At 42.3% G+C, this 61,679-nt stretch overlaps 3 protein-coding genes across 16 annotated transcripts; 1 reads left to right on the forward strand and 2 right to left on the reverse strand.

Moving 5' to 3' along the window:
- Positions 1 to 8,115: 8,115 nt before the first annotated feature.
- On the reverse strand, positions 8,116 to 16,571 carry LOC115932146 (cancer/testis antigen family 45 member A6). The gene is made up of 5 exons (XM_055375616.2): positions 16,420 to 16,571; positions 12,723 to 12,897; positions 10,554 to 10,802; positions 10,082 to 10,175; positions 8,116 to 8,860 (listed from the first exon to the last, which is right to left on the reverse strand). Exons 2-5 carry the CDS (start codon positions 12,889 to 12,891, stop codon positions 8,803 to 8,805), a joined length of 570 nt encoding a protein of 189 aa, XP_055231591.1. The 5' UTR covers positions 12,892 to 12,897; positions 16,420 to 16,571; the 3' UTR covers positions 8,116 to 8,802.
- Positions 16,572 to 24,220: 7,649 nt separating this feature from the next.
- On the reverse strand, positions 24,221 to 38,193 carry LOC101145464 (cancer/testis antigen family 45 member A6). 3 transcript variants are annotated; one of them, XM_031005782.2, is made up of 5 exons: positions 38,077 to 38,193; positions 29,919 to 30,093; positions 27,751 to 27,999; positions 27,280 to 27,373; positions 24,221 to 26,058 (listed from the first exon to the last, which is right to left on the reverse strand). In XM_031005782.2, the coding sequence occupies exons 2-5, from the start codon at positions 30,085 to 30,087 to the stop codon at positions 26,001 to 26,003; spliced, it is 570 nt and encodes a 189-aa protein (XP_030861642.1). In that variant the 5' UTR covers positions 30,088 to 30,093; positions 38,077 to 38,193; the 3' UTR covers positions 24,221 to 26,000. The 3 variants fall into 3 exon arrangements, with proteins under 3 accessions (XP_030861642.1, XP_030861643.1, XP_030861641.1); XM_031005783.2 differs by having other exon boundaries at positions 38,094 to 38,185; XM_031005781.3 differs by lacking the exon at positions 38,077 to 38,193 and adding an exon at positions 33,588 to 33,639.
- On the forward strand, positions 38,077 to 57,674 carry SAGE1 (sarcoma antigen 1). 12 transcript variants are annotated; one of them, XM_055376463.2, is made up of 20 exons: positions 38,077 to 38,549; positions 41,004 to 41,090; positions 46,315 to 46,447; positions 49,216 to 49,356; positions 49,993 to 50,133; positions 50,765 to 50,905; positions 51,152 to 51,292; positions 51,539 to 51,679; positions 51,926 to 52,066; positions 52,401 to 52,454; positions 52,702 to 52,842; positions 53,090 to 53,230; positions 53,473 to 53,613; positions 54,248 to 54,388; positions 54,639 to 54,779; positions 55,026 to 55,166; positions 55,803 to 55,889; positions 56,190 to 56,564; positions 56,934 to 57,027; positions 57,411 to 57,673. In XM_055376463.2, exons 2-20 carry the CDS (start codon positions 41,004 to 41,006, stop codon positions 57,508 to 57,510), a joined length of 2,622 nt encoding a protein of 873 aa, XP_055232438.1. In that variant the 5' UTR covers positions 38,077 to 38,549; the 3' UTR covers positions 57,511 to 57,673. The 12 variants fall into 12 exon arrangements, with proteins under 12 accessions (XP_055232438.1, XP_055232430.1, XP_055232428.1 ...); XM_055376455.1 differs by having other exon boundaries at positions 38,100 to 38,530; positions 52,314 to 52,454; positions 55,803 to 55,913; positions 57,411 to 57,674; XM_055376453.2 differs by having other exon boundaries at positions 38,195 to 38,549; positions 52,314 to 52,454; positions 55,803 to 55,928.
- The last annotated feature ends 4,005 nt before the right edge of the window (positions 57,675 to 61,679 follow it).

Consider the following 61,679-nt stretch of genomic DNA (forward strand, 5'->3'; position numbering starts at 1 on the left):
GGCTGGTGTTCGATTTTTGCTAGAGAACAACCACTACTTTACCCCAGACTTTTACCATGTCTTCAAAAAGATGTAGCTATCAGAGTGGCAAGAGTGCCCTGGGTGTGATGTTCTCTTTCCAGGGACTTACATTGCCAGCTGCAGTTTCTACAGCACTGCTGATGAAGTGCATATAAAAACTTGGAAAAGAAAGGAAACTAGTATATGAAAGAGGTATCTGCACTCCCATGTTTGTTGCAGCACCATTCACAATAGCTAAGATTTGGAAGCAACCTAAGTGTCCTCCAACAGATGAATGGATAAAGAAAATGTGGTACATATACACAATGAAGTACTATTCAGCCATAAAAAAGAATGAGATCTCATCATTTTCAACAACATGGGTGGAACTGGAGGTCATTATGTTCAGTGAAATAAGCCAGGCAAAGAAAGACAAACTTCACATGTTCTCACTCCTTTGTGGGAGCTAAAAATTAAAACCACCGAACTCATGGAGATAGAGAGTAGAAGGATGGTTACCAGAGGCAGGGAAGAGTAGTGGGGGTGTCAGGGGGAAGCAGGGATGGCTCGTGGGTACAAAAATATAGTTAGGTAGAATGAGTAAGATGTAGCATTTGATAGCACAACAGGGTGACTGCAGTCAATAATTTATTATAAATTTTAAAATCACTAAAAGAGTATAATTGGATTGTTTGTAACACAAACGAAGGATAAATGGTTGCGGTGATGGAGACTATTTACCCTGATGTGATTATTATACTTTGTATGCCTTATCAAAATATCTCGTGTAATCCATAAATATATACACCCACTAGGTACTGACAAAAATGAAAAATGAAAAAAAACCCTGGAAATCCACAGAGCATGATATGGGTCTAGCCTTCACCTGGGATGGCAATTAGACACTGATTGAATGCACAGACATTTTCTCTTCTGATGGTGATTATAACCGGGACTGGACTCTTCAATATTTGTATCTTGGCTTCCAAAATTCTGGAAAGCACTAGTTCCTCAAGTTCCTAGGGTTATTCATTCTGGAGACTCTAGTATACTCTGCAAGAAAACCTGTAGGCCATCCACTGGAATGCCCAAATGGAGTCACTCTTAAATAACAAGCCCTGCATGTTTCCAAAACCTCTAATTATCAGTGAAAAGTTTACTACGGCAGCCATTTCGCCACCCAGGGCAATTGGAGAATGGCAGATACTAGGGACCATTAATTCTGTAAAAGCTGTAGAAGACTGCAGTCAAGAATCACAGTTACAGAACCAAAAGTGACAGTCTTCTATTTTGGATGTTTGTACAAAGAGGATATACAATAAAGTGGTCGAGGAACAGTTTTCTGCTTTAACACCAAAAACTAACATAGAAACATGTAAAGGTGTCCAAGTATAGTAATCCTTTTCATGTATATCTGGTTAAGATTTAAAACCGAAGCTTTCTTTTCTAACCTTTTTAAAATTATAGATGCAAGACGGGTACATGTACAAGTTTCTCACTTGGATATAATTGCATAATGCCGGGGTTTGGGCTTCTAGTGAACCCATCTCCCAAATAGTGAAGAGAGTATCCAATAGGTAGTTTTTCAACCCTCCAACCCGCTCCCTCCCTCCCCTCCACTTCCCTTTTGGAGTCCTCAGAGTCAATGGTTTCTACCTTTATGTTCATGTGTACCCATTGTTTAGCTCCCACATATGAATGAGAACATGCAGTATCTCATTTTCTGATTATCTGATTTTGTTTCTGCGTTTCACTTAAAAGTAAGTTTTCGCTGGACACAGTGGCTCACGCCTGTAATCCCAGGATTTGGGAGGCAGAAGTGGGTGGATCGCTTGAGGTCAGGAGTTCCAGATAAGGCTGGCCAACATGGCGAAACCACAGCTCCACCAAAAATACAAAAAATAGCCGGGGCCTGGCGCGGTGGCTCGCGCTTGTAATCCCAGCACTTTGGGAGCCTGAGGTGGGCAGATCACTCGAGGTCAGGAGTTTGAGACTAGCCTAGCCAACATGGTGAAACCCTGTCTCTACTAAGAATTGCAAACAACTAGCCAGGTGTGATAGTGTGTGCCTATAGTCCAGCTACACAGGAGGCTGAGGCAAGAGAATTGCTTGAACCCAGGAGATGGAGGTGGCAGTGAGCCGAGATCGGACCATAAACTTAATCAAATTGTTGTTCCAACTGCAGCTGCTGTACTGCAGGTGGTTTTGTTGCATCGGCAACTGTGACATCCCTGGGAACCTGATATATAATCCTGATTAGGTGAATGTTTTGTTTTCTTTCAGTAGTTGTCATAAACGAGAGTTTGGGTCCAGCTAGAAAGGACAGCAATGTACTATCATCTCCTCTTTCAACCTTATATCAACTCTCAAGGTTTATATCCTAAACGAGTCCTTAGGGACCATGACCACCTTTCTCTTAAACCAGATGTAACACCATTCTTTGCACTGATGACATTATGCTGACTGCGCAGGAGGTAGCAACTAATCCAGACACATTAGCGACACACTTACAAGACATTATGTGAGAAATAATTCCCAAACAACGTCAGGGGTCTTCTACCTGAGGGAAACGTTTAACAGCTTAGTAGTCTGGCATGTCAAGATGGTAGTTATAAGGTGAACAGCATGTTCTTACATCTTGCCTTTTTTACCACTAAATAAGGAACGCAGAAACGAGTTCCATAATAGATGTTGTCTTAGTATATACCTCAATGTTGTGCAGTACTGTGACCCATTGACAGGTGCCTGAAACCCTGCTAGCATGGATTGGGGCCCAGAAAAAGAGAAGCTTCCTTAGTCCTGCACCTGCGGTCTCATGGGGAGTTCCCTGCGACCAGTTGATGAGAAAATAAAAAACATCATGCCTGATTTTCATTTGTTACTTCAGAATATGCCGGCACCATGTCTATTAAGTTTGTTACTACTGCAAAAGAAATTATCCCCAATTTAGCAGCTTAAAACAACACAAATATATAAGCAGTTCTGTAGATCAGAAATCCATGCAGCCTAGATTGGTATCTCTGCTTAGGATCTCACAAATCAAAGGTAAGGTATCAACCAGGCTGCTGACTAACTGAGGACTCAGAGAGAAATTATTTTCAAGCTCATTTGGGTTATTGGCAGGTCTAACTTCTATTTATTTATTCATTTATTTTCATTATACTTTAAGTTCTAGGGAACATGTGCACAGCATGCAGGATTGTTACATATGTATGCATGTGGCATGTTGGTGTGCTGTACCCGTTAACTCATCATTTACGTTAGGTATATCTCCTAATGCTATCCTTCTCACCTATGAGTGAGAACATGCGGTGTTTGGTTATCTGTCCTTGTGATAGTTTGCTCAGAATGATGGTTTCCAGCTTCATCCATGTCCCTACAGAGGACATGAACTCATCCTTTTTTATGGCTGCATAGTATTCCATGGTGTATATGTGCCACATTTTCTTAATCCAGTATATCATTGATGGACATTTGGGTTGGTTCCAAGTCTTTCCTATTGTGAATAGTGCTGCAATAAACATACATGTGCATGTGTCTTTATAGCAGCATGATTTATAATTCTTTGGGGATACACCCAGTAATCGGATGGCTGGGTCAAATGGCATTTCTAGTTCTAGATCCTTGAGGAATGGCCACACTGTCTTCCACAATGGTTGATCTAATTTACAGTCCCACTAACAGTGTAAAAGTGTTCCTATTTCTCCACATCCTCTCCAACACCTGTTGTTTCCTGACTTTTTAATGATCACCATTCCAACTGGTGTGAGATGGTATCTCACTGTGGTTTTGATTTGCATTTCTCTGATGACCAGTGATGAGGAGCATTTTTTCTCCCATTCTGTAGGTTGCCTGTTCACTCTGGTGGTAGTTTCTTTTGCTGTGCAGAACCCCTTAGTTTTATTAGACCCCACTTGTCAATTGTGGCTTTTGTTGCCATTGCTTTTGGTGTTTTAGTCATGAAGTCCTTGCCCATGCCTACTATGTCTTGAATGGTATTGCCTAGGTTTTCATCTACGGTTTTTACTGTTTTAGGTCTAACATTTAAGTCTTTAATCCATCTTGAATAAATTTTTGTATAAGGTGTATGGAAGGGATCCAGTTTCAGCTTTCTACATGTGGCTAGCCAGTTTTCCCAGCACCATTTATTAAATAGGGAATCCTTTTCCCATTTCTTGTTTTTGTCAGGTTTGTCAAAGATCAGATAGTTGTAGATATGTGGCATTGTTTCTGAGGGCTCTGTTCTGTTCCATTGGTCTATATCTCTGTTTTGGTAACAGCACCATGCATACCAGAATCTCTGGGACACATTCAAAGCAGTGTGTAGAGGGAAATTTATAGCACTAAATGCCCACAAGAGAAAGCAGGAAAGAGCTAAAATTGACACCCTAACATCACAATTAAAAGAACTAGAGAAGGAAGAGCAAACACATTCAAAAGCTAGCAGAAGGCAAGAAATAACTAAGATCAGAGCAGAACTGAAGGAAATAGAGACACAAAAAACCCTTCAAAAAATCAATGAATCCAGGAGCTGGTTTTTTGAAAAGATCAACAAAATTGATAGACCGCTAGCAAGACTAATAAAGAAGAAAAGAGAGAAGAATCAAATAGACGCAATGAAAAATGGTAAAGGGGATATCACCACCGATCTCACAGAAATACAAACTACCATCAAAGAGTACTATAAACACCTCTATGCAAATAAACTAGAAAATCTAGAAGAAATGGATGAATTCCTCGACACATATACCCTCCCAAGACTAAACCAGGAAGAAGTTGAATCTCTGAATAGACCAATAACAGGCTCTGAAATTGAGGCAATAATTAATAGCTTACCAACCAAAAAAAGTCCAGGACCAGATGGATTCTCAGCCGAATTCTACCAGAGGTACAAGGAGGAGCTGGTACCATTCCTTCTGAAACTATTCCAATCAATAGAAAAAGAGGGAATCCCCCCTAAATCATTTTATGAGGCCAGCATCATCCTGATACCAAAGCCCGGCAGAGACACAAGCAAAAAAGAGAATTTTAGACCAATATCCTTGATGAACATTGATGCAAAAATCCTCAATAAAATACTGGCAAACCGAATCCAGCAGCACATCAAAAAGCTTATCGACCACGATCAAGTGGGCTTCATCCCCGGGACGCAAGGCTGGTTCAACATTCGCAAATCAATAAATGTAATCCAGCATATAAACAGAACCAAAGACAAAAACCACATGATTATCTCAATAGATGCAGAAAAGACCTTTGACAAAATTCAACAACCTTCATGCTAAAAACTCTCAATAAATTAGGTGTTGATGGGACGTATCTCAAAGTAATAAGAGCTATTTATGACAAACCCACAGCCAATATCATACTGAATGGACAAAAACTGGAAGCATTCCCTTTGAAAACTGGCACAAGACAGGGATGCCCTCTCTCACCACTCCTATTCAACATAGTGTTGGAAGTTGTGGTCCGGGCAGTCAGGCAGGAGAAGGAAATAAAGGGCATTCAATTAGGAAAAGAGGAAGTCAAATTGTCCCTGTTTGCAGATGACATGATTGTATATATAGAAAACCCCATTGTCTGAGCCCAAAATCTCCTTAAGCTGATAAGCAACTTCAGCAAAGTCTCAGGAGACAAAATCAATGTGCAAAAATCACAAGCATTCTTATACACTAATAACAGACAAACAGAGAGCCAAATCATGAGTGAACTCCCATTCACAATTGCTTCAAAGAGAATAAAATACCTAGGAATCCAACTTACAAGGGATTGTGAAGGACCTCTTCAAGGAGAACTACAAACCACTGCTCAATGAAATAAAAGAGGATACAAACAAATGGAAGAACATTCCATGCTCATGGGTAGGAAGAATCAATATCGTGAAAATGGCCATATTGCCAAGGGTAATTTATAGATTCAATGCCGTCCCCATCAAGCTACCAATGACTTTCTTCACAGAATTGGAAAAAACTACTTTAAAGTTCGTATGGAACCAAAAAAGAGCCCGCATTGCCAAGTCAATCCTAAGCCAAAAGAACAAAGCTGGAGACATCATGCTACCTGACTTGAAACTATACTACAAGGCTACAGTAACCAAAACAGCATGGTACTGTTACCAAAACAGAGATATAGACCAATGGAACAGAACAGAACAGAGCCCTCAGAAATAATGCCGCATATCTACAACTATCTGATCTTTGACAAACCTGACAAAAACAAGAAATGGGGAAAGGATTCCCTATTTAATAAATGGTGCTGGGAAAACTGGCTAGCCATCTGTAGACAGCTGAAATGGGATCCCTCCCTTATACTTTACACAAAAATTAATTCAAGATGGATTAAAGACTTACATGTTAGACCTAAAACCATAAAAACCCTAGAAGAAAACCTAGGCAATACCATTCAGGACATAGGCATGGGCAAGGACTTCATGTCTAAAACACCAAAAGCAATGGCAACAAAAGTCAAAATTGACACATGGGATCTAATTAAACTAAAGAGCTTCTGCATGGCAAAAGAAACTACCATCAGAGTGAACAGGCAACCTACAGAATGGGAGAAAATTTTTGCAATCTACTCATCTGACAAAGGGCTAATATCCAGAATCTACAATGAACTCAAACAAATTTACAAGAAAAAAACACACAACCCCATCAACAAGCGGGCGAAGGATATGAACAGATACTTCTCAAAAGAAGACATTTATGCAGCCAACAGACACATGAAAAAAATACTCATCATCACTGGCCATCAGATAAGTGCAAATCAAAACCACAATGAGATACCATCTCACATCAATTAAAATGGCAATCATTAAAAAATCAGGAAACAACAGGTGCTGGAGAGGATGTGGACAAATAGGAACACTTTTACACTGTTGGTGGGACTGTAAATTAGTTCAACCATTGTGGAAGTCAGTGTGGCAATTCCTCAGGGATCTAGAACTAGAAATACCATTTGACCAAGCCATCCCATTACTGGGTATATACCCAAAGGATTATAAATCATGCTGCTATAAAGACACAATGCACACGTATGTTTATTGCGGCACTATTCACAATAGCAAACACTTGCAACCAACCCAAATGTCCATCAATGATATACTGGATTAAGAAAATGTGGCACATATACACCATGGAATACTATGCAGCCACGAAGAATGATGAGTTCATGTCCTTTGTAGGGACATGGCTGAAGCTGGAAACCATCATTCTCAGCAAACTATTCCAAGGACAAAAAACCAAACACCGCATGTTCTCACTCATAGGTGGGAACTGAACAATGAGAACACATGGACACAGGAAGGGGAACATCACACACTGGGTCCTGTTGTGGGGTGTGGGGAGGGGGGAGGGATAGCATTAGGAGATATACCTAATGTTAAATGACGAGTTAATGGGTGCAGCACACCAAAATGGCACATGTATACATATGTAACAAACCTGCACGTTGTGCACATGTACCCTAAAACTTAAAGTATAATAAAAAAAAAGTACCTGGCACAATTAATATTTGTTGAATAATTGAATGAATTAATTTTTTAAAAAAAAGGATAGAATGGGCTGGGTGCAGTGGCTCATGCCTGTAATCCTAGAACCTTGGGAGGCTGAGATGGGCAGATCACTTGAGGCCAGGTTTCGAGACCAGCCTGGACAACGTGGCAAAACCCCATCTCCACTAAAAATACAAAAATTGCAGCGTGATGGCACCTGTGTTGCACCTGTAATCCCAGCTGCTTCGAAGGCTGAAGCACAAGGATCGCTTGAACTGGGGTGAGGTCGAGGTGGCAGTGACTTGTGATCGTGTCACTGCACTCTAGCCTGGGCTACAGAGCAAGATTCTGTCTTTAAAAAAAATAAAAAGCATAGAATGTGCAAGTCATATCTGGAAACAACAGCATTACAGGGACTGCTACTGCAGCTCCAAATTATTGTATCAGACCAATCCTATCTAGGAACTACCTTTATTATATATATTGGATATACCCCCACACACACACACACGCATACATATATATATATATGGGGGTGTATATATAATATGTATAATGTGTATAATGTGTATTATATGTATAATGGGAGATTACAAAGTGTGTGTGTGCATGCATATATACCCCCTACCAACACACACACACACAAACACACACACACACACATTAAAATCTCCCATTAGTTCTGCCTTTTCGTTGAAGGCTGACTGATACAGATTTCAACATTGAGATCGGGTTCCCACTACACCAGGGGCTAAGGAAGAGTATGTGTGATATGTCTAGAGAGCTTCTTAGTCCTCCCGTGTTTTTCGATTAGAGTTAATGGAAAATCACAGCAACTCCATCCAGGCAGGACATCTAATGGTTCAGACTCTTCCGTAATGAAGGTTTGAGTCATCCTGCCAGGCCAAGCATCATGACCAACTGACATGCTATCTTAGGGCAAAGGGAACGCGAAATGAGTAGCGAAAGAACGTAGTGATAAATACCAGCTACAACACTGTGAGCTGCTGCAGAAACCATGACTGTAATAGTATTTACCTAATGGGTTAATAATATCTACCAGCATAGGTGGGAATACAAAATAACCAAAACACAAGTTATCCTTTCAAATAAAACGCTTTGGGAAAAATAACATCTTTTACTAACAGAACTTTCTTAGCCTCTGGAAGGCTATTTGATTCGGTAACATATGCCAGGAGACTTCAGCAATATCCTGCTCCATTGTAGAAAACAGCAATCTGATCCTTTTCTCTCCTCAATCATTAACGAGATTATGCATTTGGGGTGTGATAATCCTCCAGGGACAAGTATTCTCAAATCATACGTTTCAGTTTCCTCTTAAGGTGCTTAACAAAGTCTCGTCTCATACATCTGAAAAGAAAGAGACATGTCATTAACCAAAAGATAGCTAAAGAACCTATGCTGTAGGAAGCACTGTGATGGATAGAAAGATGAAGTAACAGTCAGCATGGAAATAGAAATGTATCTGCATGGTAGGAGGTAGTCTAGCCGGCAATAACAAATGCTGGCGAGGGTGGGGAGAAAAGGGAACCTTCATACACTGTTGGTGAGAATATAAGTTACTACAACAACTATGAAGAACAGTTTGGAGGTTCCTCAAACAACTAAAAATGGAGCTATCATATGATCCAGCAATCCCACTGCTGGGTATATACCCAAGAGAAAGGAAGTCAGTGTACCGAAGAGATATCTGCACTCCCATGTTTGTTGCAGCACCGTTCACAGTAGCCAAGATTTGGAAGCAACCTAAGTGTCCACTAACAGATGAATGGGTAAAGAAAATATGGTACATATACACCATAGAGTACTGTTTAGCCATAAAAAAAAGAATGAGATTCAGTCATTTGCAACAACACGGATAGAACCGAAGGTCCTTATGTTAAGTGAAATAAGCCAGGCACAGAAAGACAAACTTCACATGTTCTCACTTATTTTTGGGAGTAAAAATGTAAAACAACTGAACTAATGGAGATAGAGAGTAGAATGACAGTTACCAGAGGCTACAAAGGTTAGTGGGGGTGGAGGGTGTGGGAAGTGGGGATGATTAATACGTAGAAGTATGGAATAAATAAGATGTCGTATTTCATAGCCCAACAGGGTGACTATAGTCGGTAATAATTTAGTTGCACATTTAAAAATAATGAAGAGTATAATTGCATTCTCTGTAATGCAAAGGATAAAAGCTTGAGGTGATAGAAACCCCACTTACCTTGATGTGATTATTACACATTGTTGTCTGTATCACAATATCTCATATACCCCAGAAATATATGCATCTGCTATGTGCCTACACAAATTTTTTAAAAAGAGGTAGTCTAGCAAATACAAAGAGTGTCAATTGAGGGACAATGCGCACCTCAGACTATGGTGAAAATGGAAGTCTCCATAGTATTCGAAGAATGAGTTAGACTCAGATAACATTAGCCTAAGTAACTGTGGAGACAGCCATAACTGTGAGTGAGGACCGGGGTTTGAGAAACGCAAGGCAGGGACTGTTCCCCAACGCTCACCCCCAGTACTCTATTGAGCCCAAGTGCTTAAAGAAATTGGACAGTTCCTATTTCTACCCACCTTGCTGCTTCCTTGATGATGGAGTCAAAAAACCGTTTCCTGACTGCAGTAGGTCCTTGCACTCCTTCAAGCATTTCGAAGATTGTTTCATATTCTGAAGATGTTGAAAAAAAAACTTCAGTATTATCAAATATAAAGAAGAATAGAAGTGAATCTACACCTCAGCAATCCTGCTTCAGAGGCTGAAATGTTTTAAATGCTTAAATCAAGATACCTGCACATACAAAACCTAAATAATAAAAAAGGCACCTGCACATACATACGAATGTAACTCCTTTAACCATAACCAAGTAAGAAAAGAAAAAGAAAAAATGTACATGCTTTAGTCAAAGAAAAGAGGAACCACCATAAATTATGTCCAATCTCAACTCTGGCAAAGAATGAAACTCAACAGGCAACATGAATATCTTCTGAATCATAGAAAGAGAGACTTCCTATAGTTTTATAAAACAGACATTCTTATACTACTTACTTTGTCCAATGCATCGGAGTTCCTTCACTAATTGACGTTTTATATCAGCATTAATTTCTTCTTGGCTTTTGGGAGAGGAGGCTGTTTCTCTGCATTCTAGGTCATCTCCAGAGAAACTGCTGGTAACGTTTCCTCCCACAGGTGCATTGCTACCAGGTTTCCACATCATCCCATCTTTGGTGAAACCAGTGAAGTCATCAATCTGAGAATCCAATTGGCTGTGTGGAATAGCATCTCCTGTCATAAGCTCTGGTGAAACAAATTTTGAGTAAAAGCCATCAGTTGGTGTTTGACCACTTTCTTTCCCCTCCACATAGACCTCATGAATGACAGCTCTGGAAATCAAACTGAGAAGCTGAGCTGTGAGATATGTGTGTTTCATCACCCCTCTGGGTACATCTATGTGCTCCTCAGTTTCTAGGGAATTATTTATTTCATAAATGGGAGGATACACCAGGGAGAAATCCCAGGCCTGACAAACGGAGGCCAGGACACGTAATACAATAAAACCACGTCTTATTTTCTGGCCCTATGAATAGACATGGAAACCAAGTAAGGCAGTACAACTCTAAAGCAACATTCACAGATCCCTGGTACTCATGGGACAGTTTCAGCTTGTTATGCTTTACAAGTTGAAAGCAGCAAGTCTCACTTGATATCATGATTTCTCAAATTCACTTACAAACTGCCATGCTTTACTGAGCTGGAACCCAGGCAACTGGGATACAACTCAACCGCTCTCCTGTTATATCAAACACATTCTGAGAAAATAGAGGCGGCCGTTACTGCTGAAAGTTCTATACACACTCCATCACAAAAAAGTCCCTTTTACTGTATGATTTTCCTCATCCTTCCTTTCTGTCTCACAAAAGTGACTTTCTTTTCACTCCAGGTCTGACACCTCTCATTTATTCATCGTCTGTGGCAGGCAGCATGCCAGTAGCTGGGGATCAGCAGTAAACAGCCCAGAGAGCAACGTTCCCTGCCCTTGTGGAGCTCACATCCTCATGGGGCGGTCGGACAGTACGTGCACAATGAGCAAATGAAACATACAGTGTTGGGCTAGTGGTAAGGAAGCAGTCCACAGGCCTGTGGGCAACAGCAGCAGAGGGAGCCCCAGGAGCTGCTGCTGGTTGGGCAGAGCCTTCTGTGGAGGTACCCTTGGGCAGGGCTTGAAGGAAAAAGCAGAGCTGCCTGCGCAGAGGCAGAGGGGGAGTTCCAGGTTGCGGTGAGGCCAAGGATATGGGCTGGAGTGGGGATGGACCGGGCACTACGGGGTGAAGGACAGTAGCAGAGAGAGTCAGGAGATGATGGGGCCCGTGTGAGGAGAGGGTGACGGAGGCCAGGCCACGCAGAACCTCGCAGACCAAAGCTGCTTCACAGTCGGTTCTGAGTGCTTAGGAGTGTTGAGGATGGGTGTTCAGGAGCGACATGGCATCACGTGATTTACATGCCAACATCATGACCCGGCTGCAGGGTTGGAGGGTATGTGTTTGATGCGGGAAATCATGGGAAACATGGAGGTATCTCGGGAGCTCAGTGATTGATCGTGGCAGAGTGGAATAGAAGGAGAGAGAGAGATGCTGGGGTTCAGGAATTTTTTACAGTATTTAGAGAAGAGAAGAAAAAGAAATGTAGAAAAAAACAATGATGGGGTCGGGGGCGGTGGCTCGTGGGTGTAATCCCAGCATTTTGGGAGGCTGAGGTGGGTGGATCACCTGAGGTGGGGAGTTCGAGACCAGCCTGGCCGACATGGCGAAACCCCATCTCTACTAAACTTACAAAAATTAGCTGCGTGTGGTGGCTGGTGGTTGTAATCCCGCTACTCGGGAGGCTGCGGCAGAAGAATCACTTGAACCCAGGAGGCAGAGATTTCAGTGAGCCGAGATCGCGCCACTGCACTCCAGCCTGGCTGAGAAGAGCGAAACTCCATCTCAAGAAAAAAATGATAGGGATTCACCAATACGGACAAGAAATTAAAAAAAAAAAAAAAGATTGTCGGAAATGGAAATCCTAGAAGGTTTTCATGAAGAAGCGAGTGAACAACTGTCAAATGCTGCTGAGAAATTAATGGCAATGTCAGCCGAAATTGTTGACCTTGACAAGGACAGTTTCTCTGGAGGGGATGAGGCAGGAGCATGAAGAGGAGGTGAGGACAGGCTTACTTACTCTTTTCTTTGGACATGGCAGAGCCTGCAATAAGGCTGTCTCCTGCTCCTTGTTTCCTTGCCAACAGGGCCATCCTCTGCCTTTTCTGATACGAAGGACTGTCACATTCCCTGGGACGTTTAAACACAGTTTCAGGATCTACAGCCACCTTCTCTGTTTTATCGGTCATTGTTTCCTGAAAAACATCAATGAATATATTCTGTTCATGACAAAAATCTAACAATCACAAAATGGCGAGCAATCTGCATATGTGTATACAACCAAGACTTTGAATCATTAATTTCACTTTTAATCATGAGCCAAGATTTACCAAGTCTGAACAAACACTGTGTTCTCAGGAAAAGAAACCTAATTTTAATGTACACAAAGTAAAACAGAAGAAAGATGGTATAACCAAATCAATCAGAATGCTTGTGGAATAAGCAGCTGACATCAACCAAAAAGAGATAAAAATATTATTACCTATTTGAAGATGTATAAGCCAATCTGTATTAACCCTTATTAGAAAAAATAGATGTGTAAACCAATCTGTATTAACCCTTATTATACATTATGTTTTAAATTATATATTATATATCATATATATTTAATATATAAGTATTTATGCTTATATATTCAAACAGATGTATAAACCAACGTGTATTAACCCTTATTAGGAACCCTTATTAGAAGATTGATACAAAACTGATAACAACATCTGACAAGGACTTCAGAAGGAAGAAAAACTACAAGATCAAGCCAAAAATACAAGCCAAGATCACCCCGAACTTAGACACAAAAATTCCAAACTAAACGTGAGCAAGTAAAATGTACTAGTACTTAAAAAGGACATACATCAGCCATGGTGGAGTATATTGCAGAAAGGCAACATTGATTTAACATTTGAGTATCGACAAATGTAGTGCACCACATTAACAACAACAACAACAACAACAACAACAACAACAACAACAACAAAACCAGGGAAACACCGCATGATCATTTTCATACATGGGTCTATGTTTAAAGTCCATTTGTGATAAAAACTATCACCAATTTACAAAAAAGGCAACTTTCTTATTCTGGTTAGCGTATGTACAAAAAAATTGTAAATGCCATACTTTATAGTGACGTATCAGTATTTTCTCCCTGAGTTTGAAAACAAGACAAAGATGTCCACTATCCATTCAACAATTTACTGGAGGTTCTAAAAAGTGCCATAGCATCAGGAAAATACAATAGGTTTAAAATTTGGAAAGAAATAAAACTGTCATTATCCACAGATGACATTGTTCTGTGCATAGAAAAATGCAGAAGAATAAAATTATTATGGTTAATAAGCAAATTTAGTCAACTTACTAGATATAATGAAAACCAATGGCATTTCTGTATAATGAATAGCAATTCTGTATAGTGAATGGCATTATACAGAATGGCAATTCTGTATAACGAATAATTGGAATATGAGATTTCAAATGTCATTAAAAACAGTTCCAAAAACATCAAATATTTAGGAATAAATCTAATCAAGATGTGCTAGAGTACTTCACAAAAATTATAAAACATCACTCAGAGAAATTCAAGACTGCAGTAAATGGAGAAAAATATTCTTTCCATGCATTGGAAGACATTACTATTTTTTTTTTGAGTCGGAGCCTCGCTCTGTCACCCAGGCTGCAGTGCAGTGGCACAGTCTCTGCTCACTGCAACCTCCACTTCCCAGGTTCAAGCAGTTCTCCTGCCTCAGCCTCCTGAGTAGCTGCGATTACGGGGGCCTGCCACGACGCTGGATAAAGAAAATGTGGTACATATACACCACGGAATACTATGCAGCCATAAAGAAGAATGAGTTCATGTCCTTTGAAGGGACATGTGTCAGCAAGCTAACACAGGAACAGAAAACCAAACACCACGTGTCCTCACTCATAAGTGGGAGTTGAACAGTGAGAACACATGGACGCAGGGAGAAGAACATCACACAGTGGGGCCTGTCAGGGGTTGAGGGGCTAGGGGAGGGATAGCATTAGAGAAATACCTAATGTAGATGACGGGTCAATGGGTGCAGCAAACAACCATGGCATGTGTCTTCCTATGTAACAAACCTGCGCGTTCTGCCCATGTATTCCAGAACTTAAAGTATAATTTAAAAAAAAAGGAATATTATCGTAACGGCATTGGGTGAGTCAAAGATGTTTCTTAAAATAATAAAAAGCACTATCCATAAATAATACACTAATTAATAAAATTAAGAGAATCTGTTCATCTAAAACACATTATTGAGATTGTGTAAAAGCAAAAAAGATTTATAGAAGATACTAAAATTGTATATGTATTTTTATATATGTACATATACGCCTGTGTGCCTGTGCATATAACTCAAATACAGAATATATGGAAACTACAAATCCATTTTAAAAATACAAACATCTCAGTAAAAGCTGGGGGAAAATACCTGAAAAGGAACTTCATAAAAGGCATAGTTAAATGACCAATAAACACATAAAATGGTGCTTAAAAAGAAAAAAAAAAAAGAAAACAATAAATAGCTGGGTGCGGTGGCACTGCAATCCAGTCTGGGTGACAGAGGGAGACCCCGTCTCAAAAGACAAACAAAAATCAATAAATAAAAACAATTTCTTAAAAAGGTGCTCGATCTCATTAATCAGCAGAGAAATGCGAGTGTAGACATAAGGAGAGATCACTGCACACCCATCAGAGTGGCTGGAATGAAAGACTAACTGTACTGCGAGTGTTCGAATGTGGCACAGCTGGAACCTTCGAATATTTCTGGACTCCCATTCCCACACAGACACCTGAGGCTGTGGCTGAAAGGTCAGATAGAATCCCAGGAAAGAGCTCCTTCAGAATTGCAATCAACCAACCGAGGAAAAGCACCCCAACCTGGGTCGAGACAGAGTTCCCAAGGTCACGTGGCCTCCTTCATGGCTGACACAGAGCTCCCTGAGTCCCACCATAGGCTTAGAGAATCCAAGGAACATTATCCCATTCCCCGGCGGCACCGGGAGAGAGCACCTACAGATAATAATTTTAAAAACCCAGCACCAAGAGAAAGCATCCAGTAAGCGTCCACAACGGGGATAAGCAGAACCAAAGAAAAGCCAACACATTGTAACTGAGAGCGAGCAACATCCGAGGACAAATGCGCCTCACGGCCGACATCAGCACCCAAGGAAGAGTCCACCAGAGGTTGAGATAAAGCCCCCGACAGTGACCCCACAGGGCTACGATCATGTGTCCGGGGCACAGCCACCCCCACCACGTTCCATGAGCACAGATAGTGTCCCCAGGGCAGAGTCCCCCCTCAGGACAGCGACTGAGCGGGAAAGAAACACCGCCGCACCCGAGGCCGACACAGGCAACCAAGGCATGGCCCCCACCCCCCGGGCTCAGGTCACTTCAGCAGGAAAAGTCGCCTTTTCCATCACCGACAGAGAGCCCCCAAGAAGAGCCCCCAAGAAAAGCCCCCTGGCCCCACAACATAGCCGAGACGGGGTGCCCAAGGAAAACGCTCCCCTGCGGCTGACACAGGCGCCCATGGCGGTGTCCCCAGAGCTAAGCCACTTCCCCAAGGGAGCCCTCCCACACACCGGACAGAGAACACCACAGAAAAGACTCTTTCTGAGGAAAAAGGACACTTTCCAGGGCGAAATTAAAGCATCCAGGGAAAACTGCCCACTCACAGTCCTGAAGTCCTGACCTTGCTGGAGGAGAGACGGCGGCACCTCACAAAATGGCAGTGAAGTTGTGGCGCCTCCCCACTGGTGGCACTTTCTAGAAACCTGCCCTCTGGGAGTTGTGGGAAATGTGCCCCCTAGGGCACCTGGGAGTGATGTGCATGGGGAGGCGTCTCACCAGAAGCACCGATCCCGTTTGGCCCAAGGGAGATGGGAGGAAGGGAAGTAGCCAGCCACAGCGTGCCTGCCCCAGCCGACACTGGGAACCTGTTGGGGGCGCCAGAGTGCTGAGGAGAAGCCTCGTGCCCCAGAGAACCAGGAAGCGCAGCCCTCCCCTTCGCTGACTCTGGCGCCTTCTACAGGCGACCTTCAGTAACAACCGCACAGCAACGTATGCGGAGGAAGGCAGAACCTTCTCACACAGCGGGATGAAATCGCCTGGGTAACATAGTGAGACCCCGGCTCTACAAAGCAACCAACCAATCAAAAACGAAAGAAAGAAAGAAAGAAACACACAAATTAGCCGGGCCTAGTGGCCTCGCACCTGTGGTCCCAACTACTCAGGAAGTTGAGGTGGGAGGATGGCTTGAACCTGGGAGGCGGAGGTAGCAGTGAGCCACTGCACTCCAGCCCAGGCGGTAGAGGAGACCCCATCTCAGGAAAAAAAAAAAAAGAAAGAAAGAAAGAAAGAAGGAAAAGAAAAGGAAAAGAAAAACAACAACGACAAACTGAAATTTTCATTTGAGGGGGTTGTGTTTTAAAGTCAACCCCGGCCCGCCACAGTGGCTCACGCCTGTAATCTCAACACTTTGGGAGGCCGAAGGGGTTGGACCACCTGAGGTCAGGAGTTCGAGACCAGTCTGTCTGACCAACATGGTGAATCCCGTCTCTACTAAAAATACAGAAAATTACCGGGCGTGGTGGCATGCACCTACAATCCCACCAGCTACTTGGGAGGCTGAGGCTGGAGAATCGCTTGAACCGGGCAGGCAGAATTTGCAGTGAGCTGAGATCATGCCACTGCACTCCAGCCTGGGTAACAGAGTGAGACTCTGTCTAAAAATAAAAATCAATCAATCAATAAAAATAAATAAAGTCAACCTCTATCTGTTAAAGGTAACCATTATTGTTAATTGATAAGAAAAATGAGGTCCCCAGTGCGGTCGCTCACGTCTGTAATCCCAGCAATTTGGGAGACCAAGAGGGGTGGATTCCTTGAGCCCAGGAGTTCAAGAGCAGCCTGGGCAGCATGGTGAAACCCCATCTTAACACAAAATACAAAAATTAGCTGAGCGTGTAACTGTGGTCCCAGCTGCTTGGGAGGCTTGACACCAGGAGGTTGAGGCTGCGTTGACCTTTGTTCGCACCATTGCACTATAGCCTGGGTGACAGAGTAAGACTGTCTACAAAAAAAAAAAAAGAAAGAAAGAAGGAAGGAAGGAAGGAAAGAAAGAAAGAAAAGAAAGAAAGAAAGAAAGGAAGAAGGGAAGAAAGGAAGAAAGAAAGAGAGAAAGAAAGGAAGGAAGGAGGGGAAACCTTATTATATTGCATCTATTAATCATTTTAACCTGGAACTTTGTATATTTTTCCACCTTTTTTATTTTTTTTGAGACAGTCTGGCTCTGTCACCCAGGCTGGAGTGCAGTGGCATGATCTCGGCTCACTGCAACCTGCGCCTCCCAGGTTCAAGCAATTCTCCTTCCTCCGCCTCCCGAGAAGCTGGGATTACAGGCATGCACCACCATGCCCGACTGGTATTTGTATTTTTAGCAGAGACGGTGTTTCACAATGTTCGCCAGGCTGGTCTCAAACTCCTGACTTTAAGTGATTCATCTGCCTTGGCCTCCCAAAGTCCTGGGATTACAGGGGTGAGCCACCATGCCCGGCCCATTTTTCCACTTTCACAACTTATTTTAAGTGCAGCAAAATTTACTTGAATTGTCCATAGTGGTAAAAAATATTACAGCGAAATTTTTAGAGTTTTAATGGAACAGGCAGTTTCACTATTGACACAATTATTTGGAAGGGATTACTTCACTGGTTTTGTAATTCAAAAGTTATGTTTGTAAAAAAATTAAAATTAAAATTAAAAAATATAGCCAGGCATGGTGGTGGGCACCTGTACTCCCTGCTACTAGGGCAGCAGAGGCAGGAGAATCACTTGAACCTGAGAGGTGCAAGCTTCAGTGAGCAGAGATCGCGTCACTGCACTCCAAAGGAGCAGAGATCCATTGTCACTGGGGGACAAAGGGAGAGTCCGTCTCAAAATAAATTAATTAATTAAAATTAAAATTAAAAATTATGTTTGTTAAGTACCCTGTTAGAAGAGAGTCATATTCAGTATTACAGCTTCTTAGCCTATTGTGTTAATATTTGCCTGTGCTTCAGAACCTTCATAGAACACATTTTCTTTTGGAATATATTTGATTGATAAGAAAGCTTAAACATTGTTTTCACTTGGATGTAGGAACAGTTGTTTTGTTTGTTTCGTCTAGTGCTATCAAAATAAAATACTCATTTTTTGCATTAAAAAATCCCACCAGAGCAGTACTCATAGGAGTATTTGATTGAATAACCATGAGACTGGAATCTTGGTGGGGCTTAATTAGAATCCTGCCTACCACACAAGCCACAAGTGGACAGCTGCATACGACAGTCCTGACTGGGACGGCCCTGAAGGACAGTGATGAAGGGAAATCCTCCCAGAGGGAAGAACTTTGAGCAGTGCACCTTCTTGGAGGAGGCATATCCAGACGTGTAAGTATGTATCATGCATAGGCTGTGTCCCACTCATTCGCTGAATTGTCAGGGACTTTGAGAACACACGATTAAAAATGTGTGACAAGGAGGTCTGAGAAAAAATATATGTGGACAGGCCTGTCCAAACGGACATACAATGTGAAGATATTGGGGTCTCATGAGAGTTCTCAGCAAAGGGTATCCTCAGCAGAGCAGAATTTTAATAATCAGATGGATAAGGTACTTATTATCTGGGTATTAATCAGCCTCTTTCCCCAACACGTGTGTCACAATCTTACCGGCTCAACAAACAAAGTGGTCAAACTGGCAGGGTTGGAGATTATGCGCAGTAGCATGGACCTCCACTCACCATGGCAAACCTGGCTACGGTCATTGCTGAGTGAACAATCTTCCAGGAATGGAGACCAACACTAAGCCCCCAATTTGGCACCAGACTCCAGAATGATCTGCCAGCCACTAGTTGGTATGTGGATTACAATAGATCACTTCTATTGTAAAAAGAGAAGTGCTTTCTTCTTACCTGACAGACATTTAGTCTAGATATGGATTTTCTTTCCCACTTGCAGTGCTTTTGAGAAAACCAATATTTGTATCTTGGCTTTCAAAATTCTGGAAAGCGCTAGTTCCTCAAGTTCCTAGGGTTATTCATTCTGGAGACTCTAGTATACTCTGCAAGAAAACCTGTAGGCCATCCACTGGAATGCCCAAATGGAGTCACTCTTAAATAACGAGCCCTGCATGTTTCCAGAAACTCTAATTATCAGTGAAAAGTTTACTATGGCGGCGATTTCGCCACCCAGGGCAATTGGAGAATGGCAGATACTAGGGACCATTAACTCTGTAAAAGCTGTAGAAGACTGCAGTCAAGAATCACAGTTACAGAACCAAAAGTGACAGTCTTCTATTTTCGATGTTTGTACAAAGAGGACATACAATTAATAAAGTGGTCGAGGAACAGGTTTCTGCTTTAATACCAAAAACTAACATAGAAACCTGTAAAGGTGTCCAAGTATAGTAATCCTTTTCCTGTGTATTTGGTTAAGATTTGAAACTGAAGCTTTCTTTGTTAACTTTTTTAAAATTATAGATGCCAGAAGGGTACATGTACAGATTTCTCACTTGGATATAATTGCACAGTGCCGGGGTTTGGGCTTCTAGTGAACCCATCACCCAAATAGTGAAGAGAGTATCCAATAGGTAGTTTTTCAACCCTCCGACCCGCTCCCTCCCTCCCCTCTACCTCCTTTTTGGAGTCCCCAGAGTCAGTGGTTTCTACCTTCATGTTCATGTGTGCCCATTGTTTAGCTCCCACATATGAATGAGAACACGCAGTATCTCATTTTCTGATTGTCAGATTTTGCTTCTGCGTTTCACTTAAAAGTGAAGTTTTCACCGGACACAGTGGCTCACGCCTGTAATCCCAGGATTTGGGAGGCAGAAGCGGGTGGATCACTTGAGGTCAGGAGTTCCAGACGAGGCTGGCCAAAGTGGCGAAACCACATCTCTACCAAAAATACAAAAAATAGCCGGGGCCCTGTGCAGTGGCTCGCACTTGCACTTTGGGAGTCTGAGGTGGGCATATCACTTGAGGTCAGGAGTTTGAGACTAGCCTGGCCAACATGGTGAAACTCTGTCTCTACTAAGAAATACAAACAATTAGCCAGGTGTGATAATGCGTTTCTATAGTCCCAGCTACACAAGGAGGCTGAGGCAAGAGAACTGCTTGAACCCGGGAGGTGGAGGTTGCAGTGAGCCGATTGCACCATGAACTTAATCAAATTGTTGTTCCAACTGCAGCTGCTGTACTACAGGTGGTTTTGTTGTGTCGGCAACTGTGACATCCCTCGGAACCTGATATACAATATTGATTAGGTGAATGTTTGGCTTTCTTTCAGTAATTGTAAACAAGAGTTTCGATTCAGCTAGAAAGGACAGCAATGTACTATCATTTCCTATTTCAAGCTTATATCAACTCTCTAGGTTTATATCCTAAACGAGTTCTTAGGGAAAATGGCCACCTCTCTCTTAAACCAGATGTGACACCATTCTTTGCAGTGATGACATTATGCTGACTGAAAAGGAGGTAGCAACTAATCCAGACACGGTAGCAACACACTTGCAAGACATTATGTGAGAAATAATTCTCACACAAAATCAGGGGCCTTCTAACTGAGTGAAGCGTTTAACAATCTGGTAGTCTGGCACGTCAAGATGGTGGTTATAAGGTGAACAGCAAGTTCTTACATCTTGCCTTTCTTACCACTAAATAAGGAACATGAAACGAGTTGCATAATAGATGCTTGTTTTAGCATATACCTAAATGTTGTGCAGTACCGTGGACCCACTGACAAGTGACTGAAACCCTGCTAGCATGGACCGGGGCCCAGAAAAAGAGAAGCTTCCCTAATCCTGCACCTGTGGTCTCATGTGGAGTTCCCTGAGACCAGTTGACTAGAAAATAAAAAACATCATGCCTGATTTTCATTTGTTACTTCAGAATATGCAGGCACCACATCTATTAGGTTTGTTACTAATGCAAAAGAAATTGAAGAAATTGTCCCCGATTCAGCAGCTTAAAACAACACAAATATATAAGCAGTTCTGTAGATCAGAAATCCATGCAGCCTGGATTGGTTTCTCTGCTTAGGATCTCACAAAATCAAAGTTAGGGTATCAACCAGGCTGCTGACTAACTAAGGACTCAGAGAGAACCTGTTTTCAAGCTCATTTGGGTTACGGGCAGGTCTAACTTCTTAAAGTTGTGGAACTGAGGTAGCCGTATACTTGCGGTCTTGGCTGAGGTCACTCTAAGCTACCTGAGACACCTCCATACCTACTTGGGTGCACCCCTCTATCTTCTAAGCAGTAATGGTGCATCATGATTATGGTGGCTGAGATAAAGCTTATTTACGGGTTTGGCAACATGAACTTTCATTTACCAGGTCCATCTCACTACAGCCACTGCTCACTATTCAATCTGACAGCAGCAGAGACCAACACTGAGTCCCCAGTATGGCACCATGTCCCAGAGTGGTCAGTCAGCTTCCAGGTAGCACTGTGATTACTTGGGTCTCCTTCCACGATTGAAGGGGTATCACTTTGATCTTGCTCAAATAGACACTTATTCTGCATATGGATTTTCATTCCCACCCATGGAACTTCAAGGAAATCGGTACTGTGGTATGAGGAAAGGCTGTATCCACCATCGTGGTATTCCACACTGCACCAGTTTTAAACATCAAACTCACTTTACAGGCAATGAAGTATGGGAATGGGCTCATGCTAATGTACTTCACTAGTCTTGTGATGTTCTTCAACATCCTGAAATGGTTGGCTCAATAGAACATTGGAGGACCTTTTAAAGCCTGAGTTGCCATTGCAGCTTTGTGGCAGTGCCTTGTGGGGCTTGGCTGACAATCTAGAAAGTGGCAAAGCTGAATCCTAGCCTCAAGTATATGGAACTATTTCTCCCATAGCCACATTTATGACTTCAAGAATGAAGGAGGCAATATGTGGGCCTTCTCTCGCTATTACTCCTGGGTATCTAGTAACAAAATGTTGCTTCTTATGCTCAAGAAGCAAACTGTGCATCAAGAAGCCAACTTTTGGCTCTGCTGGACTAGAGGACTTAGTTACACATTGAGGAATTTTTTCAACAGGGGAAACCAAAGTGATTCCACCAAAATGAAAGTTGTTCCATATGAACTTTAAAGTAGTTTTTTCCAATTCTGTGAAGAAAGTCATTGGTAGCTTGATGGGGATGGCATTGAATCTATAAATTACCTTGGGCAGGAGGCCATTTTCACGATATTGATTCTTCCTACCCATGAGCATGGAATGTTCTTCCATTTGTTTGTGTCCTCTTTTATTTCATTGAGCACTGGTTTGTAGTTCTCCTTGAAGAGGTCCTTCACGTCCCTTGTAAGTTGGATTCCTAGGTATTTTATTATCTTTGAAGCAATTGTGCATGGGAGTTCACTCATGATTTGGCTCTCTGTCTGTTATTGGTGTATAAGAATGCTTGTGATTTTTGCACATTGATTTTGGAACCAAAAAAGAGCCCGCATTGCCAAGTCAATCCTAAGCCAAAAGAACAAAGCTGGAGGCATCACGCTACCTGACTTCAAACTATACTACAAGTCTACAGTAACCAAAACAGCATGGCACTGTTACCAAAACAGAGATATAGACCAATGGAACAGAACAGAGCCCTCAGAAATAATGCTGCATATCTACAACTATCTGATCTCTGACAAACCTGACAAAAACAAGAAATGGGGAAAGGATTCCCTATTTAATAAATGGTGCTGGGAAAACTGGCTAGCCATCTGTAGACAGCTGAAATGGGATCCCTTCCTTACACTTTATACAAAAATTAATTCAAGATGGATTAAAGACTTACATGTTAGACCTAAAACCATAAAAACCCTAGAAGAAAACCTAGGCAATACCATTCAGGACATAGGCATGGGCAAGGACTTCATGTCTAAAACACCAAAAGCAATGGCAACAAAAGTCAAAATTGACACATGGGATCTAATTAAACTAAAGAGCTTCTGCATGGCAAAAGAAACTACCATCAGAGTGAACAGACAACCTACAGAATGGGAGGAAATTTTTGCAATCTACTCATCTGACAAAGGGCTAATATCCAGAATCTACAATGAACTCAAACAAATTTACAGGAAAAAAACAAACAACCCCATCAACAAGCGGGCAAAGGATATGAACAGATACTCCTCAGAAGAAGACATTTATGCAGCCAACAGACACATGAAAACATGCTCATCATCACTGGCCATCAGATAAATGCAAATCAAAACCACAGTGAGATACCATCTCACATCAGTTAGAATGGCAATCATTAAAAAGTCAGGAAACAACAGGTGCTGGAGAGGATGTGGACAAATAGGAACACTTTTACACTGTTGGTGGGACTGTAAACTAGTTCAACCATTGTGGAAGTCAGTGTGGTGATTCCTCAGGGATCTAGAACTAGAAATACCATTTGACCAAGCCATCCCATTACTGGGTATATACCCAAAGGATTATAAAACATGCTGCTATAAAGACACATGCACACGTATGTTTATTGTGGCACTATTCACAATAGCAAAGACTTGGAACCAACCCAAATGTCCAACAGTGATAGACTGGATTAAGAAAACGTGGCACATATACACCATGGAATACTATGCAGCCATGAAAAATGATGAGTTCATGTCCTTTGTAGGGACATGGCTGAAGCTGGAAACCATCATTCTCAGCAAACTATTCCAAGGACAAAAAACCAAACACCGCATGTTCTCACTCATAGGTGGGAACTGAACAATGAGAACACATGGACACAGGAAGGGGAACATCACACACTGGGTCCTGTTGTGGGGTGTGGGGAGGGGGGAGGGATAGCATTAGGAGATATACCTAATGTTAAATGACGAGTTAATGGGTGCAGCACACCAAAATGGCACATGTATACATATGTAACAAACCTGCACGTTGTGCACATGTACCCTAAAACTTAAAGTATAATAAAAAAAAAGTACCTGGCACAATTAATATTTGTTGAATAATTGAATGAATTAATTTTTTTAAAAAAAGGATAGAATGGGCTGGGTGCAGTGGCTCATGCCTGTAATCCTAGAACCTTGGGAGGCTGAGATGGGCAGATCACTTGAGGCCAGGTTTCGAGACCAGCCTGGACAACGTGGCAAAACCCCATCTCCACTAAAAATACAAAAATTGCAGCGTGATGGCACCTATGTTGCACCTGTAATCCCAGCTGCTTCGAAGGCTGAAGCACAAGGATCGCCTGAACTGGGGTGAGGTCGAGGTGGCAGTGACTTGTGATCGTGTCACTGCACTCTAGCCTGGGCTACAGAGCAAGATTCTGTCTTTAAAAAAAATAAAAAGCATAGAATGTGCAAGTCATATCTGGAAACAACAGCATTACAGGGACTGCTACTGCAGCTCCAAATTATTGTATCAGACCAATCCTATCTAGGAACTACCTTTATTATATATATTGGATATACCCCCCCACACACACACACGCATACATATATATATATGGGGGTGTATATATAATATGTATAATGTGTATTATATGTATAATGGGAGATTACAAAGTGTGTGTGTGCATGCATATATACCCCCTACCAACACACACACACACAAACACACACACACACACATTAAAATCTCCCATTAGTTCTGCCTTTTCGTTGAAGGCTGACTGATACAGATTTCAACATTGAGATCGGGTTCCCACTACACCAGGGGCTAAGGAAGAGTATGTGTGATATGTCTAGAGAGCTTCTTAGTCCTCCCGTGTTTTTCTATTAGAGTTAATGGAAAATCACAGCAACTCCATCCAGGCAGGACATCTAATGGTTCAGACTCTTCCGTAATGAAGGTTTGAGTCATCCTGCCAGGCCAAGCATCATGACCAACTGACATGCTATCTTAGGGCAAAGGGAACGCGAAATGAGTAGCGAAAGAACGTAGTGATAAATACCAGCTACAACACTGTGAGCTGCTGCAGAAACCATGACTGTAATAGTATTTACCTAATGGGTTAATAATATCTACCAGCACAGGTGGGAATACAAAATAACCAAAACACAAGTTATCCTTTCAAATAAAATGCTTTGGGAAAAATAACATCTTTTACTAACAGAACTTTCTTAGCCTCTGGAAGGCTATTTGATTCGGTAACATATGCCAGGAGACTTCAGCAATATCCTGCTCCATTGTAGAAAACAGCAATCTGATCCTTTTCTCTCCTCAATCATTAACGAGATTATGCATTTGGGGTGTGATAATCCTCCAGGGACAAGTATTCTCAAATCATACGTTTCAGTTTCCTCTTAAGGTGCTTAACAAAGTCTCGTCTCATACATCTGAAAAGAAAGAGACATGTCATTAACCAAAAGATAGCTAAAGAACCTATGCTGTAGGAAGCACTGTGATGGATAGAAAGATGAAGTAACAGTCAGCATGGAAATAGAAATGTATCTGCATGGTAAGAGGTAGTCTAGCCGGCAATAACAAATGCTGGCGAGGGTGGGGAGAAAAGGGAACCTTCATACACTGTTGGTGAGAATATAAGTTACTACAACAACTATGAAGAACAGTTTGGAGGTTCCTCAAACAACTAGAAATGGAGCTATCATATGATCCAGCAATCCCACTGCTGGGTATATACCCAAGAGAAAGGAAGTCAGTGTACCGAAGAGATATCTGCACTCCCATGTTTGTTGCAGCACCATTCACAGTAGCCAAGATTTGGAAGCAACCTAAGTGTCCACTAACAGATGAATGGGTAAAGAAAATATGGTACATATACACCATAGAGTACTGTTTAGCCATAAAAAAAAGAATGAGATTCAGTCATTTGCAACAACACGGATAGAACCGAAGGTCCTTATGTTAAGTGAAATAAGCCAGGCACAGAAAGACAAACTTCACATGTTCTCACTTATTTTTGGGAGTAAAAATGTAAAACAACTGAACTAATGGAGATAGAGAGTAGAATGACAGTTACCAGAGGCTACAAAGGTTAGTGGGGGTGGAGGGTGTGGGAAGTGGGGATGATTAATACGTAGAAGTATGGAATAAATAAGATGTCGTATTTCATAGCCCAACAGGGTGACTATAGTCGGTAATAATTTAGTTGCACATTTAAAAATAATGAAGAGTATAACTGTATTCTCTGTAACGCAAAGGATAAAAGCTTGAGGTGATAGAAACCCCACTTACCTTGATGTGATTATTACACATTGTTGTCTGTATCACAATATCTCATATACCCCAGAAATATATGCATCTGCTATGTGCCTACACAAATTTTTTAAAAAGAGGTAATCTAGCAAATACAAAGAGTGTCAATTGAGGGACAATGCGCACCTCAGACTATGGTGAAAATGGAAGTCTCCATAGTATTCGAAGAATGAGTTAGACTCAGATAACATTAGCCTAAGTAACTGTGGAGACAGCCATAACTGTGAGTGAGGACCAGGGTTTGAGAAACGCAAGGCAGGGGCTGTTCCCCAACGCTCACCCCCAGTACTCTATTGAGCCCAAGTGCTTAAAGAAATTGGACAGTTCCTATTTCTACCTACCTTGCTGCTTCCTTGATGATGGAGTCAAAAAACCGTTTCCTGACTGCAGTAGGTCCTTGCACTCCTTCAAGCATTTCGAAGATTGTTTCATATTCTGAAGATGTTGAAAAAAAACTTCAGTATTATCAAATATAAAGAAGAATAGAAGTGAATCTACACCTCAGTAATCCTGCTTCAGAGGCTGAAATGTTTTAAATGCTTAAATCAAGATACCTGCACATACAAAACCTAAATAATAAAAAAGACACCTGCACACACATACGAATGTAACTTCTTTAACCATAACCAAGTAAGAAAAGAAAAAGAAAAAATGTACATGCTTTAGTCAAAGAAAAGAGGAACCACCATAAATTATGTGCAGTCTCAACTCTGGCAAAGAATGAAACTCAACAGGCAACATGAATATCTTCTGAATCATAGAAAGAGAGACTTCCTATAGTTTTATAAAACAGACATTCTTATACTACTTACTTTGTCCAATGCATCGGAGTTCCTTCACTAATTGACGTTTCATATCAGCATTAATTTCTTCTTGGCTTTTGGGAGAGGAGGCTGTTTCTCTGCATTCTAGGTCATCTCCAGAGAAACTGCTGGTAACGTTTCCTCCCACAGGTGCATTGCTACCAGGTTTCCACATCATCCCATCTTTGGTGAAACCAGTGAAGTCATCAATCTGAGAATCCAATTGGCTGTGTGGAATAGCATCTCCTGTCATAAGCTCTGGTGAAACAAATTTTGAGTAAAAGCCATCAGTTGGTGTTTGACCACTTTCTTTCCCCTCCACATAGACCTCATGAACGACAGCTCTGGAAATCAAACTGAGAAGTTGAGCTGTGAGATATGTGTGTTTCATCACCCTTCTGGGTACATCTATGTGCTCCTCAGTTTCTAGGGAATTATTTATTTCATAAATGGGAGGATACACCAGGGAGAAATCCCAGGCCTGACAAACGGAGGCCAGGACACATAATACAATAAAACCACGTCTTATTTTCTGGCCCTATGAATAGACATGGAAACCAAGTAAGGCAGTACAACTCTAAAGCAACATTCACAGATCCCTGGTACTCATGGGACAGTTTCAGCTTGTTATGCTTTACAAGTTGAAAGCAGCAAGTCTCACTTGATATCATGATTTCTCAAATTCACTTACAAACTGCCATGCTTTACTGAGCTGGAACCCAGGCAACTGGGATACAACTCAACCGCTCTCCTGTTATATCAAACACATTCTGAGAAAATAGAGGCGGCCGTTACTGCTGAAAGTTCTATACACACTCCATCACAAAAAAGTCCCTTTTACTGTATGATTTTCCTCATCCTTCCTTTCTGTCTCACAAAAGTGACTTTCTTTTCACTCCAGGTCTGACACCTCTCATTTATTCATCGTCTGTGGCAGGCAGCATGCCAGTAGCTGGGGATCAGCAGTAAACAGCCCAGAGAGCAACGTTCCCTGCCCTTGTGGAGCTCACATCCTCATGGGGCGGTCGGACAGTACGTGCACAATGAGCAAATGAAACATACAGTGTTGGGCTAGTGGTAAGGAAGCAGTCCACAGGCCTGTGGGCAACAGCAGCAGAGGGAGCCCCAGGAGCTGCTGCTGGTTGGGCAGAGCCTTCTGTGGAGGTACCCTTGGGCAGGGCTTGAAGGAAAAAGCAGAGCTGCCTGCGCAGAGGCAGAGGGGGAGTTCCAGGTTGCGGTGAGGCCAAGGATATGGGCTGGAGTGGGGATGGACCGGGCACTACGGGGTGAAGGACAGTAGCAGAGAGAGTCAGGAGATGATGGGGCCCGTGTGAGGAGAGGGTGACGGAGGCCAGGCCACGCAGAACCTCGCAGACCAAAGCTGCTTCACAGTCGGTTCTGAGTGCTTAGGAGTGTTGAGGATGGGTGTTCAGGAGCGACATGGCATCACGTGATTTACATGCCAACATCATGACCCGGCTGCAGGGTTGGAGGGTATGTGTTTGATGCGGGAAATCATGGGAAACATGGAGGTATCTCGGGAGCTCAGTGATTGATCGTGGCAGAGTGGAATAGAAGGAGAGAGAGAGATGCTGGGGTTCAGGAATTTTTTACAGTATTTAGAGAAGAGAAGAAAAAGAAATGTAGAAAAAAACAATGATGGGGTCGGGGGCGGTGGCTCGTGGGTGTAATCCCAGCATTTTGGGAGGCTGAGGTGGGTGGATCACCTGAGGTGGGGAGTTCGAGACCAGCCTGGCCGACATGGCGAAACCCCATCTCTACTAAACTTACAAAAATTAGCTGCGTGTGGTGGCTGGTGGTTGTAATCCCGCTACTCGGGAGGCTGCGGCAGAAGAATCACTTGAACCCAGGAGGCGGAGATTTCAGTGAGCCGAGATCGCGCCACTGCACTCCAGCCTGGCTGAGAAGAGCGAAACTCCATCTCAAGAAAAAAATGATAGGGATTCACCAATACGGACAAGAAATTAAAGGAAAAAAAAAGATTGTCGGAAATGGAAATCCTAGAAGGTTTTCATGAAGAAGCAAGTGAACAACTGTCAAATGCTGCTGAGAAGTTAATGGCAATGTCAGCCGAAATTGTTGACCTTGACAAGGACAGTTTCTCTGGAGGGGATGAGGCAGGAGCATGAAGAGGAGGTGAGGACAGGCTTACTTACTCTTTTCTTTGGACATGGCAGAGCCTGCAATAAGGCTGTCTCCTGCTCCTTGTTTCCTTGCCAACAGGGCCATCCTCTGCCTTTTCTGATACGAAGGACTGTCACATTCCCTGGGACGTTTAAACACAGTTTCAGGATCTACAGCCACCTTCTCTGTTTTATCGGTCATTGTTTCCTGAAAAACATCAATGAATATATTCTGCTCATGACAAAAATCTAACAATCACAAAATGGCAAGCAATCTGCATATGTGTATACAACCAAGACTTTGAATCATTAATTTCACTTTTAATCATGAGCCAAGATTTACCAAGTCTGAACAAACACTGTGTTCTCAGGAAAAGAAACCTAATTTTAATGTACACAAAGTAAAACAGAAGAAAGATGGTATAACCAAATCAATCAGAATGCTTGTGGAATAAGCAGCTGACATCAACCAAAAAGAGATAAAAATATTATTACCTATTTGAAGATGTATAAGCCAATCTGTATTAACCCTTATTAGAAAAAATAGATGTGTAAACCAATCTGTATTAACCCTTATTATACATTATGTTTTAAATTATATATTATATATCATATATATTTAATATATAAGTATTTATGCTTATATATTCAAACAGATGTATAAACCAACGTGTATTAACCCTTATTAGGAACCCTTATTAGAAGATTGATACAAAACTGATAACAACATCTGACAAGGACTTCAGAAGGAAGAAAAACTATAAGATCAAGCCAAAAATACAAGCCAAGATCACCCCGAACTTAGACACAAAAATTCCAAGCTAAACGTGAGCAAATAAAATGTACTAGTACTTAAAAAGGACATACATCAGCCATGGTGGAGTATATTGCAGAAAGGCAACATTGATTTAACATTTGAGTATCGACAAATGTAGTGCACCACATTAACAACAACAACAACAACAACAACAAAACCAGGGAAACACCGCATGATCATTTTCATACATGGGTCTATGTTTAAAGTCCATTTGTGATAAAAACTATCACCAATTTACAAAAAAGGCAACTTTCTTATTCTGGTTAGCGTATGTACAAAAAAATTGTAAATGCCATACTTTATAGTGACGTATCAGTATTTTCTCCCTGAGTTTGAAAACAAGACAAAGATGTCCACTATCCATTCAACAATTTACTGGAGGTTCTAAAAAGTGCCATAGCATCAGGAAAATACAATAGGTTTAAAATTTGGAAAGAAATAAAACTGTCATTATCCACAGATGACATTGTTCTGTGCATAGAAAAATGCAGAAGAATAAAATTATTATGGTTAATAAGCAAATTTAGTCAACTTACTAGATATAATGAAAACCAATGGCATTTCTGTATAATGAATAGCAATTCTGTATAATGAATGGCATTATACAGAATGGCAATTCTGTATAACGAATAATTGGAATATGAGATTTCAAATGTCATTAAAAACAGTTCCAAAAACATCAAATATTTAGGAATAAATCTAATCAAGATGTGCTAGAGTACTTCACAAAAATTATAAAACATCACTCAGAGAAATTCAAGACTGCAGTAAATGGAGAAAAATATTCTTTCCATGCATTGGAAGACATTACTATTTTTTTTTTTGAGTCAGAGCCTCGCTCTGTCACCCAGGCTGCAGTGCAGTGGCACAGTCTCTGCTCACTGCAACCTCCACTTCCCAGGTTCAAGCAATTCTCCTGCCTCAGCCTCCTGAGTAGCTGCGATTACGGGGGCCTGCCACGACGCTGGATAAAGAAAATGTGGTACATATACACCACGGAATACTATGCAGCCATAAAAAAGAATGAGTTCATGTCCTTTGAAGGGACATGTGTCAGCAAGCTAACACAGGAACAGAAAACCAAACACCACGTGTCCTCACTCATAAGTGGGAGTTGAACAGTGAGAACACATGGACGCAGGGAGAAGAACATCACACAGTGGGGTCTGTCAGGGGTTGAGGGGCTAGGGGAGGGATAGCATTAGAGAAATACCTAATGTAGATGACGGGTCAATGGGTGCAGCAAACAACCATGGCATGTGTCTTCCTATGTAACAAACCTGCGCGTTCTGCCCATGTATTCCAGAACTTAAAGTATAATTTTTAAAAAAAGGAATATTATCGTAATGGCATTGGGTGAGTCAAAGATGTTTCTTAAAATAATAAAAAGCACTATCCATAAATAATACACTAATTAATAAAATTAAGAGAATCTGTTCATCTAAAACACATTATTGAGATTGTGTAAAAGCAAAAAAGATTTATAGAAGATACTAAAATTGTATATGTATTTTTATATATGTACGTATACGCCTGTGTGCCTGTGCGTATAACTCAAATACAGAATATATGGAAACTACAAATCCATTTTTAAAATACAAACATCTCAGTAAAAGCTGGGGGAAAATACCTGAAAAGGAACTTCATAAAAGGCATAGTTAAATGACCAATAAACACATAAAATGGTGCTAAAAAAAAAAAAGAAAACAATAAATAGCTGGGTGCGGTGGCACTGCAATCCAGTCTGGGTGACAGAGGGAGACCCCGTCTCAAAAGACAAACAAAAATCAATAAATAAAAACAATTTCTTAAAAAGGTGCTCGATCTCATTAATCAGCAGAGAAATGCGAGTGTAGACATAAGGAGAGATCACTGCACACCCATCAGAGTGGCTGGAATGAAAGACTAACTGTACTGCGAGTGTTCGAATGTGGCACAGCTGGAACCTTCGAATATTTCTGGACTCCCATTCCCACACAGACTCCTGAGGCTGTGGCTGAAAGGTCAGATAGAATCCCAGGAAAGAGCTCCTTCAGAATTGCAATCAACCAACCGAGGAAAAGCACCCCAACCTGGGTCGAGACAGAGTTCCCAAGGTCACGTGGCCTCCTTCATGGCTGACACAGAGCTCCCTGAGTCCCACCATAGGCTTAGAGAATCCAAGGAACATTACCCCATTCCCCGGCGGCACCGGGAGAGAGCACCTACAGATAATAATTTTAAAAACCCAGCACCAAGAGAAAGCATCCAGTAAGCGTCCACAACGGGGATAAGCAGAACCAAAGAAAAGCCAACACATTGTAACTGAGAGCGAGCAACATCCGAGGACAAATGCGCCTCACGGCCGACATCAGCACCCAAGGAAGAGTCCACCAGAGGTTGAGATAAAGCCCCCGACAGTGACCCCACAGGGCTACGATCATGTGTCCGGGGCACAGCCACCCCCACCACGTTCCATGAGCACAGATAGTGTCCCCAGGGCAGAGTCCCCCCTCAGGACAGCGACTGAGCGGGAAAGAAACACCGCCGCACCCGAGGCCGACACAGGCAACCAAGGCATGGCCCCCACCCCCCGGGCTCAGGTCACTTCAGCAGGAAAAGTCGCCTTTTCCATCACCGACAGAGAGCCCCCAAGAAGAGCCCCCAAGAAGAGCCCCCAAGAAAAGCCCCCTGGCCCCACAACATAGCCGAGACGGGGTGCCCAAGGAAAACGCTCCCCTGCGGCTGACACAGGCGCCCATGGCGGTGTCCCCAGAGCTAAGCCACTTCCCCAAGGGAGCCCTCCCACACACCGGACAGAGAACACCACAGAAAAGACTCTTTCTGAGGAAAAAGGACACTTTCCAGGGCGAAATTAAAGCATCCAGGGAAAACTGCCCACTCACAGTCCTGAAGTCCTGACCTTGCTGGAGGAGAGACGGCGGCACCTCACAAAATGGCAGTGAAGTTGTGGCGCCTCCCCACTGGTGGCACTTTCTAGAAACCTGCCCTCTGGGAGTTGTGGGAAATGTGCCCCCTAGGGCACCTGGGAGTGATGTGCATGGGGAGACGTCTCACCAGAAGCACCGATCCTGTTTGGCCCAAGGGAGATGGAAGGAAGGGAAGTAGCCAGCCACAGCGTGCCTGCCCCAGCCGAACACTGGGAACCTCTGGGGGGCGCCAGAGTGCTGAGGAGAAGCCTCGTGCCCCAGAGAACCAGGAAGCGCAGCCCTCCCCTTCGTTGACTCTGGCGCCCTCTACAGGCGACCTTCAGTAACAACTGCACAGCAACATAAGCAGAGGAATGCAGAAACTTCTCACACAGCGGGATGAAATCGCCTGGGTAACATAGTGAGACCCCGGCTCTACAGAGCAACCAACCAACCAACCAAAAAAACACACACACAAAAATTAGCTGGGCATGGTGGTGCGTACCTGTGGTCCCAACTACTCGGGAAGTTGAGGTGGGAGGGTCGCTTGAACCCGGGAGGTGGAGGTAGCAGTGAGCCAAGATCGTGCCAGTGCACTCTCCATCCCAGACCATACAGAAGACTCCATCAAAAAAAAAAAAAGAAAGAAAGAAAAAGAAGCAACAACAACAACAAACTGAAATTTTCATTTGAGGGGGTTGTTTTTTAAAGTCAACCCCGACCGGGCGCAGTGGCTCAGGCCTGTAATGTCAGCACCTTGGGAGGCCGAAGTGTCTGGATCACCTGAGGTCAGGAGTTCAAGACCAGCATGGCCAACATGGTGAATCCCGTCTCTACTAAAAATACAGAAAATTAGCCAGGTGTGGTGGCACGCACCTGTAGTCCCGCTAAGGAAGGAGACCACTACTACTCCTGCTGTCCTCCTCCCCCTACCTTGCCTAGTTCACAAAACAGGAGGAAAGAGAGAAAGCAAAAAGTTGGGAAAAAAAAAAGTAAAATAAATAGCCAGACAACCTTGGCACCACCACCCGGCCCTAGGAGTTAAAAAAAAGTAATAATAATATCAACCCCTGACCTAAACTACTTGTGTTATCTCTAAATTCCAGACACTGTATGAAAAAAAGCATTGTAAAACTTTTTGTTCTGTTAGCTGCTGCATGTAGCCCCCAGTCACATTTCCCACACTTGCTCAATTTATCACGACTCTTTCACGTGGACCCCTTAAAGTTGTAAGCCTCTAAAAAGGCCAAGAATTTCTTTTTCGGGGAACTCAGCTCTTATGACGCGAGTTGGCCGATGCTCCCAGCCGAATAAACCACTTCCTTCTTTAATCCGGTGCCTGAGGAGTTTTGTCTGTGGCTCATCCTGCTACATTTCTTGGTTTCCTGATTAGCGGACAGTCGAGGCAGCCCCTTAGGCAGCTCATGCCTGCCCTGTAGAGCATCCCTGCTGGGAACTCTGGCCAGCTTGAGCGATGCGGATCCTGAGAGCGCTCTGGGGTAGGCATTTGCCCCTGTGGAACGCCTTGTCAGAGCAGTGCACAGCAGGCCCCCGTGGAGGATCAACGCAGTGGCTGAACACCAGGAAGGAACTGGCACTTTAAGTCTGGACATCTAAATCTTGGTAAGACTGGTCTTTGGAACTTGCCGACTCCATTTGAGTGGAAGCATGGCCAGATCACCCACGGTGTGCCTGTACCAGCCCTTTGGTTTTTGTTTTTGACTTGACTTGAATTGCTTGATAATTTTAGTTTTGATTTTGACTTGACTTGAATTGCTTGATAAAAAGGCGTGCCTTTATTGGCACTTTGGTTTACTTTCCATGGAATGGAAGACATTATTAAGATACATTATTGTTAATTCTCTCAGAATGAACATACCAATCATTTAAAATTCCACCGTGTTAACAAAATTTTTTCTGAAAATCGACAAACAGATAATTGTTTTAAGTATATGCAAATCGAAGATTTGGTAAAGCTAAGACAATCTTTAAGAAAAAGAACTAAGTTGGTAAATACACACTACTAAATATGAGATTTACTATAAAGGTAGAGTAATTAAAACCGTGTGGTATTGGAGCAATGACAGGCAAATACACCAAGGGCAGAGGACACAGAGGCCAGAAAAAATCTGGAAATGGAAAATAGCTAGATTTACCACAGGAGAGCTCCTGTAAATCACTGTGGAAAGACTAGTGCTTTTAATAAATGCACTTCATAAATGCAGGGAAAATACAAACTTTGATTCTTACCCCATCCCACTGCAGAAAACATTATTAAAGATAGATAGTGAATCCAGTAAAAAATATAAGATATTAGCTTTACAGCTTTAGAATAGGCCATGGTGTTTTTGATTAGGATAAAAAAGCTCTAACCATAAAGAATACATTGTTTAATTAGACATAATTAAATGTAAAACTTCTATTCCTCAAAAGACACTCTTAAGAGAGTGGAAAAGCAAAGCATATATGTAGATTACATATTATAAAATGTATAGGATAGGTTATATATAAAAATATACATTAATCATATATAAATATATATATTATAAATATTTTATATATATACATATATATGTATCTGACAACAACTGAGTGGAATCCAGAGTGTATCCAGAACTACAAATCAATTTTAAAAGCAAACATCGCAATAAAATTTGGGGGGAAAAGCTGAATATGCATATCATAAGAGTCATACTCAAATATACCTTTAGTAATCACATAAAATATACCCGGACTCTGACTTTACTCCATTCCATGAAAATTTATTTGAGGTGAATAGGAGATGTAGAAGAAAACTTAGAATATTATCGTCATGGCATTGGGGGAGGCAAAGATTTTCACTTAAAATAATAAAGAGCTCTAGCCATAAACAAGACTGATTAATAAGATTAAGAGAGATCTGTTCATCTAAAACACATTATTGAGATAGTGTAAAAGCAAAACAGATTTGTAGAAGACGTTAAAATTGTATATGTATTTTAATACATGTACATATATGCCTGTGTGCATGTGTGTATAACTGAAACCCAGAATATACGTAAACTACAAATCCATTTTTAAAATACAAACATCTCAATAAAATTTGACAGAAAAGACCTCAAAGGGAATTTCCTAAAAGACATGGTTAAATGACCAATAAACACATAAAAAAGTGCTCCGAAAAAAAAACAATAAATAGCTGGGCGCAGTGGCTCACGCCTGTAATCCCAGCACTTTGGGAGGCCGAATTGGGCAGATCACTTGAGTCCAGGAGTTCAAGACCAGCCTGGGCAATTTGGCAAAACCCCGTCTCTACTAAAAAATACAAAGATTAGCCAGGCTTGGTGGCATGCGCTTGTAGTCCCAGCTACTGAGGCACGAGAATCGAGCGAGCCTGGGAGCCCAAAAAACAATCAAAAATCAATAAATGAACACTTTTAAAAAGGGTGCTCAATCTCATTAATTAGCACAAAATTGCAAGTGTAGACATAAGGAGAGATCACTACACTCCCAAAGAGTGGCTGGAATGAAAGAATAATTGCACAGTGAGTTGTGTGCATGTGGCGAATCTGGAACCTTCAAACATTTCTGGACCCCGATTCCTGCACAGACATCCGAGGCTATGGCTGAAAGGTCAGATAGAATCCCGGGGAAGAGCTCCCTCAGGACTGAGAACCAACCAAGGAAAAGCACCCAACCCTGGGGTGAGACAGAGCTCCCAAGGTCAGCTGGGCGCCCTCGTGGCTGACACAAGAGTTCCCCGAGTCCCACCACAGGCTCAGAGAATCCAAAGAACAGCACCCCACTCCCCCACAGCACCAGGAGACAGCACCCACAGATAATAATTTTAAAAACCCAGCACCAAGAGAAAGCATCTGGTAAGCATCCCCATCAGGGATAAGCAGAACCAAAGAAAAGCCAACACATCCTAGCTGAGAGCGAGCAACATCTAAGGACAAATGTGCCCCACAGCCGAGAACAGCATTCAAGGAAGAGTCCCTCACAGGCTGAGATAAAGCCCGTGACAGAGAGTGACCCCATAGGGCTGCGATCATGTGTCCAGGGCACAGCCACCACCACCCCGGCCCTTGAACATAGACAGAGCTCCCAAGGCAGAGTCCCCCCTCAGGGCTGCCACCGAGCAGGGAAGAAACACGGCCACACCCGAGGCTGACACAGGCAACCAAGGCAGGGTCCCCAACCCTGGGCTTAGGTCATTTCAGCAGGAAAAGCCCCTCGCATCACTGAGGGAGCCCCCAAGAAAAGCCCCCCAGACCCACAACATAGCCGAGATGGGGTGCCCAAGGAAAACGCTCCCCCATGGTTGACACAGGCGCCCATGGCGGTGTCCTCAGAGTGGAGCCACTTTCCCAGGGAACCCTACCACACACCCGACAGAGAACACCTCAGAAAAGACACTTTCTGAGGAAAAAGGACACTTTCCCGGGCGAAATTAAAGCATCCAGGGAAAAACTGCCCCACTCACAGTCCTGAAGTCCTGACCTTGCCGGAGGAGGGGCGGCAGCACCTCACAAAATGGCAGTGAAGTTGTGGCGCCTCTCCACTGTTGTAACTTTCTAGAAACTTGCCTTCTGGGAGTTATGGGAAACGTGCCCCCTCACGTGCTTGGGAGTGATGCTCATGGGGAGGCGTCTCACCAGAAGCACCAATCCGGAAAGGCTCAAGGCGGATGGAAGGAAGGGAAGCTGACCGCTATCGCGTGCCCTGCCCCAGCCTAACACTGGGAACCTGTGTGGGGCGCCAGAGTCCGAAAGAGAAGTTTTGCGCTCAGCAGGACCGCTGGCGCCAGCGGGAGAACCAGGAAGCGCAGCTCTCCCCTTAGCTGACTCTGGTGCTCTCTACAGGCGGCCTTCACTATCAACTGCACAGCGGGCAGAGGCAGAGGAACACAGAACCTTCTCACACAGCGGGATAAAAGGGTGAATTTGGAGCTGACAGGCAAATATATCTTGTGATATATTTCTCTGGCTTTGATATCAGGGTAATATTGGCCGCATAGAATGAAGTAGTGTTCCTCCGTTATTTTTTGGAAGACATTGCTAAGTACCGGTATTATTTCTTCCTTAAATGTTTGAGAGAATTTACACGCGAAGCCATCTTGGCTTGGCTTGTGTTTCTGGGGAGATTTTAAATTACTAATTAAATATCTTTTCATGCTATAGTCCTAAGTCGATTTTCTACTTATTATTTATTTATTTATTTATTTATTTATTTATTATTTATTTATTCATTTATTTTGAGACGGAGTTTCACTCTTGTTGTTCGCTCTTGTTGCCTGGGGTGGAGTGCAATGGCGCGATCTTGGCTCACCCAACCTCCGCCTCCCGGGTTCAAGTGATTCTCCTGCCTCGGCCTCCCAAGTAGCTGGGATTACAGGCATGCGCCACCACGCCCAGCTAATTTTGTATTTGTAGTAGAGACAGAGTTTCTCCATGTTTGTCAGGCTGGTCTCAAACTCCCGACCTCAGGTGATCCGCCCGCCTTGGCCTCCCAAAGTGCTGGGATTACAGGCGTGAGCCACTGCGCCCAGCCTGTTTCTTCTTGAGTCAGTAATTTGTCTTCCAAGAATTTTTTCCATTTTACCTAAGTTGTTTAGTTTGTTGGTGTAAAGTTGTTCATAATGTATTCCTTTTAATTTCTGTAAGGTCAGTACATTTTTGATTTTGATAATCTGTGTAGTCCTTTCTATTTTTCTTGGTTAGTCAAGCTAAAAGATTGTTAGATTTTTTTTCACCTTTTCAGTGAACCAACTTTTGATTTCATTGATTTTTCTGTTTCTTATTTCATTGATTTTCTTCTACTCTAATTTTCATCATTCCCCTCCTTCTGCTTGCTTGTATTAAATACATCTGTTTAAAACTTCAGGAATAACAAAAGATTTGTTTCGCAAAGGAAGATTTGAAATGTTAGACATGTAGAAATGCTTATGATATTGCAAGTAGCAGTCATTTCGACCAGTTAACCAGAAGGAAATTCGGTGTGCTGAAACCAAGCAAGTTTTTTTTTGTGTGCCGGGCTTTTACTGATTTTGAAAATATCAAGTCTAGTTTGTGGGAAGCTGTTTATTGCATGAGCAGTTTATTTTTTTAATGTTTTAATATAGAGAATGCCCATGTTCACTAAATCCCACAAGTTTGTTTGTTTGTTTGTTTGTTTTTTAACTTAAAGGAAAGTATGTATTAACCAGCACATGCACTATCCTCTTTGTGCTTTATCTCTGGTAATCCTTATAAGAGCACCATGAGTTAGATACTGTTTTATGCCCTTTTTATGGAAATAGAATCTTAGAGTGTACATTTAAGTAGCTCTCCCAGGTATAACCAGCTGGAAAAGTGACAGAACCTAGGTCTCTCAGATTCCAGAGATTGCACACACGAATACTATATCACATTGCTTACTGCTGTGAGTTCAGCAGAGAATTCCTTGTTTATATGGAAATAACAAAATTGATAGTATCCAGGATAATTGGCAACAGTTTACAAACCCTCTTTACCCCCACTTTGGTGATTTTAAGTGGGGTCATCTGTCCACTAAATTAAACAGATCTTAGGCTGGTCACACTTCTAAAATTGTACACCAAGTTTGTGTATAAAGGTACTTTCCCAGGGAAAAATATCTGTAGATTTAATCAAATTATCCAAAGAGGGTTAGGCCCACTACCCAGCGTTCTCTGGATGATAAGAGAATGCCATGGAGCCTACACCCTTCCAGTGGGAAGAATAGTGCCAATTTATTTGCCATTTATGTTCTAGTTTTTAATCAGAGTGTTCTAGTCACACACACATAGTTAGCTATGAGGAATATCTGCAGATGCTGGTTCCTCCACTTCAAACGAGTCAGCTAACTCTAGGTGAAGAGCTTTATACTTTGGACTATGTGGTTATAAATGATGGGCAGGTAGGATAACTAGAACAGTGTATATGCTCATTAATACATACTTAATCCTTTAAGTCTGAAAAAATGAACTTGTGGAATTCAGTGAAAATTGGCATTCTAAATATTAAAGTATTAATATTTAGAATTATAGATTTTTAGTTGGGATGGTGGTATAAGGAAGGTCAGCCCATTCTCAAACTGGGGTGGAGGCATAAGGGACTTGTTTAACCTAACCTAGTGGTGTGAACCTACAGGAAGTAGTGATGGTGGACTGAGTCATGACTTAGGTAAAGGGAGATGATTCTAGATCATGGAACATGATATAGATTCTAGACATGAGATTCTAAACTCTGTTTGGTACCAAGGCACACATTGCTAAGACAATCTGTGATCATGTACTCTCAAGAGGATCATGTATTTCAGCTGTATAGCGCCAATTTATGTGCCAGTTACATTCCAGTTATAAATCAAAGTGTTCTAGTAACGCACATAGTTAATTATGAGGACTATCTGCAGATGCAGGCTTCTCCACTTCAAACAAGTCAACCAACTCCACCTGAAGAACTTCATGCTGCTGCCTATGTGTTTACAAATGATGGGCAGGTAAGATAACTCTTTCTATTTCTGCCCTAATTGTGACATTCTTCGTATAATTATTTTCTCATTGGAAAGGTGAATATAAACTATATGTGTTAATTCTCTTGATTTAAAAGATAAAATATGACACAGGAAATCTTATGTGAACATAAAATGGGAACTTTTTGATCCAAGAGTGGATTGGTTGTACTAGGAACTGATTTATTTTATTTTATTTTATTTTATTTATATCTTTTTTTTTTTTTTGAGATGGAGTTTCACTCTTGTTGCCCAGGCTGGAGTGCAATGGCACGATCTCAGCTCACCACAACCTCCACTTCCCGGGTTCAAGTGATTCTCCTGCCTTAGCCTTCTGAGTAGCTGGGATTACAGGCATGCGCCACCACACCCAGCTTATTTTTTGTATTTTTAGTAGAGACAGGGTTTCTCCATTTTGGACAGGCTGCTCTCGAACTCCCGACCTCAGATGATCCGCCCACCTCACCTCCCAAAGTGCTGGGATTACAGGCATGAGCCACCGCACCTGGCCGAACTGATGTTTTTAATTATCACATTTAATGCTCATAGTTGTTCTGCAGATGTGTATTACTATCTACCCTTTAATAAGAAATCAAGGCTGACAGTGGTCAAATGGCTTGCCCCATGTGACACATGATAGGAGATAGAGCCAGGGTTTGAACACATATCTTTCTGACTCCAGAGTCTATATTCTTTCCCACTCCCCACAATAACTCCTTTAATATCGAGATTGCAGTCTACAGTCTCTCTTTCTGTTATCCAAGTCACTAGTGCTCTGCCTAAAAAAACGACTAAGTATTCCTCGTGGAATATGAAGCACTAGGTGATGTTGCCATGATTGGATTGTCCTGATGGAGATCTTAATGTGAGTTTTGTGTTGTGTATGAGAGAGACTTACTAACTTCACCATTAAAACATGAAGACAAAGGGAATTGCATCTGCACTAGGACACAATTAGGCAATAATCTCTTCTGTAACAAAACCAGACTAAAGTTATTCCACCACATTCCCAAAACTCCTCAATTAATTAGGCTTTTCCTTAATTTTCTGTGCCTTTATTTTCTCTTTTTTAACAATAGTCATAAGAATCACACCTCACTCATAGGGATTGGCCAAGGATTGAGTTAATACATGTAAAGCATTGAGAACAGTACCTGGAGGGTAGTAAATGTTCAGTAAAAATGTTTTCACACATTCTCCACTCTTCTTTTATAGGAAATGAAAATGGTTTGGAAAATTTTTTAATCAAAATTATATATTTGAATATAATTTTCATTAAATATGCTCCTGCATATTTAATGCAAGAGCATATTCTTTATTTCTTCAACTTTTACTTTATGTCCTGGGGTTCATGTGCAGGATGTGCAGGTTTATTACATAGGTAAACGTGTGGCATGGTGGCTTACTGCACCTATGAACCCATCACCTTGGTATTAAGCCCAGCACCCAGTAGCTATTTTTCCTGATGCATTCCCTCCCCCAACTCCTCCCCCAACAGGCCCAGTGTGTGTTGCCCTGCCCGACGTGTCCATGTGTTCTCATCATTCAGCTCCCACTTATAAGTGAGAACACGTGCTGTTTGGTTTTCTTTTCTTGTGTTAGTTTGCTGATGATAACGGCTTCTAGCTCCATCCATGTTTCTGCAAAGGACATGATCTCATTCCTTTTTTTTTTTTTCTTTTTTTTGAGAAGGAGTCACGCTCTGTCGCCCAGGCTGGAGTGCAGTGGCATGATCTCGGCTCACTGCAAGCTCTGCCTCCCGGGCTCATGCCATTCTCCTGCCTCAGCCTCCCGAGTAGCTGGTACTGCAAGCGCCAGCCACCACGCCTGGCTAATTTTTTTTGTATTTTTAGTAGAGACGGGGTTTCACCATGTTAGCCAGGATGGTCTCGGTCTCCTGACCTCGTGATCCGCCCGCCTCGGCCTCCCAAAGTGCTGGGATTACAGGCGTGAGCCACCGCACCCGGCCGATCTCATTCCTTTTTATGGCTGCATAGTATTCCGTGGTGTATATGTACTACATTTTCTTTATCCAGTCTATCATTGATGGGCATTTGGGTTGATTCCACATCTTTGCTATTGTGAATAGTGCTGCAATGAACATACCCGTGCATGTATCTTTATAATAGAATGATTTATATTTCTCTGGGTATATACCCAGTAATGGGATTGCTGGGTCAAATGATATTTCTGCCTCTAGATCTTTCAGGAATCACCACACTGTCATCCACATGGTTGAAGTAATTTACACTCCCACCAACAGTGTAAAAGCAGTCCTTTTTCTCCACAGCCTTGCCAGCATCTGTAGTTTTTTGACGTTTTAGTAATCGCCATTCTGACTGGCATGAGATGTTATCTCATTGTGGTTTCGAGTTGCATTTCTCTAATGATCAGTGATGTTGAGCTTTTTTTCATATTTTTGTTGCCCGCGTGAATATCTTCTTTTGAGATGTGTCTGTTGATGTCCTTTGCCCACTTTTTAATGGGGTTGTTTGGTTTTCTTTTGTAAATTTGTTTAAGTTTCTTGTAGACTCTGGATAGTAGACCTTTGTCAGATGGGCAGATTGCAAAAGTTTTCTCCCATTCTGTAGGCTGTCTATTCACTCTGATGATAGTTTATTTTGCTATGCATATGCTCTTTAGTTTAATTAGATCCCATTTGTCAACTTTTGCTTTTGTTGCCATGGCTTTTGGCATTTTTGTCATGAAGTCTTTGCCGGTGCCTATGTCCTGAATAGTATTGCCTATTTTTTTTTCTAGGGTTTGTATAGTTTTGTGTTTTACATTTAAGTCTTTAATCCATCTTGAGTAAATTTTTGTATAAGGTGTAAGGAAGGAGCCCAGTTTCAAATTTTGCATACAGCTAGCCAGTTCTCCCAGCACCATTAATTAAATAGGGAATCCTGTCCCCATTGCTTGTTTTTGTCAGGTTTGTCAAAGATCAGATGGTTATCACTGTGTGATCTTATTTCCGAGTTCTCTATTCTGTTCCATTGGTCCATGTATCTGTTTTTCTACCAGCACCATGCTGCTTTGGTTACTGTAGCCCTGTAGTATAGTTTGAAATTAGGTAGCTTGATGCCTCCAGCTTTGTTCTTATTGCTTAGGATTGTCTTGGCTATTCTGGCTCTTTTTTCGTTCCATATGCATTTTAAAATAGCTCCTTCTGACTTGGTGAAGAATATCAATGATAGTTTAATGGAAATAGCATTGAATTTCTAAATTACTTTGGGCAGTATGGCCATTTTCACAATATTGATTCTTCCTATCCATGAGCATGGAATGTTTTTCCATTCGTTTATTTACTCTCTGATTTCCTTGAGCAGTGGTTTGTAGTTCTCTCTGAAGAGGTCTTTCACTTCCCTTGTTAGCCATATTCCTAGGTAATTTATTCTCTTTGTAGGAATTGTTAATGGGAGTTCATTCATGATTTGTCTCTCTGCTTGCCTGTTTTTGGTGTAGAGGAATGCTAGCAATTTTTGCACATGGATTTTGTATCCCAAGACTTTGCTGAAATTGCTTATCAGCTTAAGAAGCTTTTGGGCTGAGACAATGGGATTTTCTAGATATAGGGTCATGTCATCTGCAAACAAAGGTAATTTGACTTCCTGTCTCCCTTTTTGAATACTCTTTATTTCTTTGTCTTGCCCGATTCCCCTGGACAGAACGTGTAATACTATGTTGAATAGGCGAGGTGAGGGAGGGCATCCTTGTTTTGTGCCAGTTTCAAGGGTAATGCTTCCAGGTTTTTCCCATTCAGTATGATATTGGCTGTGGGTTTGTCATATATGGCTCTTATTATTTTGAGGTATGTTCCTTCAATACCTGGTTTATTGAGAGCTTTTAATATAAGGGGATGTTGAATTTTATCAAAGGCCTTTTCTGCATCTATTGAGATAAGCGTGTGGTTTTTGTCTTTAGTTCTGTTTATGTGATGAATTACATTCATTGATTGGCCTATTCTGAAACGACCTTGCATCCCGGGGATGAAGCCAACTTGATCATGGGGGATAAGCTTTTTGATGTGCTGCTGGATTCAGTTTTCCAGTATTTTATTGAGGATTTTGCATCGATGTTCATCAGGAATACTGGCCTGAAGTTTTTTTTTTGTTGTTGTATCTCTGCCAGGTTTTGGTATCAGGGTGATGCTGGTCTCATAAAATGAGTTAGGTAGGAGTCCCTCCTTTTTAATTTTTTGGAATAGTTTCAGTAGTAATATTACCAGCTCTTCTTGGTACCTCTAGTAGGCAGGAACACATTCTTGGGTTATCCTTTGTTGAAAAGAGCTTTTAGTTAACATACATACTATACCCTTCATTTTCATGTTTTATTTACCACTAACATTGTAAAGCATGCCCTACCCCTACCTGATTCCAAGATCAACATATCGGAATCTCCATAAGGTTGGAGGTGGGAAAATTTATCTTTTCAATCTATCCTACCCTTCATTATCTATATGTATCATCTAATAAAGTATTAATCAGTATTTGTTAATAAGTAACTTTAAAGCACTAAAAGAGGCCGGGTGTGGTGGCTTGCACCTCTAATCCCAGCACTTTGGGAGGCTGAGTTGGGAGGATCAGGAGGTCAGGAGATCAAAACCATCCTGGCTAACACGGTGAAACCCCGTCTCTACTAAAAATACAAAATATTAGCCGGGCATGGTGGCGGGTGCCTGTAGTCCCAGGAACTCGGGAGGCTGAGGCAGTAGAATGGCGTGACTCGGGGAAGCAGAGCTTGCAGTGAGCCGAGATCATGCAATTGCAATCCAGCCTGGGCGACAGAGCAAGACTCCGTCTAAAAAAAAAAAAAAAAAAAGCACTAAAAGATAAAAAAGGTATTTCTTTTTTTTTCTCCCCTAACAAGGGCTGAGACAAAATGATGTGTACTTCATGAGAGAGATAACCATATGTTTATACCTTTGGATGATGAAAGCCACTCATTCCCCAAGCATTCTGATTTATCATGACTGTACCATGTTTGACTTTGGATAACACCTTGTATTTTACCTTCCCTTGTTTCACTGAGACTTGATTAAAATTAGCTTGCCTTTTCTGAGAGCATCGTGTATGTTTAGGGATGAGAAATCTTTGACCTGTGACTAAAACTTACATTAATGATATAAATGCATGGCTGTGTATGCATATGAAGACTGTGACTTTGCAGTGGTTGGATTTGTCTTTAATGGAATATGTTCACTGATGTTTTTCAGCAAATGAGGAGTGATGAAGTAAATCTGGTTGCAACAGGGCATCAAAGCAAAAAGAAACATTCCAGAAAATCCAAGAGACACTCTTCATCTAAGAGAAGGAAGAATATGTCCTTGTGGTTAGACAAACAGGAAGGTGAGGGGGAATCCAATCTTTGGGCCTCAACCATGTCAAAGGACATTTGTAGTCATGTCCTTGAGGGATGAACAGATATGAGCACATTTGCAAGTGGAAGAGCAAGGTTCTAATTAGGTGCAACAATTTGGAGTTGTTGCAAGCGTTAGATGAATGAAGCAGGTTCCTGAGGCAGAAGGAGATGGTGGGCTCAACAAGAGGATGGGTCTGCTCACTTTCTGCCTGTCCTCACATTCCGCTCTAACCCAGTGTGGTCTGGCTTCTTAGTGTACTCCAATGAAACTACTATCATCAAGGTCACCAGTGTTTGCTGCACTTTGGCGTTAATGTCTCAGCAGCATGCGACACAGTTGTTTACTCCCTCCTGCACAGAAAGCTTCTTGGGTCCCCAGACACCTGGATTTCTTACCCTGTTACTAGAGACTCATTTTCCTTCTCTTTTTTGTTTTTCTCCTCTCCCTTTCCACCTCTAAATATTTTGGAGCCCCAAAGCTTAATCCTAGACTCTCTTCTCTTCAATATACTATCTCCTTAGGTGATGCCATGCTGTCTTAGAATTTTAAATGATTCACACTATAAGAACTCTCACCATTATACTTCTACACTACAACTTGCTCCTGAAATCCAGACTCAAATACAACTACACGCGTGGTATCTCTACTGGGTGTCTAATAGACATCTAAAATTCAACTGGCTCTACATGTTCAAATTTCTGACCTCCCTCTCTCCAAAAATACTCTACTTTTAGCTTTCACTATTTCAATTAAAGATACTGTCCATTAGGTGAAACATCCACAAAGGTGTAACAACCAGCTGTTCACAGGTATGGGGGACTGAGGAGTCCTGGTTTTTACAGTTTGCAGCTATCCATCGGGCAAATAATCCCACCATGGCCTAGTTCAAGCTGTCAACATAAGGTCACTGAACCAGATTCAGGAAAAGTTGGCAGCACTCAGCTCTCATGGTCGGTTGCCTAACACCTCCTGAACACCCCTGGTGTACTTTTACTTAGTAGTTCTAGTCAAAATACTTAAAGTCACTTATGAGTTATCTCATGATTCTTTTATTACTCTCTCATTTCCCATTTCTTAGCAAGTCCAGCAGTAGATGCCCAGTATAAATTCTGCATCCAACCATTTCTCTCTATGCCTCCAGTGCACGCTGCCGTGATCTGTCTCCAGGCTAGTACAATGCCTTCTTAGCTCTGTGTTTCTAATCTTCGCTCATCTATAGCATACTCTCTAACCCTGTGGCTAGATAATTATTTCAGCACATAAATCACATCATCCATGTCCCTCCTGAAAACCCATCCTCATCTCTCCTATGCACTCAGAACAGACCCTGAACCGGCTTTGGTCTCCAAGCCTCTGCACGGCCTGGCCTCTGTCACCCTCTCTTAACATGGGTCCCATCCATTTCCTCCTGGCTCTCTCTGCCCCTGTCCTTCACCTCTGTAGTGCCCGGTCCATCCCCACTCCATTCCCTACCCTTGGCCTCACTGCAGCCTGGAACTCTCCCTCTGCCTCTGCACAGGAGGCTCTGCTTTTTTCTCCAAGCCCTGCCCAATGACACTTCTTCAGAAGCCTCTGCCAAACCAGCCGCAGCCCCGGGGGCTCCCTCTGCTGCTGTCTCCCACAGGCCTGTGGACTGCTTTTCCAACACCAGCCCAATGCTGCTTGTTTCATTTGCTCATTGTGCATGTACTGTCTGACTGCCCCATGAGGATGTGAGCTCCACAAGGGCAGGGAACGTTGCTCCCTGGGCTGTTTACTGCTGATCCCTGGGTCCTGGCATGCTGCCTGCCACAGATGATGAATAAATGAAAGAGGCATCAGACCTGGAGTGAAAAGAAAGTCACTTTTTCTAGATAAAAGGGAAGGATCTGTAGAATCATATAAAAATACAGATGTGTGATGATGGAGTGGAGATAAGAGTGTTCAACTCCAATAGCCACGTCTATTTTCTCAGAGTATTTGAGGTAGAAAGGAGGCAGGTTAAGGAGGGCTCACTTAGTCTGGATTCCTGCTGTGCACAGCATGGCATTTATAGGTGAACTATACAAATAATATCAAGTGAGAATTGTCTAAAGGGCAGCAAGATGATACAAAATGACGAATACAAAAACCTGTGAATGTTTATTCTGCTGTCGTACTTCTTTACTGCATATATTCATTATGCCAAGAGGTAAAAAGGTAGTTTTATTGTATTATCTGACCTGATCTCTGTCACAAGATCTGAGATTTCCACGTGGTAAATCCTTCTGTTTCATGAAATAAATAATTCTTTAGAACCTGGTTAATACACAGCTGTCCCTCTGGGGGAGGATGGGACAAAACACACCTATCTTGCAGCTCAACCTCTTCATTTGGTTTCCAGCTGCTAGCGTCACTCACAATGTCCATGAAGAGAAGGTAAAAAATGGCCAATCTGCACACAATAATGTCATTGCAACTGTTCCATCAGTGCTTATTAGTATGGCAGCAGCTGGTATTTCATCCATGAGTACCAGGGACCAGTGTAAATTTGCTCACTTGTTATACTGTCCTACGAGGATTCCACTACGCATCATATATGCATAGTGTCGTGAGGGAAGAAGGTAATTTTGTTGTATTATCTTTTCTGGCCTCAATTTTAGGGTTCTCATGCTACCTGGTGTATCCTTCTTCTTTATGAGATAATTTCCTAGATACTGAGCATCAGTGGGGCATGCCTGTGCCATTGACATAATGCACTTACCTCACAGTTCAACCACTTCGTTTGGTTTCCAGATGCTGCAGTCACTCACAGCATTCGTGAAGAGAGGATAAATAACGGCCAACCAGCAGCTGATAACGTCTTGTCAACTGCTCCACGATGGCCTGGTAATATGGCAGCAGCAGGAATTTCATCCATGAGTATGAGAGATCTGTGTATGTCTACTTATTAATTGTACTGTCCTACTTGGTTTCCATAAGCAGGCATATTTTCATGAATTATAGAAGGTGGTTTTGTTGTATATTCTTTCCTAGCCTCAATTTGAGGGTTATCAGATGGCTACCTGGCATATCCTCCCCTGCTTTTTTAGATAATTTCCTAGAAATTGAACACAGAGGAATATACCTGTGGGGTTGACATAATGCACTTACCTCACAGCTCAACCTCTTCACTTGGTTTCCACACGCTACTGTCAATCACAGTGTCCATGAGGAGGGGATGGAAAATGGTCAACCCCAACGAGATAATGTCATGTCAAATGTTCTATCAGGGCTTATTAATATGATAGGAGCTGGTATTCCAGCGATGAGTACCAGGGATCTGTGTGTGTTTGTTTATTAGTTGTAGTGTCCTCCTTGGTTTCCATATGCATGCGTAATGTCATGAAGGGAAGAAGGTGGTTTTGTTGAATTATCTTTCGTGACCTCAACTTAAGTGGACTCAAATCATTATATGATGTATTCTCCTGCATTAGGGGATAATTTCCTAGAAACCGAGCATCAGTGGGATATACTGGTGCAATTGTCATAATGCACATACCTCACAACTCAACCTGTTCCATCGGTTTCCAGATGCTACCATCGCTCACAATATCCGTGAAGAGAGGATGGAAAATGGCCAATCTCGAACTGATAAAGTCTTGTCAACTGCTCCACCACAGCTTGTTCATATGGCTGCAGCTGGTATTCCATCCATGAGTACCAGGGATCTGCGTATGTCTGCTAATTAGTTGTACTGTCATACTTGTTTTCCATAAGCATGCATATTTTCATGAAAGGTAGAAGTCACTTTTGTTGCATATACTTTCCTAGTCTCAATTTGAGGGGTCTCAGATGGCCACCTGGCATATCCTCCCCTGATTTCCTAGATAATTTCCTAGAAACTGAGCATCAGAGGGATATACCTGTTGGGCTGACATAGTGGACTTACCTCACAGTTCAAACTCTTCGTTTGTTTTCCAGATTCAACTGTTACTCACACTATCTGTGAAGAGAAGATAAAAAATGAACAAATGGCACCTGATAAATTCTTGTCTACTATTACAGCGGGGCTTATGAATTTCACAGGGGCTGGTATTCCACCCCTGAGTAGCAGGGATCAGTGTGTGTTTACTAGTTGTCCTGACCTACTTGTTTTTCGTACACATGCAGTGTCATGCAGGGAAGAAGGTGGTTTTGTTTTATTATCTTTTCTGGCCTAAAATTCAGGGGTCTCAAATCACCATCTGATATGTCCTCCTGGTTTATGGGATAATTTCCTAGAAACTGAGCATCAGAGGGATATACCTGTGGCACTGACGTAATGCACTTACCTCACAGCTTGAACTCTTCATTTGGTTTCCAGATTCTACCGTCACTCACAATATCCGTGAAGAGAGAATGGAAAATGGCCAACCCCAACCTGATAACGTCTTGTCAACTGGTCCCACAGGGCTTATTAATATGGCAGCAACTCCTATTCCAGCCATGAGTGCCAGAGATCTCTGTATGTCCACTTATAAATTGTACTGTCTTACTTGGTTTTCATATGCATACATAGTGCCATGAAGGGAGTAAGGTGGTTTTGTTGTGTTATCGTTTCTGGCCTAAATCTGAGGGGTCTCACGTCACCACCTGACATATCCTACTGCTTTATGAAATAATTTCATAGAAACTGAGCACCAGAGGGATATACTTGTGAGTTGGCATAATGCACTTACCTCACAGCTCAACCTCTTCCTTTGGTTTCCAGATGCTACAGTCACTCACAATGTCTGTGAACAGAAGATGGAAAATGTCCAACCAGCACCTGATAACGTGTTGTTGACTCTTCGACCACGGCGTATTAATATGACAGACACTGGTATTTCACCCATGAGTACCAGGGATCCATGTAAGTTTGTTTATTTGTATTACTGTCCTACTTGGTTTCCATATGCATGCATAGTGTCAAAAAGCATACAAGGTGGTTTTGTTGTATTGTCTTTCCTGGCCTCAATTTCAGGGGTCTCGTATGGCAACCTGGTATATCCTCCTGTTTATGAGATAATTTCCTAGAAACTGAGCATCAGAGGGATATACCTGTGGGGTTACCATAATACACTTACCTAACAGCTCAGCCTCTTCATTTGGTTTCCAGATGCTACCATCACTTACAATGTCCCTGAGGAGAAGATGGAAAAGGGCCAACCCCAACCTGATAACATCTTGTCAACTGCTTCAACATGGCTTATTAATGTGGCAGGAGCTGGTACTCCAGCCATCAGCACCAATGGCCTGTGTATGTTTGCTTGTTAATTGGATTATCCTGCTTGGTTTCCATATACGTGCATATTGTCATGAAGGGGAGATGGAGGTTTTGTTGTATCATCTGTCTTGAGCTCAATTTGAGGGGTCTCAGATCGCCACCTGTCATGTCCTCCTGCTTTATGCAATAATTTCTTAGAAGCTGAGCATCATAGGGATATACCTGTGGGGCTGACATAATGCACTTACTCACAGCTCAACCTCTTCATTTGTTTTCCAGATTCCACCGTCCCTCACAATGTCTGTGAAGAGAAGATGGAAAATGACCAACCGCAACCTAATAACGTATTGTCAACTGTTCAACCAGTGATTATTTATTTGACAGCAACTGGTATTCCGGGCATGAATACCAGGGATCAGTGTATGTTTGTTTACTAGTTGTAGTGTCCTAGTTGGTTTCCATATGAATGCACAGTGTCATAAAGGGAAGGAGGTTGTTTTATTGGATTCTCTTTCATGAGCTCAATCTGAGGTGTCTCAGATCATCACTTGCTGTATCCTCCTGCTTTATGAGTTAATTTCCCAGACCCTGAGCATCAGAGGGATATACCTGTAGGGCTGACATAATACACTTAGCTCAGAGCTCAAGCTTTTCATTTGGTTTCCAGATGCTACCATCACTCACAATGTCTGTGAAGAGAGGGTGGTAAATAACCAACCACTACCTAGTAACGCCTTGTCAACTGTTCTACCAGGGCTTGCTTATTTGGCAACAGCTGATATGCCAGCCATGAGTACCAGGGATCAGCGTAAGTTTGTTTACTAGTTGTGGTGTCCTACTTGGTTTCCATATGCATGCATATTGTCATCAAGGGAAGAAGACGGTATTGTTGTATTATCTTTTCTGGCCTCAATTTTAGGGTTTTCGATTGCTCCCTGGTATATCCTAGTTCCTCAGGAGATAAATTCCTAGATAGTGAGCATCAGAGGGGGTATTCCTGTGGGACTGACGTACTGCACTTACCTCACAGCTCATCAACTACATTTGGTTTCCAGATGCTACCATCATTCACAATCTGCATGAAGAGAAGAAAGATAACAGCCAACCAACCCCTGATAACGTCTTGTCAGCTGTCACACCAGAGCTTATTAACTTGGCAGGAGCTGGTATTCCACCCATGAGTACCAGGGATCAGTGTATGTTTGTTTACTAGTTGTACTATCCTACTTGGTTTCCATATGAATGTAGTATCATAAATGGAAGAATGTGGTTTTATTGTATTGTCTTTCGTGAGTTGAATTTGTGGGGTCTCAGATCGCTGCCTGGTATATCCTCCTGCTTTATGTGATAAATTCCTAGAAACTGAGCATCAGAGGGATATATACATGTGTGCTTGGCATAATGCACTTAACTCACAGCTCGACCTCTTTATTTGGTTTCTAGATGCTACTGTCAATCACCATGTCCATGAAGCAAGGATGGAAAATGGCCAACGAAAACAGGATAACGTCTTGTCAAATGTTCTATCCGGGCTTATTAATACGGCAGGAGCTAGTATTCCAGCAATGAGTTCCAGGGATCTGTGTATGTGTGTTTTTTAGTTATACCATCCTCCTTGATTTCCATATGCATGCATAGTGTCATGAAGGGAAGAAGGTTGTTTTGTGAATTATCTTTCCTGGCCTCAATTTGAGGGGCCTCAGATCATCATATGATGTATTATCCTGCTTTATGGGATAATTTTCTAAAAACTCATCATCAGTGGGATATATCGGTGGGGTTGACATAATGCACGTACCTCACAGCTTGACCCCTTTGGTTTCCAGATGCTACCATTACTCACAGTGTTCGTGAAGAGAAGATGGAAAGTGGCAAACCCCAAACTGATAAGGTCATATCAAATGTTGCACCACAGCTTGGTCATATGGCTGCAGGTGGTATTCCATCCATGAGTACCAAGGATCTGTGTATGTCTGTTAATTAGTTGTACTGTCATACTTGGTTTACATATGCATGCATATTTTCATGAAGGGTAGATGTGGTTTTGTAGTATATTCTTTCCTAACCTCAATTTGAGGGATCTCAGTTGTCCACATGGCATATCCTCCCCAGCTTTCTTAGATAATTTCCTAGAAACTGGGTATCAGAGGAATATATCTGTAGGGCTGACATAATGCACTTACCTCACAGCTCAACCTCTTCATGTGGTTTCCAGATTTTACCATCACTCACAATGACTGTGAAGAAAAGATTAAAAATTAGCAAAGAGCACCTGACACATTATTGTCAACTGTTACAGCAGGGCTTATGAATGTCACAGGGGCTGGTATTCCACCCCTGAGTACCAGGGATCAGTGTATGTTTGTTTACTAGTCGTACTGTCCTACTTGACTTCCATACGCATGCAGTGTCATGCAGGGAAGAAGGTGGTTTTTTTGCATTATCGTTTCTGGACTAAATTTGAGGGGTCTCAGATCACCACCTGTTATAGCCTCCTGTGTTATGGAACAATTTCTTACAAACTGAACATCAGAGGGATATACCTGTGGTATTGACATAATGCACTTACGTCACAAGTCAACCTCTTTATTTGGTTTCCAGATGCCACCGTCACTCAAAATGTCCATGAAGAGAGGATGGAAAATAACCAACCACAACCTAGTTGTGACTTGTCAACTGTTCTACCAGGACTTACTTATTTGACAGCAGCTGGTATTCCGGCCATGAGTACCAGGGATCAGTGTATGTTTGCTTATTCAGTTGTACTGTCCTACTTGGTTTTCATATGCATACCTAGTGTCATGAATAGGAGAAGGTGGTTTTGTTGTATTATCTTTCATGAGTTCAATTTGAGTGTTCTCAGATCGCCATCTGGCATATCCTCTCCGGCTTTACGATATACTTTTCTAGAAGCTGAGCATCAGGAAGATATACCTGTGGGGTTGACATAATGCACTTAACTCAAAACTTAACCTCTTTATTTCTGTTCCAGATGCTACCGTCACTCACAATGTCCATGAAGAGAAGATTAAAAATGGCCAAGCAGCATCCAATAATGTCTTCTTGACTGTTCCACCAGCACTTATTAATATGGCAGCAACTGGTGTTTCATCCATGAGTACCAGGGATCAGTGTAAGCTTGTTCACTTGTTGTACTGTCATACTTGGTTTCCATATGCATGCATAGTGTCATGAGGGAAGAATGTAGTTTTGTTGTATTATCTTTTCAGGCCTCAATTTTAGGGTTCTCAGATTGCTACCTGGTATATCCTCCTTCTTAATGAGATAATTTCCTAGATACTGAGCATCAGAGGGGTATGCCTGTGCGGTTGACATAATGCACTTACCTCACAGCCCAACCTCTTCTTTTGGTTTCCAGATGCTGCAGTCACTCACAACATCCGCGAAGAGAAGATAAATAACAGCCAACCAGCACCTGGTAACATCTTGTCAACTGCTCCTCCATGGCTTTGTCATATGGCAGCAGCTGGAATTTCACCCACGATTACCAGGGATCTGTGTATGTCTGCTTATTAGTTGTGCTGTCCTACTTGGTTTCCCTAAGCAGGCATATTTTCATGAATGGTAGAAGGTAATTTTGTTGTATATTCTTTCCTAGCCTCAGTTTGAGGGGTATCATATGTCCACCTGGCATATCCTTGCCTTCTTTCATTGATAACTTCCTAGAAACTGAGCATCTGAGAGATATACCTATGGGGTTGACATAATGCACTTACCTCACGGCTCAATCTCTTCATTTGGTTTCCAAATGCAACTGTTACTCACCATGTCCGTGGAGAGAAGATAAAAAACGGCCAACCAGCATCTCATAACTTCTTGTTAACCCCTCCATCAGGGCTTATTAATATAGCAGGAGCTAACATCCCAGCCATGAGTACCAGGGATCTGTGTATGTTTTCTTATAAGTTGTACTTTCCTACTTGATTTCCATATGCATGCATAGTGTCATCAAGGGAAGAAGGTGGTTTTGCGGTATTACTTTTGCTTGCCTCAATTTCAGGGTCTCTGATTGCCACCTGGTATATCCTCCTGCTTTATGGGATAACGTCCTGGAAACTGAGCATCAGCAGAATATCCCTGTGGGGTTGTCATTATGCACTTACCTCACAGCTCAACCTCTTCATTTTGTTTCCAGATGTCACCGCCACTCACAATGTCCATGAGGAGAAGATGACAAATGGCCAACAGGCACCTGATAACTCCTTGTCAACGGTTCCACCTGGTTGTATTAATCTGTCAGGAGCTGGTATTTCATGCAGAAGTACCAGGGATCTGTGTTTGTTTGTGTATTGGTTGTACTGTCCTACTTGGTTTCCATATGCATGCATAGTGTCCTGCAGGGAAGAAGGTGGTTTTGTTGTATTATCTTACTCGAACTTAGTTTGAGGGGTCTTGGATCACCACCTGGTGTATCCTCTTGCTTCATGAGATAACTCCCTAGAAACTGGGCATCAGAGGGATATACTGTGGGGGTGACATAATGCACTTATCTCACAGCTCAATTTTTTCATTTGGATTCCAGATGCTACTGTCATTCACGATATCCAGGACGAGGAGATGGAAAATGATCAAACCCCTCCTGATGGCTTCCTGTCAAATTCTGATTCACCAGAGCTGATAAATGTGACAGGACATCGTATGCCACCCAATGCGTTGGATTCTTTCTCTCACGACTTCACAAGTCTCAGCAAAGATGAGCTGCTTTACAAACCTGATAGTAATGAATTTGCGGTAGGCACCAAAAACTACAGTGTCTCTGCAGGTGACCCACCAGTTACAGCAATGTCTTCAGTGGAAACTGTGCCAAATACACCACAAATATCTCCTGCCATGGCAAAGAAAATTAATGATGATATAAAATATCAATTAATGAAAGAAGTTCGAAGGTTTGGGCAAAGTAAGTACTGCAAGAATGTCTATCAATGAAAGCATGAGAAGTGTCTCATTCTATGATTTAGAACAGAATTGAGCTGCCTCTTGAGCTCATTGTTTGGCTGAATTGGATCTATATATAATTTAGCATGGCTTTACTTTAATTTCACTGAAAATTGCTAATATGTCTGCTTAAGTGTTTTGTTTTCCTTTGTTAGTGTTCACAATAGTTTCCTTAGTAATATACAGATGTCGTGACTTAAGCATTCAAAACACAAACACTATGTAACATGGTAGCCCATGAAAAATGTATACTGTGGTAGTGGATGCACTAAGATTGAGGTATATTTCATTTTCATAATTGTAGAAATACTAATTTTTAAAATATCTTCAGATTATGAAAGAATTTTCATTTTGCTTGAAGAGGTACAAGGATCTATGAAAGTCAAGAGACAATTTGTTGAATTTACCATCAAGGAAGCAGCAAGGTGAGTGCAAAAAGGAACTGTGCTATTGTTTTAAGCACTTGCGCCCAATTTGGGACAGGGGCAGGAAAAAATCATGGTTTGTTCCTCCTAATCCCTGGCCCTCAATCATAGTTCATGCTATTTCCACAGGCATTTAGGTTGATACTATCTTATTCTATCACTTTCTTCCAATACCATGGAGGCTTCCAAATTTATCAAAATCTGGGAGTGTATGTGGGCCCTCAGTTGACTCACTTTGTATTTTTCTAGTTTGTATCTTTCAATGAGGATGCATTTTCTATTTGCATGTAGATGGTAAATTCTATTTTGTATCCACTCTACCTCTTACATCTCATAGATCCTGTAGGTATCCTCTGGTGAATGGAATACCTCTTTAATTTCAGGTTTAAAAACGTTGTCTTAATTCAGCAACTCAAGAAGGCGCTTAAAGAAATAGATTCCCACTGCCATCTCAGAAAAGTTAAGCACATGAGAAAAAGATAATTGTGTTAGTGCAAAGACCAAGGAGAAACAAGGACATATGCTGTAGGATGGAACAGGTTATTGCTGAAGCTTCCTATAAGCCTGAAATGAAGAGAATTCCCTTCCAGAAGCTACGAAAAAGGGAGCTGTTTAAATTTAATAAATCTCTGTTAGTAAAAGCTGCACTTTTCTTGTTTGTTGGTTTCTTCTTCCACCTGAGGAGGGATATGAGTTAATAACTCACCAAGATATTTAGTATTACAGTCCTGGTTTCTGCAGCACCTCACATTGCTGTAGCTGGTACTTATAACTGCCTTCTTTCACTACCCATTTCTCATTCCCTTTGCCCTCAGATAGTATGTCAGCCGGTCATGGTGCTTGGCCTTGCAGGATGACTCAAACCTTCATTACTGAACATTCTGGACCATTCGATATCCTGCCTGGATTGGGTTGCTGTAATTTTCCATTAAGTGTAATCAAAACACATGGGAAGGGCCAGGCGCAATGGCATCTGCCTGTAATCCCAGCACTTTGGGAGACTGAGGAGGGCAAATCACAAGGTCAAGAGTTCGGGACCAGCCTGGCCAACATGGTGAAACCCCGTCTCTACTAAAAAAAAAACAAAAAATTAGCCGGGCATGGTGGCCCGCGGCTGTAATCCCAGCTACTCAGGAAGCTGAGGCAGGAGAATTGCTTGAACCTGGGAGGTGGAGGTTGCAGTGAGCTAAGATCACGCCACTGCACTCCAGCCTGGGCAACAGAGTGAGACTTCATCTCAAAACAAACAAACAAACAAACAAATTGGGAGGTCTAAGCAGCTCTCTAGACATATCAGACATACTCTTTTTTAGCCCCTGGTGTAGTGCAATTAATCCCCCTTTCATCATCAGGTTCATCACCCCCAGCCACTAGATGACCCCCTCCTTTGATTCTAGATGGAAATTGATGAAGACACCAAAATGGCCAGCTGGCAGTATCAATCTGTTCTCAATAGAATCACTGTTGTGTCGCTTGGTGAAAGCATTTCTTCCTTTGGAACTAAGACTTCTAGTTCAGCAGAGCCTAAAGTCAGAAGGATAAGAAGCATTTTTGCTAGTCGATCACTGGGGTGAATAGTGAATAGAGACACTCCCAGTTTTACTTCTTGATTCTAGGACCCATGAATCCTAACTATGGGAGAGAAAGCAAAGTATGCTGGATGCAGATATACTGCAGACACTGCTTCCTAAAAGTAATTTCTCTGACCTGCAAGGTATTGCCACCTAGCTAGCACTATAACTGAGTTCCACAAGGCCATTCCACTGTTCTGTTGACCCAGTCATTTTAAGATAATGGGGGGCACTTTGGGAGGCTGATGTGGAGTCACAGACCAAGTGGGCAAGACACTACCATCTCTTGAAAAAATGATGGGGGATATGGGGATATATGTAATAAGAACAGTGAATTTCTATGAGCATGGGCCCATCACTGCACTTTTTATATTCTGTGAAGTGAGGGCCTTTTTTCGAGGTGATGCTGTGTGGAATACCATGATGGTAAATAAGGCATTTTTCTAAGTGCACAAATGTTGCTTTTCTCAAAGTACTGTGGGTGGGAAGGAAGATCCATAATCAAAGTAAGTGTCTATTTGAGGAAGAACACAGCCCTGTCCCTTCCATAGTGGAAGTGGTCCAGTGTAATCACCTGCCATCTGGTAGCTGGCTGATAACTCTGCAGGCAGGTGTCATATAAGAGGCTCAGTGTTGCTCTCTGTTTCTGGCAGATTGTACACTCAGCAATGACTATGTTGCAGAATTTTGCTTCTTAGATAAGCAAAAAACGAAGTTCTTGTCACACGACCAGGAAAGATTAGGTTCGCGGATGCATTGAAGGGTGAGGAGCGGAATTTATTGGTTGAAAAGGAAAAATAGGAAGCAAAAAAACTCTCTCGGCAAAGCGAGAGGGAGTCCTGCTAACAGGACCCCATCTCACATATTGATTCTGGGCCACCACACAGGAACCGAAGAGACCAGGCTCCCCACTGCCACCCCTGCACAAGGTGCAAACTTCCCGTGGCTCCACATCCTTCCCCCAGTACATGTCGCCATTATTAAGAAAGAATCCGTTGGGAAAGGGCGAGCAAACAGTGATGGTTCTCCCTCTGGATCTCAGGTTACATTCGGGACCAGCAGTCTGGTTTTTCAACCTTCAGGCCATTTTAGGCTTGAAGGCAGGTTTCTCCAGGAATCCTTTGCTGTCTCATGTCTTTATCAACTGGAGCCAGGTTGGCCCTGGTGAGTGGAAGTCCATGCTACTGAAGCATAATCTCTAACCCTGGTCACCTTAGCCACTTTGTGAGCCCATGAGGTTGTGACACAAGTGTTGGGGAAAGAGGCTGATTAACATCTAGATAATAGGTAACTTATCCTTCAGATTATTAAAATTCTTCTCTGCTGAGGTTACCCTTTGCTGAGAACTCTCATGAGACCCAAATATCTCATAGGCCTGGCCATCTCTCCTCCACACAGGAGCACGGCTCAAAGTTCTTCCCTCTGAGAGAATTTCCCTTCACCACTGTCCTTCAGGACTATGCAGCTGTCCACTTTTGGCTTTTGTGGCAGGCAGGCATTGTGGACCGACTGAATATTTGCGTCCTCTGAGAAGTCATACGATGAAACCCTGACTCCCAATGGGATGATATTTGGAGGTGGAGCCTTTGGGAAGTAATTAGGTTTAGATGTGGTCATGATATTTGGGTCCCTATGATGAGATTAGTGCCCTTATAATTAGAGAAAAGAGAATTTGTTCTTCCATGCTTCTTCAACATGTGAGGATACAGCAAGGTGGCTGACTGCAAGCCAGGAAGAGGACGCTCACCAGAATTTGAGCATGCTGGCACCCTGATCTTGGACTTCTAGCCTCCAGAACCATGAGAAAGAAATGTCTGGTGATGAAGCCACCCACTCTGTGGTATTCTGTGACAGCAGCTCGAGCTGAGACAGCTGTAGTCTGATTCCCCAGATTCCCATCTCCTGTATACTCAGTCAAGCACTAATCCAAATACTGATATGGTGGGATTTTGCTGGATAATGAAACTCTCAAGTCAGTTGACCTTGAGACATGGAGGTGGTGTGGGTGGGCCAGACCTGGCAGGGGAATCCTTGAAAAGCAGAGCATTTTTCTTACCAAGGAGCAGAAGAAGAGGTAAGAAAGTCAAAGCACAAGAAGGATGTGACACAACAGGCCCGCTTTGAGGATAATGCCATGCTCCTGAGAAGGTATATGGGGTGGCTCTAGGCATTTAGAGAAGTCTCTGGATGACAGCCAGCAAAAAAAATGGGAACCACATTCCTACCACCTCAAGGAACTAGATGTAAATGGGCAATAACCTGAATAAGCTTAGAAGTGGATTATTCCACAGTCTCCACATCAGCACCCAGCCGGCCTGACATTTTGAGTTGGCCTTGGGAGACACACAGCAGAGAGGCCAGTTGAGCCTTCCCGGTCTCAATTTGCAGAGCTGTAGATAATAAATGTGTGTTGTTTTAAGCTGCTCAATTTGGGGTAATTTGTTATGTGGCAATAGAAAACTAATACAGGTGCTGCCAGCCCATTATAAAGAAAGAATAGTAAGTAAGCCAGGCCTAGGGATTTTCTGATTGTTTCTTTTTTAGACAACTCTGTTCATAAGGAACCCCCTTCGGAGCCATAGGTGTGGGTTCAGAGAGATTTTCCTTGTACTAAGCCAAACTCAGAAGTAGCAGATTTTCCAGTCATTAGCAGATAAGTCACAGCAGCACACGCCAATGAGGTACACGTTACCACCATCAGAACCTAAAGAGGCCCACTATTTTTTGTATCCCCTTTGAGTGGTAGGAAGGGTGAGATGTACCAACTTGCTGTTCACCTGATAAGTATGATGTTGACATGCCTCTGAGCGCTTGACCATTAAATATTTCACTAAGTTTAAAGGCCCCTGATTTTTTGTGCAAATTGATACTTAGGTTGTCATGTCAGTATGTTACCAGTGTGTCTAGAGTAGTTGCTAGGTCCTGCCCAATCAGCATAATGTCATCAATGCAAAGTAATGGTGTCACATGGTTGGAGGGAAAGGAGATCAAGATACCTACGGATTAGTTTGGGACATAAGTTTATGATGCAGGATACTTTCTTGACCCCTTCACAGGACTCATGACAGGGGTGCCCAGCCA

Source organism: Gorilla gorilla, chromosome X (assembly GCF_029281585.2).
Source record: "Gorilla gorilla gorilla isolate KB3781 chromosome X, NHGRI_mGorGor1-v2.1_pri, whole genome shotgun sequence".
NCBI classification, from domain to species: domain Eukaryota; kingdom Metazoa; phylum Chordata; class Mammalia; order Primates; family Hominidae; genus Gorilla; species Gorilla gorilla.

Coding starts and splice junctions, on each gene's coding strand:
- LOC101145464 (XM_031005782.2), bottom strand. CDS start 30,087: ATGACCGATAAAACAGAGAAGGTGGCTGTAGATCCTGAAACTGTGTTT. Junction 27,374..27,750: donor ACTCCGATGCATTGGACAAA/GTAAGTAGTATA, acceptor CAACATCTTCAG/AATATGAAACAATCTTCGAA. Junction 26,059..27,279: donor ATCATCAAGGAAGCAGCAAG/GTAGGTAGAAAT, acceptor CTTTCTTTTCAG/ATGTATGAGACGAGACTTTG.
- LOC115932146 (XM_055375616.2), bottom strand. CDS start 12,891: ATGACCGATAAAACAGAGAAGGTGGCTGTAGATCCTGAAACTGTGTTT. Junction 10,803..12,722: donor TGCCATGTCCAAAGAAAAGA/GTAAGTAAGCCT, acceptor TTGTTTCACCAG/AGCTTATGACAGGAGATGCT. Junction 8,861..10,081: donor ATCATCAAGGAAGCAGCAAG/GTGGGTAGAAAT, acceptor CTTTCTTTTCAG/ATGTATGAGACGAGACTTTG.
- SAGE1 (XM_055376453.2), top strand. CDS start 41,004: ATGCAGGCTTCTCCACTTCAAACAAGTCAACCAACTCCACCTGAAGAA. Junction 52,067..52,313: donor CATGAATACCAGGGATCAGT/GTATGTTTGTTT, acceptor TTTGGTTTCCAG/ATGCTACCATCACTCACAAT. Junction 54,389..54,638: donor CATGAGTACCAGGGATCAGT/GTATGTTTGCTT, acceptor TTTCTGTTCCAG/ATGCTACCGTCACTCACAAT.